At 43.6% G+C, this 52,187-nt stretch overlaps 1 protein-coding gene across 2 annotated transcripts; it reads left to right on the forward strand.

Annotated features, from left to right (window-relative positions):
• Positions 1-205: 205 nt before the first annotated feature.
• Positions 206-42,159, forward strand: IL1RL1 (interleukin 1 receptor like 1). 2 transcript variants are annotated; one of them, XM_075917375.1, is made up of 11 exons: positions 206-362; positions 12,609-12,679; positions 20,002-20,200; positions 20,505-20,682; positions 20,772-20,940; positions 29,108-29,179; positions 29,998-30,130; positions 30,219-30,370; positions 34,937-35,080; positions 36,738-36,896; positions 40,217-42,159. In XM_075917375.1, the coding sequence occupies exons 1-11, from the start codon at positions 307-309 to the stop codon at positions 40,561-40,563; spliced, it is 1,680 nt and encodes a 559-aa protein (XP_075773490.1). In that variant the 5' UTR covers positions 206-306; the 3' UTR covers positions 40,564-42,159. The 2 variants fall into 2 exon arrangements, with proteins under 2 accessions (XP_075773490.1, XP_075773491.1); XM_075917376.1 differs by lacking the exon at positions 206-362 and adding an exon at positions 721-947.
• Positions 42,160-52,187: the final 10,028 nt, after the last annotated feature.

Raw genomic sequence — 52,187 nt, forward strand, 5'->3', positions numbered from 1 at the left:
ATGGGAAAGGACGCATAGTAACTAGCCAAGCAGGCTTATTACATTATTATACAAAAACTTTTAAAAGTTGCTTTACGTGTTGTATGTAGTGATTAGTAATGCAAGTAGTGTTTTTCTAGTTAGTGGAGACCACATCAGATAAGCACTGATTACTAAGCATTTTACGTGTCCATTAACTGATAAATTCTATAAAGTGGGAGGTACCTTGAAATGAGGTTGCATATCTTGTTCCTATTGGCATGAATTGCAGAAGCAAGTATATAAAGTTTCCACTAATCTCTGGCATGTTGTGTAATAGAGGAATCCATGCAGAGGACCAGTCATACCAACCCTGCTGAGTCTCTCCATTCTGAATTGTCCAGGTAGGTTCAATTTCTATATTAACATTTAAATTTAATTCAGTGTGTGAAGGAGAGTCAAATTAAAGATCACACACAAATAATTAATGACCATGCTGTAAGAGCCATTCCTTTGGCATAAATAATTTTATCATCATACTTACGTGATCCTTTATTTCTGATGTAAACAATGTTGAAGAAAAAGGACTCCAGATTTGTGTGGAATACAGGTAACTTTGTAACTAAAATGAAAGACTACCCTTGAAATTTGAAACTATTTGTCCCTATTTCCCTAGTTAAACATTTACTTACAATTCAAATATAGGAAAGAAGCTTCTTGTGGTTTTTATAGCACTATATTTTCCACATTGTGATACCTGTTTCAAAATATTGCATTAGTACAATATGTATTGCATTTGTGCTAATATAGTTATGTTTTAATGGTGGACTTTCTGAACTTTACAATGCAGTGTTGATTATTGTGGAAAGAACTGATTCCCTTCAGAGGTATTCCATAAGTATAATGCTGTGCTCGTTATGTTAAAGTGTCATTTTCTGACAGAGGGAAAGCTTTGTGGATTGCTACAGGCTGAAGATAACATCTGGAAGGTAAATGGGTACTCATTATGAAGGCTTCTAAAATTCCTTCGCATTATGGGTATCGTCTGGTATTTTATATCAAAGGCTCATAAAATATTGCTTATAAGTAAATGACTTTAGTATTAATTTTCAGTTTTTCCTTTTATGAAATGTATACGTTTTATAATGTTGAGTCATATTTCTAAACAATATTATATATAATATCCATATGTATTGCCAATATGCAGTTTTGGGAAACAGCTAATAACTGTGTGTGGTAACACAGCTATATAAGCAATATTACTTCTGTAGGCAACTACTCTTCTATAACACAATAGCAAGGCAGCTGAGGCTACTTGCTGCTTTGCAGGGTCAGACACTTCATATCTGTATTTTCAGACATTAGAACTAGACTGTCTCCTTTACAGTCTAAAAGTTTGGATAGTTGAACCCAGAAAGATATATGTCTTTCTCAGAACATGATATTTATTATTAGTATCAAAGGAAGGTTGCAGCAAGGCTGTTGGAGAATAACAGGAAAAGCTTTTATCTAGAGACTTGAAATTTTTGGCAGGATATTATGGAAATAAATCTATTGCATAAGTGTTTTTCCAGGAAACTCTTAGATAGTTTTTATATTAACATATTGTAAGTTCCAAATATATCTGCAAAAGGGGAAGAAGTTCATATTTGAATCCTTCATCACACTCTTTTAAGAGATTCCACAAATGTTTAAGGGTCCAAAGTTAGGCTGCATCTGTCCCTCAGCAAAGATACAGGAACCATTTGCCCAGGGGCCTGACTCCTCACATCTGATGCCCAATCTGATGCCTCACATCTTGATGTACAATGATATTCACTTGTGCACATTTAGCGTGATATGATACTAAATGAAAATGGTAGCATTTTACATCTGCTGTGCTCTCATCCTTCGCCTGAGGTGTAAATGATTGCACAAGGTATCAGGTATTGGAGAACCGGGTCCCTATTGTCATCAACGTGTTTAGACATTGGGAATCCTTGGTCACACTTTTATTGAGGTCATTTGTAGATTTGCCATTGGCTTTAATGGAAAATGAAAACAGAATCAAGTTTTTTATTTTAAATTTCTGTACAAGGTGTGTTTTGAAAAAACTTTTCTAACTATAACTCAACAAGTGCGGTATATGAATCCCCATCATACTGAAAACTGGTGCCAAAGCAAACCCAATGAGGTTTAAGAATGTAGTGTTATGGTGCAGTGAAGAAGCAACACTGTGGCTACAATTATTTGGAGAGAATTTGCCCTTGCAATGCTGCTATTTTACATCCACTCTGATGATGTAAACTGATCACAAACCCAGAAGCCTATGGACTTGTCTACACTATAGAGTCTGTGCCAATACAGTAATGTCAGCAAACCACCTTCGTGTAGATGTGGTGTATGCTGGCCAAAGGAGATCTTTTGTTGGCAGAGATTCACCACCCGTGTAAATAACCCTGGCTATGTCAGCAAAACACTATTCTATCAGTACAGCTGCATCTCCACCAGGAGTTTTGCTGGAATAGCTGTACTGGCTGGGGTGGGTGATTTCCCCTCTCCCCCCCCCCCCATGCTCCTACCCAACTTGGTTATGGAAGCAAAACTTTGAAGTGTAAACCAAGTCCTTGATAACCCTTTTCTGTGACACTATTATGTGTCTAAAGAAAGTACATAAAAACATAAGAACTGTCATACTAGGTCAGCCCAAAGGTCCATGTACCCCAGTATCTTGTCTTCCAACAGTGGCCAATGCCAGGTGCCCCAGAGGGAATTATCAGAATAGACAATCATCAAGTGATTCATCCCTTTTCACCCATTCCCAGCTTCTGACAGAAGCTAGGGACATCATCCTTGCCTATCCTGGCTAATAGCCATTGATGGACCGAAACTCTATGACTTTATTTTTTAAAGTACAGTACTTTTGTGAGGCAATTGTTCCTTAATTGGAAGGTAGAAGGGAAACCAGCAAAATAGAGACAATGGATTTCAGGAAGGCGGATTTTGGTAACCTCAGAGAGCTGATAGATAAGGTCCCGTGGGAATCAAGACTGAGGGGAAAAACAAAAACAACTGAAGAGAGTTGGCAGTTTTTCAAAGAGACATTGTTAAGGGCCCAAAAGCAAGCTATTCCGCTGCATAGGAAAGATAGAAAATACAGCAAAAGACCGTCTTGGCTTAACCACGAGATCTTGCATGATCTAAAAATTAAAAAGGAGTCATATAAAAATGGAAAGTAGGACAAATTACAAAGGATGAATATAGGCAAACAAAACTGGAATGCAGGGGCAAGATTAGAAAGGCAAAGGCACAAAATTAGCTCAAACTAGCTATGGGAATAAAGGGAAACAAGAAGACTTTTTATAAATACATTAGAAGCAAGAGGAAGACCAAGGACCTGGTAGGCCCACTGGTCAGTGAGGAAGGAGAAACAGTCACAGGAAACTTGGAAATAGCAGAGATGCTTAATGACTTCTTTGTTTAGGTCTTCACCAAGAAGTCTGAAGGAATGCCTAACATAGTGAATGCTAGTGGGAAAGGGGTAGGTTTAGAAGATAAAATAAAAAAAGAACAAGTTAAAAATAATCTAGGAAAGTTAGATACCTGCAAGTCACCAGGGCCTGATGAAATGCATCCTAGAATACTCAAGGAGCTGATAGAAGAGGTATCTGAGCCTCTAGCTATCATCTTTGGAAAATCATGGGAGACAGGAGAGATTCCAGAAGACTGGAAAGGGGCAAATATAGTGCCCATTTGTAAAAAGGGAAATCAGAACCCAGGAAACTACAGATCAGTTAGTTTAACTTCTGTGCCAGGGAAGATAATGGAGCAAGTAATTAAGGAAATCATCTGTAAACACATGGAAGGTGTCAAGGTGATAGGGAACAGCCAGCATGGATTTGTAAAGAACAAATCATGTCAAACCAATCTGATAGCTTTGTTTGATAGGATAATGAGTCTGGTGGATAAGGGAGAAGCGGTGGATGTGGTATACCTAGACTTTAGTAAGGCGTTTGATATGGTCTTGCATGATATTCTTATCAATAAACTAGGCAAATACAACTCAGATGGGTCTACTATAAGGTGGGTGCATAACTGGCTGGATAACCATAGTCAGAGAGTATTTATTAATGGTTCACAATCCTGCTGGAAAGGTATAACAAGTGGGGTTCCACAGGGGTCTGTTTTGGGACCGGCTGTCTTCAATATCTTCATCAACGATTTAGATATTGGCATAGAAAGTACGCTTATTATGTTTGCAGACGATACCGAGGTGGGAGGGGTTGCGACTGCTCTGGCGGATAGCGTCATAATTCAAAATGATCTGGACAAATTGGAGAAATGGTCTGAGGTAAACATGATGAAGTTTAATAAAGACAAATGCAAATTGCTCCACAGGAACAATCAGTTTCACACATTCAGAAATGGAAGCGACTATCTAGAAAGGATTATGGCAGAAAGAGATCTAGGGGTTATAGTAGACCACAAACTGAATAGGAGTCAGCAGTGTGATGCTGTTGCCAAAAAAGCAAACATGATTCTGGGATGCATTAACAGGTGTGTTGTGAGCAAGACATGAGCAGTCATTCTTCCACTCTACTCTGTGATGGTTAAGCCTCAGTTGGAGTATTGTGTCCAGTTCCGGGCACCATATTTCAAAAAAGGTGTGGAGAAATTGGAGAGGGTCCAGAGAAGAGCAACAAGAATGATTAAAGGGCTAGAGAACATGACCTATGAAGGAAGCTTGAAACAAATGGGTTTGTTTAGTTTAGAAAAGAGAAGACTGAGGGGGGACATGATAGCCGTTTTCAGGTATCTAAAAGGGTGTCATGAGGAGGAGGGAGAAAACTTGTTCATCTTGGCCTCTGAGGATAGAACAAGAAGCAATGGGCTTAAACTGCAGCAAGGGGGTTTAGGTTGGACGTTAGGAAAAAGTTCCTAACTGTCAGGGTGGTCAAACACTGGGATAAATTGCCCAGGGAGGTTGTGGAATCCCCATCTGTGGAGATATTTAAGAGTAGGTTAGATAAATGTCTATCAGGGATGGTCTAGATCAGCGTTTCCCAAACTATGGGCCGCGGCCTGGTACTGGGCTGCGGGAAAAAAATACCGGGCCTCAGCATGGCTGCTGGGAGGGGAGCAGAGTGGGGCGGGCTGGGAGGAGGGGGGAAGGAACTGGCTGCTGGGAAGCAGTGCTGGGGGCAGCAGGGCTGTCCCAGTGGAGATGTGGGCAGGCGGGCGGGCAGCGAAAGCAGGGCTAGGAGTGGCGCAGCTCTTCCGCGGAGATCCGGGTAGGCGGCGAAAGCAGGGTCGGGAGTGGCGGGGCTGTCACACAGAGATCCGGGCAGGCGGGCGGCGAAAGCAGGGCTGGGGACAACGGGGCTGTCCCGAGGAGATGCGGGTGGTGAAAGCAGGACTGGAGGAGTGGGGCTGTCCTGTGGAGATCCGGGCATGTGGGCAGGCAGCGGAAGCAGGGTTGGGGGCAGCTGGGCTGTCCCGCAGGGGGTGGGTGGGCGGGCAGCAGAAGCAGGGTTGGGGGAGCAGGGCTGTCCAGTGGCGGAGATTGGAGAGGGCAGGTGGTGGAACCAGGGCTTCACGGGGGCAGGGGGAGCTGGCCGGGGGAGATCAGGAGGAGGAGGACGGGAGAATCAGCTGCTGGAAGCAGAGCTGGACGGGGGTAGCGGGGCTGGTGTCGGGGGAGGGTCGTTGGGGGAGCGGGGCTGACCGTAGGGGATTGGTTGGGGGTGGGGGCAACTGGCCGCTGGAAGCAGGGCTGGACTGGGGAAATTGGGAAGAGAAATGGGGGGGGGAGCAGGACTGACCTGGGCACATGCAGACCCTGCAGACCCTGGCAGATGAGTGAGTCTGGCCAGGGATTCCATTTTGCTCCCTCCCCCGCCACATACCCTCTCTGGAGTAGTTGTGAACTGCCTGGCAGGTAGACACACTCAGACAGCGTGAGCACATTTACCAGTCAGGCAGCTAAGGACTAATACACCTAATTATAATAAAACGTACCTAATTAGAAAATACCAGGCATTTTATGTCTGGTAATTTCTCAATTTCTTTCCCAGACAAAACCTTCAAATGCCGGACTGTCCAGTACAAAACTGGACACCTGGCAACCCTACCCCTCCTTGCACCCTCCCTCTTAGCCAGATACCCTACCCCCAATCGGCTCCTGCTCCCGCCTCAGGAAGTGCTCATGTGGCGCCGAGTCCCCCAAGCCCTGCCCCAGGCTGGGCAGAGGATGCAGCCGGGTGAAACACTGAAAATTTATTCATTTTTCATTCTTTTTTTATATGTGTTTATATTTTGGGGCTGCAAAAGACAGTACTGAAAAAAACCGGGTTCCAGCTGAAGTAAAAAGTTTGGGAAACCCTGGTCTAGCCAGCTTTCTATCCATCTTACAGTCCATTTATCCAATCCATATTCCCTTAACTTGCTGGCAAGAATATTGTGGGTGACTGTATCAAAAGCTTTGCTAATGCTGGCACTGGGGGGCTTTGGGAGGACCAGAAACAACTTATTTGAATATGCAGATATGCAAATGAATGTGACTGGTCCTCCAAAAGCTCGTGAATGGATTTACTGGTCCCCGTGTCAAAAAGTTTGGGAACCCCTGGTCTAGACAGTATTTGGTCCTGCAATGAGGGCAGGGGACTGGACTTGATGACCTCTCGAGGTCCCTTCCTGTCCTAGTATTCTATGATTCTATGAATTTATATAGGGAAAGAATATCTGTCAAGGGATATAAACTTCATTCTCCAGAGATAAAAGCTTAGATTTTTTTTTTTAGTAAATAGCCAACGCTACCTCTCAACAACTGGGGGAGTTGTGACTGCTCATGATTTTCTATTAAGCTTCAAACTCAGCCTTGTACTTGCTTCCACGAGGCGTACAGATAGTTCGGAATAGGAAGCCTAATCTGAACTATCTAGTTCGGAATAGGAAGCCTAATCTGAACTATCTAGTTCGTGCCGTGTGTAGCCGCGGGGCACGGAGTCTGCACTAGGGGACATTTAAAAATGGCGGCGCCCGGCAACATGCAAATGAAGCCCGGGAAATTCAAATCCCGGACTTCATTTGCAAGTTCGTATGACTACATTAACCACCCTAGTTCGAACTAGGGTGGTAGTGTAGACATACCCCCTTTTATCACTCACACACACTCTAAAGTTGGAAAGAGATTTTGAATTTGGACAATCTCTAATCTAGGTAATATGTGCACTTCTTCAAAAGCAGATTGCTACCTTTATTTTTCTGTCATCTTGATGAGGTTTATGCTTGTTTAACAAAATAGCTCTAAAATAAATACTAAAACAATTGTCATTTTCATTGAGATAAATACGCTATGGACAGAGAACCAGTCATTTCACAAAAACTTCCTTGGAAGAAAACATTTCCTGATTTGGAAAAGAAAAAAAATTGTTCTGAAGTGCTTCATGCCTATGTAATGTCCAATAACCTTAAATGCCTTCCATTTCTGTGTTAGACCAGAGGATGGTTTCTTTTCTCATTTATCTGACTCAAGCTACATCTAGACTACATCCCTCTGCCGACAGAGGGATGCAAATCAAGCACTTTGGAAGTGCAAATGAGCCCGAGGTTTAAATATCCCTGGCTTCATTTGCATACTCACGCTCGGGCGCTGTGCCGATCACACACCATTTCAAAAGTGAAAGTAAAGTGTAGCCACAGCTCTGCTGACAGTGGGGAGCTTTTTTGGCAGATCCTGTACTCCTGTACTCAAAAACTGAGGATTACAGGATCTGCTGAAAAAGCTCCCCGCTGTTGGCAGAGCTGCGGCTACACTTTACTTTCACTTTTGAAAGGGCGCATGATTGGCACAGCGCCCGAGCGTGAGTATTCAAATGAAGCCCGGGATATTTATACCCCGGGCTCATTTGCACTTCCAAAGTGCTTGATTTGCGTCCCTCTGTCGCCAGAGGGATGCAGTCTAGACATAGCCTCATGGGGTACGTCTACCTCTGGTATCCCAAAATCGCTATCTTGCAACTTAACAAGCTGTCCATTATTTCAAAATATTTTTTGAAATAACGGGCGCACTATTTCAGCATCCTGGTAACCCTAGTGGAATAAGGATTAAGGGATGTCTCGAAATAGCACGTTATTTTGAAATGTGGTGCTGTGTAGATGTACCATATTTCATAATAAGTTATTGTGAAATAGTTTCAAAATAAGATATGCAATTTGTGTAGTGCAAATTGCGTATCTTATTTTGAGTTTAGGGTGCTGTGTAGACACACCCGTAGTCTCTCAGAAGATAAACAAATAGGTCCAGATTTTTAAAACCGGTGCTATTACGTTCAATGTCACAAAACCTTACTCATTTTTAAAAAGGATTTAGGCACTCAGTAGTCTAAATTCCATGTCATATCTTTTTGAATGTGAGATTTAGGCTGGTAAATCAGATAGGCATTGCAACAATGAATGAGCAGTGCCTAAATAGTTTTAATAATCTGGACTGTAATGACTAATGTGAAGAATATTTGTATCTCTTGTTTCCCTGGAGAATGCAGGGCTACATTTCCCTATTTAGGAAGAACCCATGAATGGCAACAGTTTTAAAATACTACCAAGATGGACCTCAATTGTGGAATAAAAATCAATAACCCTACTTACATGCATAAGTATTTGCAAGATCAGGGTCCCCAGTTGGATTTAGATTTGATGTAACCTAGAGGTGGAAAACTCTACATTCCCTCAACCAAATGTTTGAATTATCCAGCTGTCCACCTGAGGCCTTTAGAAAAAAGTTTTAAAACAAAATATGTACTATGTGGAAAAAGCAGATTTAAAAACAAAAATCTATGAAATTAGCTTAACGTTGACTGAAAACAGATGGCATTCCTGTCTTGGATCAAATTAAAATCAGCTGAAAATGTTCAGCTTTCTATCTGTGATCTGCAGACTCCTGGTGGTCCACAGGCTGTTTGGCTGTTTAACATATGCAAAGGGGGCCACACCTTCATTTGAAGTTCTTTTAGGGGTCCCCAAATGGAAAAAAATATGAAAATCACTGATGAACATTATCTTTAAAATTTCTCACTATTTGTCTTTATTACATTTTGATGGATGAGTTTAAGATCGAGATGAAATTTAGTGCTAAAATCTTATCTTTTCTGTCATTTCTGAATCTCCCTCAAAAGTATCATATAATGGAAAGTCCCATATTTGCTCTCAAGTGATTTTTTTTGTTATCATGTTTAAAATCTTAAAAAATCCCCTGGCTGCTATTGAGCATATTAAATTTGGAAGAAAAAGACAGTTCTATCTAGATAGCTACATATAAAAATAGTGATTTTGAAAGTACCCTGAAATCTCAAAACTAACTTTGTTTTACACTTCAGGCTTGGCACATGCCTAGACCTAGATGAAATAAAAAATGCAATAGCTTAGTCTGAAGACATTTGATGTTTAAATAAAAAGGAAGCACAGGAAGTGTGAAGACAGCATACATGTGCAGTATGTTACTTACCTATTATCCAACATAATTTGTGCTTTCCTTATTTATAAGTAGGAGTAAATTACGTTTTTGTAATTTACTCCTACGTAGAGTTCTCTTGAAGATTGCTCTATTACCTGCAACAGATGCAAGAGCTTCCTAATTAAATGATGACTGAACTTGAAGTTCTTGTGACATGTCAGTAATATTATTTTTGTCACAAAAATGTAAAACTTATAAAATGAAAATTAAAAAGTAAAATAAATGTTGAAAGAAAAAAAGTCTTTAATTTTTTTTTTACATATTCCAAATTAGTGGAGTTTTTGGCATTTCTGTTTGGGTATGTCTACGCTATAGTGTATTTTTAAAAATATATTATCTAACATCTACACACAAAATGCACTTCAAAATAGCATTTTGCTATTTCAAAATAGCGCGTCCACTGAGTGGACACTGAATTGCATTTAAGGCCGGCTGGAACCAGGTCCAGCAGGGCATCAGGCCAGGAGTTTGTGTGGCTGCTGCCTGAGGCTATCTGAGACCTGTGCTTAAAGGGACCCCCCACCCTGGGCAGCTGGTTCTCAGCTTTCCCTGCTTGCTTGCCTACCTCGATGAGGGACAGCAAAGCATTTGTGTCTCTGTGTGCTTTGGTTGCCTCAGTCAGGACACCACAGCTCTCTGCAACATGGAGCCTAGACCTAGATGAAATAAAAAATGCAATAGCTTAGTCTGAAGACATTTGATGCTTAAATAAAAAGGAGGCACTCTGGTGTTTCTCGTGAACGCATTGATGTGAGTCTGGCTGCATTTTCTGCAGGCTGCCATCCAGGAGGTCCATCGGGAGACTGTCAGTATCCAGGAGGCCCTGTGGGAGAGCTTCCACCCTAACAAGCACTAAGAGCCTCCCTGGTCTGCCTCACTGGGGGCTTGTGCTTCACTCCTCCCCCACATCATTCCACTTACCCTCCCAGCCCCCCTTCCTGATGTCAAATAAAATACACGTATTTTCATGAACACAAACTCTCTTTATTTAACAAAACTGGGGGAGGGTTAAACTGGTGAGACTGGAGAAAGGAGGTGGGAGAGGGAAGGAAAGAGGGTGAGAAAGGGGAGGGGGAAACCTTGGAGGAGGAAGCTGAAAGGGAGAAGCAAGGGAAAGAAAGGGGAGGGAAAGCTCAGGGCTCAGGGTGGGGGGTCTTGCTGGACCAACCTGATTTTCATGCAAACCTGCTCCTGGGTTTGCATGTGGCCTATAGCGGCCAGTCTGGCAGCTATCCTGCCTTAGACGGCTGCGTTCCTCCATCTAGTGAGGAGATCACGGATGTTGGGGGCATCCCCCCCAAACCTAAGGTCCACCCTGATCTCCACCCTGGACCAGGAAGGTGCCCACCTTCTCCAGGCCCTGGCAGGCTCCTGGGAGCTGGCAGACTGCTCCTGGGGAGCGGTGGAGGGCTGGCTGCCAGTGGCTCGCTGGCTCATGTTTTGGGGCCACTGGGTCAGGGGCAGTGACTGCTGGCTCTGGGCTGGCAGGCTTGGAGCTGGCACAGGCACTGTGGCCAGAGTTAACCCCTTTAAGGGCTCTGGGGAGGGAGGGAGGAGAGGGGAGGAAGAGGAGTGTTCTTGTTTGAGGCTGGAGTGGCCACCAGGGCACCCTGGGAAGGCTGGAGGCCCCCTATTTTGAAATAAGTGTCTACACAGCACTTATTTCGAATTAGCTATTTCGAATTTGGAATTATTCCTCATAGAATGAGGTTTACCAAATTCGAAATACGTGCTCCACTATTTTGAATTTATTTCAAAATAGCTATTTGGCTGCGTAGACGCTAGTAGAGCTAATTCGAAGTAACAGCTGTTATTTCGAATTAACTTTGATGTATAGACATACCCTTTCATAGGAAATTTCAAAAATCTTTGAAATGTCAAATTTCTTTACAAAACTGAAGTGCTGAATTTTGATCTGCTCTAGTGATACATGAAGCTCTTCAGGCTGCCAACTTTAGCTGGACTGTACTTATTCTCTCTTTTGAGATGTTGTCTGGCTGCTTCTTCCTAGTGAATGGGCAAAGTGCCTGAGGTGGCATGTGAGCAGGATTCATCTCAGAATTTGGACTCCTAGTTGTATCATTAGCTTTCCTGAACTACGCTAGTCACTGATTGATATGGAGTGTGATGTAAATTCTAATTTGCTAATTCACAAGCCCCTTGTCTGGTTCAATGTAGGGCATGGCTATGTTTACAAATCTTCATATGTGTGTACACATTACACCCTTTCCCCCTTAATAAAGTATTTTATTGGGGAAGTGCTAAGTCATGCTGCTCAGTGTGAGTTCTAGCAGGCACAGTGAAGTCTCTGGAACTTTCTGGTACAGCCTGTAATGGGAATAGGCCTGCTGCTGCACCCATTAAGGGTGCAGTGTTCAACTCTTTCTTGCACATCTGTCTGGCCCATGTCTGCTCCTCTTTTCGGTGTCCTTAATGCCATTAATGGCAGTAATACATTCCTGCACCATTCTTGTGTTAGGTGATTGCCAGGACTGAGGCTGACACCACTTTGCATGAGGAACACAAGACTTGGAGGCTCCTTATGCTATACCTGCTATTATGCATCTGCACATGGGGTTGAGGCAATCTTGGCCTTCATTTAAAGCACAGAGATATTGTTCATGCTTGGAGAAGCCAAGGATTGTTTAAACAGATTTTGCTCAGACTTTTGGAACAAATTCACCTTTTAGCAAAACCTCAACTTTGGAAACATCAGCAAAAATATGTTTTTTTTCTTCACCATAAGAATACCCATATTGGGTCAGACCAGTAATCTGTCTAGTCTAGTCTCCTGTCTTTCGACAGCAGTCAGTACCCGGTGCTTCAGAAGGAATGAACAGAACAGGCAATCATCCAGTGATCCATCTCCTGCCGTCCATTCCCAGCTTCTGGCAAACAGAGACTAGGAACACTGCAGCGAGCAGCAACAAGAACTGTAATAGCAGTGTCAACCTCCAACTCATATTGGCTAATGAAGCAATTGCTATAAATCAAGCTGTAGAAATAGCAATCAGCAGGCTGTATGACCCAGTTTATCATCACCCTATATTGTTATCTCTTAATCAATGTTCATCTTTATCAGTACTCCAGAGATAGTACTGCGGATGCAATAGGAAAGCACTCTGCATAATCCACTCTTTCTTTTTATTTCTCAATTTAGAAACATGATGGGCCTTCTGCACTTGATGCTGCTATCTACTCTCCTCTCAGTTTCCATGACATCAGAATCATGTAAGTCTCATGTTACAAATCTGTGATAATGTGTTCTACAAAAGTAACTTGAATGTCTCCAAACAACGGACACATCATGTAAAACTAGCTGGCTTAGCTCAAACCACTAAATACAGTTGAAAATTAATCTCAGGTAATGTTGGATAAAGTTATTAAAATACATCAACCATTGTCTGTCCATGAGATATTAAACTAAGCTTCCTTTGTCTGCTTCTAGTAGCCGTGCAGATGAAAGGAAGAGCTCCTTTATGAAAGGATAACTGGTATTCTAGGTCCCAGTTCAACAAAATCACCTAGGTACATGTTTAAGTTTCACTGAAGTCCAGCATATGTTTAAATGCTTTGCTATACTGGAGCCCTAGCTAACATCTCCTCTCTCATTCAAGATGTTTTTTTGCATATTGTTTTGTGAGATGTTGGCTAAGTGCAAGCATGACTGCCAAGCTTTGCTAAACTAGACCCCCCACCCTTATTTATGTTAATAGTCTCTTCTGCTTCAGTTTGGCCATGCAAGTAGAGGCTGTTGGATTGTCTCTACATCCACTGTCTACTAGTGTAATATTATTTAGGCCTGTGGTGCTCAAACTTTTTTTTTTCCATTGGCCACTTGGGAATTGCTGTGGTTTTCGGTGAATTACTGAGGGTATGTCTACACTATCCTCCTAGTTAGAACCGCACTTGCAAATGAAGCCCGGGATTTGAATTTCCCGGGCTTCATTTGCATAAACCGGGTGCCGCCATTTTTAAATCCCGGCTGGTTCGAACCCCATGCCGCGCGGCTACACGCGGCACGAACTAGGTAGTTTGAACTAGGCTTCCTAGTTCGAACTACCGTTACTCCTTGTGGAATGAGGAGTAACGGTAGTTCGAACTAGGAAGCCTAGTTCGAACTACCTAGTTCGTGCTGCGTGTAGCCGCGCGGCACGGGATTCGAACCAGCCGGGATTTAAAAATGGCGGTGCCTGGCTTATGCAAATGAAGCCAGGGAAATTCAAATCCCGGGCTTCATTTGCAAGTGCAGTATGCCTACATTACCCCGCTAGTTCGAACTAGCGGGGTAGTGTAGACATACCCTGAATGATCTTTCCAAATGTTGTTTATACTGTTAGGTAACTATTGTAAAGTGCTTTGGATAAAAATGTTATATAAAAAACTCAATTAATTTTGTTGTACAAATAAAGGCTCACAACACATATTTTAATACCAGTAGGCTTACCTTTCTAATGTGATGGATGTGCCTACTTTTGTGAACAAGGTTCAGGGAAGTCAGGTGTAATGTTTGTCAGCTTTAGCTTTAGTTCAGGTTCAACATTCATTTTGATTCTGTATTTGGACATGAGGGCAGTAAGTGTAGCAAATGGAATCAGAAAACTCACTGCTTTGTCTGCAAGTTCTGGTACTCTCCAGGTTTTAGAATCCAAAACTCAATTAGCGAATGGCTTTTAAATTCTGACCATAATGTTTCATCTCAAGAAAGCTTCAACAAGCACTCTTGTACCTACTTGGACAAACAAAAGGGCACCTCCCCAATTTCAATTCTGAGAGGGTTATGTATCCAGTTGTTTACTTTCCAGTAGAAGCTGAACCAATCTTCAAAGTTTTGCTTAAGGTTGTTCTTTCATGTCTTTTTTTTTTTGTCAAGAACCAGTTCATTTTCAGACAGAAAACTTTCCAATGTTGGAACCTTTGGAGGGAACTTTGACTGATATTTCAATGTTTATTTTTAAGTATTTTTTCAATCTTTATCCATTTAATTTTTCACTTTTGTGAGAAATTATGTGGTGGGCTCTCAATAATTGTTAAATGAGAGAAGATGTTGAGCTTCAAAAATGTAAAGCTTCAAGTACAAACTGTCAACACCACATGTCAACACATACAACACAAATATCTTTAAATCTAATTTTCAAGCAGCATTTTTCTTTGTAATTTTCAAATAATTACCGATAAGAGTCTAACCCTTCAAAACTTGCATATTACTTTTCTCCGCCTCTTTTGTCTTTTTAAAAGCTTCTGTTTTAAATGCATTTCTCTTTAGGCCAGGTATCACTGTCACCTTCTTAAATGGCTGATACTTACAACCCTATGCCTTTTGGAGAGGCAGCATTTCTAGCCTGATACAAAGTATCTCTTCTGCCAGAAAGATTTTTTCCACAGGCTTTCATCAAGCTACCTCTTCTCTTTCATGACTCCTCTTATTTTCCACCTCCTCTATCAGCTTGTCTTAACTCCAAAGCTCACTACAGGTTGAATCTCTCTAATCCAGCACTCTCTGGTCCAGCAACATCCATTGTTTTAGTTCACTTATCATGGTTGTGATCAAGTTCTCAATTTTTTTGGCCCATGGACCACCTGGCTCAATTAAACCTTTTTGCTAATGGAAACTCACCATTAATTACATAATTATGCCCAAGCCATTTTGCTAGTACTGTAGCCAGGGAGAATGATTTAATTTAAATTGTTAAACAGATTTGGCATTTTAACTCTCTCATGTTAGTTTATCAAACTTCATTTTAAGTAAAGTAAAATATTAATTTATGTCCAACACAAAAGGTTTCAGTGTTTTCTTTATTTATGGCAGAGGTGGGAAACCTTTTGCAGTGGCCCCACAGAACCCACAGAAAAATCAGCTGGGGACCATACAAGCGAGAAGCAAAAAAAAAAAAAAAAAAAACCTAGAAAAACCAACCTCCTCCAACCCGCCACCCAACCCTTGCTGATGTATCTCCCGCAACTGAAACACCTAACTCCTCTGGTGTTCCAGCCCCACCATGCAAGAGGAAGGGACAGGGAAGACTGAGGTTCAGGATTTCTCATAGGCCAGATTTACTTTTCTGTGGTTCTGGAGTTAGTGGATTTTGTGGACCGCCTTAGGCTCTGGGATGGGGACAAAATGAGGGGTTCAGTATGACAGGGCTGCCAGAGCGTGGGATAGGGATGGGGGTGCAGTATCTGGCTAGGAGGTGGGGTACAGGAGCAGGTGAGGGTGCAAGGTCTGGGTGGAGGTAGGGTGCAGAAGCAGGCTAGGAGTAAGGCAGTAGTCTCTAACCTTTTCACACCCAAGATCACTTTTTAAATGTCAGGGCAAGCCAAGATCTACCCCATCTCTTCTCCAAGATCCCACCCCTTCCTTGAGGCCCCTCTCTCTCTGTTCTCCTCCTCTCCAGCAGTTGCTGTCCCCAGCCCTTATCTACTCTCATTGAGTTGAGACAGGAAGTGCCGGCTCTGGGGTGAGAACGAAGGATTTGGGTGTGGGAAGGGGTGAGAAGTGCAAGCTCTGGAAGGGAATTTGGATGCAGGAGGAGGTGGAGAAGGGGATGCTGGCTCGGAAAGGGGGCTCTAGGTTGGAGTGTTGGGGTCAGATGAAGGGTTGGAGTGCTGAACAAGCCGCAGGCTTGTGGATGTGTGGGTGCAGAAGTTTGAGTTGTGGTGTATGAGGGGCTCAGGGCACAGGTTTGTGGTGTGTGGATGGTGCAGGAGTGTTGCGGCACAAGTCTGTGGATGTGGGGGAGCAGCAAGGCCTTCGCAGACCGGATCCGACCCACGGAGACCCTATTGCCTACCCCGATCTACATGTTTTGTTAGTCTTTAAAGTACTACTAGACTGTTTTGTTGTTTTTTTAAGTTTTTCCTGTTACAGACTAACTCGGCTACTCCTCTGAAGCTTATAAAAATAGATTCTATACTATACCCTTCCTTTTTGCCTCCCCGTTTCCTTTCTCCTTTGAGTTGGGCAGGCAGGAGTTTTGGTAAAAATGTATCATATGTGCACACAGTGCCCGCTCTACCTCAGCTGGTGCTAGATAATCAGAGCCTCAATTCTAAAGGAGTTGGCATTACTGAAGTGATAGATCCCCCCACGTTTTCTTGCAGATTTTCCATCTCCCAGGCATAGCAGAGACTTGGGATTATTGTGGCTTTTTTAACTAAAAGTCTTATACGTGTTCAGATGTTGTGATTGTGAACACCTGGAGGGGCAGTCTGCTCAAGGCAAGATCGACCTTGAATCTTGATATCTACGGCTTCAGTTGAATGACTTGTGTGAAATTTGGAAGAGCAGCTCAGAGAGATCTCTCTCCTTTACTTAAGGATAGAATCTCATGGCAGCCTGAAGGAAAAAGTCCTCATGGCAGACAGAAAGCCACGCTTGCAGGGTATCCTCAGCCTTAGGCTACCTATTGCTTCAAGGGCCTTCAATAAAGTGAGGGTGATTCTTGTGTTGTGTGTTAGTTTTATTTAAAAGTTTTTCGGAATGTTATTTTAACAGGTAAATTAATCTCTTACATTCATAACTCTCATGCAGTTTTTCGCTGTGCGATAATGTGAAAAACAATTAGTAAGTAAATGGGCAGTTAGGAAGCATTACAGATTGCTTACAGTAAATTTATTAGGTATCTTGTTAGTCTTTAAAGTGTTACATAACTTTTTTTCTTTTTGTTTTACCAAGATCGGACTAACACAGCTATCTCTCTATTACAATAAATTTGATATGCTCAAAATCTTTTTTACTTTTTATTCATTAAAGCAATGTGTTACTCATTGCTGTAACAGTGCTTTTAAATGCTTGAATGAAATATAGTGATGAAATTCATATTTATGTTGTAGAACATTAATTTCTCTCATGTTTTATAAAACTTACATATGTAAGAATTTGACATTTTTTATATAAAAGACATGAACCTAGTGAGACTGGGATATGAACAAATTAAAGAGAAAAAAATATTTAACAGAATGTAAACCACATAACTTTATAATTTATATGTCTGTAGTTAGCAAAATAAGTAATTCATTAAACAATAAATATCCCAAGAGGTGGATTATTTACAATGGTGTAGTGAGGAGGGCGTGGGGGGGGGGGGAGGTGCCAGTATAGTCCCCCTACACTCCCCCTGTCATCCCTCTGTTCACCTGCTCCTCCTCTGCCTGCCGGCTGGAGCTGCCTCCTCCCTGCCTCTCTGCCCTGAGCCAGTACACAGAATGTGTTGGGCCGGAGCCTGGGCACAGCTGAGAAGAGGGTTAGAGGGTGTGTACGAGGTGGAAGCTGAGCAGGATGGAGCAGTGGGGGGTGTGATGTTGTTAAGATGGAGAAATTCTGGTGTAGGTGAAACCTGGCAGGGAGGGGCCCTGCACAAATGGGTAGTACCCAAGGTGGGGCTAAGCTTGGGCTGTTTGGCATCTGAAGGCTGTTGGGGTGTGTGCAGTGGATGCAGGGTAGATGTGGGCTGCTGCCCAGCCATGATTGGCTCACTCAGTGTTGCAGTCAGTCTCCTGCCCCTACTCCTCAGGCCCCTGTAGGGTCAGTGATCTCAGCACCACACTGTTGTTGGTGCAGCAGGCTCGGAAGAGGCTCAAGGTAGCTGACCTCTGATTCCCCCAGAGACCAGCTCTCCTCCTCATCGCCGCTGGAAGCACAGAAGGAGTCGTCTGAGGTGATGCTTTGAGTGTCAGGGAGCTCAGAAAAATCCTTGTACTCCTCATAGTCTTTCTCCTTTTCCACCACCACCATCAGCTCCTGCTGTTCCCTGCTCCAGGCCCTGTGGTTCCTTCTCTCCCCTGGGTTAGGCTGGACTCTCTGCTGCTCCCACTTCTGCCTTCCCCCGAGGCCCTACAAATCCCCAGTCCCTGTCACATCCCTAGGCAGGAACACCGTGTTCCCTGCACTGGGGCTTGGGAGAGACACTTGGGTGGGGGCGGGGAATCAACCTTTCCAAGGGGACCACTGACACAGCTGCTGCTCCTGATCCTCATACAGGGAAGGGGTGCACCCCAATGTATTGAGACTCCCACAACTCACAAACTCCCAGTTACCTCTCCCCTCACACTTCACATAGAGAGCATCCAGACACGTCAACAAGCTGTTTCAGGGACCCTCCACCGTGTAGGCAGATTGGCCACCACAGATGACACCCAATTGCCTTAACCCACTTTTAGCAAGACAAACAATGTGAACTCCCAGAAATGCTCTCCCTGCCATCAGGGCCCAGCTGCAAGACATCCTGTGAGGAGGGGATTGTCTCCAAAGTTATGAAAAGGTCCTGGCCATTGGTGATGTCTGTTGCCTCTCTCATCCGCTGACCACTCTCCTCCTCCTCCTCATCCATGCTGTCCTCCATACTGCTGCCCGAGGCTGCCAGAAGTGAGCCTTCAACGGCTTGTTAGGGATTAGGGAAGCTGGTCGGGTCCACCTCTAGAATCACATGTAGCTGCTCATAGAAGCAGCATGTTTGCAGCAATGATCCAGACTGTTTTGCCTCCTTTGTCTTCTGGTATGACTGCCTCAGCTCCTTTATTTTCACATGGGACTGCTGGGTGTTCCTAGCCCTTTCTCTTCCATGCCCTGTGTGCAGGAGTGACCAGAGGCTGGCTGTGGCAGCTGGCGCCCCAGGTGGAATGCACGATCGATGCCCCTGCCTTCATGGCCGTCACCCCAGGCACCCCGTTGAAGGCGGCGCCCTAGGCAACCACCAAGTTGGCCTATACTCACGGGCCGCCCCGCCTGTGTGATCTTGGCATAGATATCAGTGTTTCTTTTGCTGGTTGTTCTGCAAGAACAGATTCCTCTCCCCACACGGCAACAAGGCCCAGGATCTCCTGCACACTCCATGTAGGTGCTCGTCTGCAGCCATGGTCAAGTGTGCTGCATGCGCCAAGTTTCTTGCCACGCTGGCCACACAGGAAATGAAATTCAAATTTTCCTGGGACTTTTCCTGTGCACCTGGGCAGCAATAGAGTTGAAAGTCCTGGCCAGAGAGGTCAGCACTGGGCACTGTGGAACACCTCTCACAGGCCAAGAACTTTGACTTTCACAGTGCTGTATCTGCACTATTGTAAGGATACACATACAAGATTGAATTTAGCATTACTCCTCGTGAAAAGCTGGGGCACTGAAATTGACTTTAACAGCCCTTAAAAAAACCTCACACCAAACAAACGATGAAATGAGCTTGATGGGGTGGACTCCTTGTTTAGAAATTTGCCCTAATGTGGTTAAGTTCAACCTAAACTCCCAGTGTAGACCAGACCTAACGGTTAAAAATCCTATCTTTAGTTAACCAGCTAAGATAGACCAGATCTAAATTATACCTTGTCATACTGTCCCATGAAGTGTCTCAAGATATGATCCATTAACGATCATACAGCAGCACTGAGCCTTCTGTGATTTTATTGCATTTTCCTATTAAATATGTAAAATGTCAAATACTCACAGGAAATTCTGGACTCTTTGAAGTCAATGTCTAAACTTCCATTGACTTCAGTGCAGCTGGGATTTTACCCATGTATATTCTCTCTTGCCAATATAAGGAACTTTTTCTTTTCTTTTCCAGATGATGCAATGGAAGGTGAGGCTTTGGTTGTAAAGTGTCCCAGAGACCGTCCAAATAGAACCATTACGTGGTATCATACACAGACTAACCTGCCCATTCCTGCAGAAGAAGGAGAACGGATATTTTCCTCTGGGCGATTTCTTTGGTTTCTGCCAACAGCGAAAGAGGACTCAGGAACCTACACTTGTTTTGTATGCGAGTAAGCAGAACACTGAAAAGCAAGTTTTAAGGCTATTAATAAGTATAGATGAGTATTTTAATGAGATGGATAGTTATAGTTACTATTTGTATGATCATACTTGTTTTCATAGTATGTGACTGAATTCCAGAAACTTTTATACTCCAATTGCTATTTTTACTATGCCATTTTTAACAGCAAGTGAAATATAGCATCATATACATACGTATAAAGCAAAAATAACATGCAGTAGAAATTGTAGGTTATTTCTAGCTAATGCCTAGCTATACTCCACAATCCCTCTGTGACTGTTTTTTTTTTTAAGTTTTAGTAAGTGTACAATGCCTTCCACTGTGAGTGTGATGGTGTATCCATACAAACGAGGAATTTGTTTCCCAAGTCGGATTCGTTATCCAAATGACACTGGAACATTAACATCTGGAAAAATTGTTTGCCCTACGATTGACAATTATGAGAATGCTACTATTGTCAAATGGTATAAGGTAAATAAACACACAAACAGCACTAGTGAAAATCAGATCATTATGATTAATTATGTATGGCCAAATGATGAAAATGTCCTCTTTTTCAGGACTGCAAACCTCTCCAAGGACCAAGTGAAAAATATTTAATGAGAGAGAAGTATCTTTTTATTAAATGTCCCCCAAAAACTGATGAAGGATATTATACCTGCTATTTTACCTACATGCATGGTGGAAATGTATATAACGTATCAGCGACAAGACGCTTTATAGTTGAAGGTAAGATGTTCCTATTGCTGCCTTGCTACAATAAAGTGAATTTTATGTGTATAATTAATGAGAAAAAGGTTCTCCATTGGTTCGTTGTTGTTTGGCGATGAAGCTCTGACCTCTTGTTTATAATTGATTTGTGTGTGGAGAAAGTTGTGATACAGAGCAAGGCTGGGCTCCATCTCATAATTCTTTAGCCTTCCCATACTATCTTGGCCCTGAACTAGGTTTGTGGGCCACATGAAGTCTTCCAGCTGTAGCTTCTGGCCATCCTGATTGTACTCATTTCTGGAGGCGAGAACTTGATTGGTTCATAGAATCATAAAAGATTAGGGTTGGAAGATGGCCATCAGCAGGCCATCTAATCCAAACCTCTGCTCAAAAAAGTACCAACTCACCTAAATCATCCCAGCCACTTTGTCAAGTTCCCTCACTGGAGTGCTAGAAGGCTCCATTCCACTCCCTTTGCCTGTTGGCGAATATATGTGGCCTGTGAGGATCATAGAGCTATGGTGCACAGTATCATTAATATGCTAATGACGTGCAACTTGATGCCTTCTTTTTTGTAAAATATATTCTGAATTCTTTCAGTTCTTGGCCTGTCTGGCTGACATTTTTTGAATGACAGACAAGACTGAGGTGATGAATATGAACAGAGGAAAATGGTTTGAGTTTAGTGGCTGTCTGAGTCTTTGTTATTTGAAAATATGGGGGCCACTCATGAGACAGCAGTAGAATTAGGGTACACTTTTGATTGCTGTCTATTCAAGGGGCCCCAGGGTTGTGACCATGATTAAGGACGGACTTGACTGGACAACAATTCCATTCTGTAGCCGCATTTGAAGTTTTGAATTTCTTTTGTGTTTGATCCTCACTGAAACTTGGCATGATTTTTTGGGAGGGTCTCCTTCCTCAGCAGCTTAAGAGATGGCCACAACTCAGGAGGACTGACACTCTGAGATGATACTAAGCATTTTCTTGTCTCTCAGATGCTTGGTTGGTGGGTCTTGCTCAAATGCTCATGGTCTAACTGATTGCCATATGTAGGGTCTGAAAAGAATTTTCCCCAGCTGAGTTTGGCATCACAAATCTGTGAGATTGCTTCTCCAGGTCTGGTTCACTTGCTATGATCCTCTGAATATTTCACTAAACGAATTCCCTGTCACTGCAAGGGTTTCTGGCATTGGTGCACCTCAGTTCCTCCTGTTTTCTGATTATGACCAGGGCTTGACAAATTATACAATCTACTCGCCCATGGCGAGTAGATTGTAATCCGGAACAGCCGGGTTTGGGTGATCTGCGCATGCACAGATCGCCAGACAGCGCGGCTGGCAAGTGGGGCTCGCCACAGTTCGGCGAGCCCTGATTATGACACACAATTATTTCGAGAGTTGAGTTGAGTAAAGTAATATATTTTATTGGCCCAACTTCTGTTGGTGAGAGAGACAAACTTTTGAACCACATGGAGTTCTTCCTCAGTACTGGGGAAGGTACTTCCAGCTTCAGCAAAATGCCAGGTAGAAAAGATTGTTTAGTATAAGTAATTAGACCTGTTCTCAGGGCCATTCAAGGTACATGCGCTACATACCCACAATCATTTAGGATGTGGCAAGTTCCCAGATTGTCCAGAGTAAATTAGATGCAAGAATAGATTAGGGACCCCTTCCTAATTGCGAAATCTATAATTTTGCTTATGTAACCCACACATCTCCTAGATGTGGTATACTGTCCCATCTAGTGGCACCGAGATAACTTATAGAGCATAATGAATTTACTCTACACCTTATCATGATACAAGGCTCATACACTAACCTGCCATTCTGCATGACAATGACTTGGGTGTGTTGGCATGACACTTATTCTTGGAAAATCCAAACATATCCATCTCATGCATAAATACACAAAGACAATATGCAGGATATGTCTACATACTTTTGCAAGCTATCTATACATTATTTACACATTTGTACAAAATTCTTACTGGCCGTACAGTGCTAAATTTTGTAGTGTAGGAGCTCTGCAGATATGATCTTATGTTGGTAATTCTTGTGTTGGTAATTCATAAGGTAAAGCACTCATATTCTAAACCAACATATTAACTGTAATTAGTATCTAATGGGAGATCTGTGCCACATTAATAATATATATACATATCATGTTGACACTTACAACTCACAGCTTTGATATGCCAACATTTAAACTAACAAACAATATCCAAAGCACACATATAACCAGTCAAAAAGCCCAAGAGCTTCATTCAATAACTTGCCCGTGTACTCATTAATGGATCTCAGAGTCACCATATTTCAGGCCAATTCCACAAGCTAAATACACAGGAAAGCCTTAGAACTTAACTTAATTCACAGGTTTGATTTCTATCACAAAGGTATAAATAGAGACATGGGTTGGATGGCCCGCTACATTCCACATCCTAAAGACATCAAAAAGCAAACAATGGGTACTTAAGAACAATTTGCAACTTCTCTATCAGCTTCATGCAACATGGACACTCTAAGGGTATGTCTACACTACCACCCTAGTTCAAACTAGGGTGGTAATGTAGTCAACCGGAGTTGCAAACAAAGCCCGGGATTTGAATTTCCCGGGCTTCATTTGCATGTTGCTGGGCGCTGCCATTTTTAAATGTCCACTAGTTTGAACTCCGTGCCACGCGGCTACACGCGGCATGAACTAGATAGTTTGGACTAGGCTTCCTATTCCGAACTACCTGTACTCCTCGTTCCACGAACTACCTAGTTCGTGCCGTGTGTAGCCGCGGGGCACAGAGTCCGAACTAGCGGACATTTAAAAATGGCGGTGCCCGGCAACATGCAAATGAAGCCCGGGAAATTCAAATCCCGGGCTTCGTTTGCAACTCCGGTTGACTACATTACCACCCTAGTTCGAACTAGGGTGGTAGTGTAGACATACCCTAATTAACTATTTCTTTCCCTTCTCTCCCCCATATCACCTATTTAGAAACTGGATCTTTAATAACTCGATTCATTTGAAGAAGTGGGTTGTGCCCACGAAAGCTCATGATTCCAGCTACATGTTTTGTTAGTCTTTAATGTGCTGCAAGATTATTTGTTGTTTTTTAAGTTTTTCCAGTTACAGACTAATTTGGCTACCCCTCTGAAGCATTCAGTATTGGGCTATTTCAAAATCCCCTTGGTGCAACTCCACTGGAACTAAAGGAATTCAGTTATTACACTGCTGTCAAAGGGGAGAAATGCAATGGTGAATCAAACCCCAAATTCAGACAAGTTTACCAAAGAAACACTAATAGCATTTACCAATCACATAGCTGGGCAACAGATGCAAACAAGAGTTATCACAGATACACAGACCACTCTTGAAAATGTGGTCTGTGTGTCCCAGAACCAAATCCAGACCTTTATTCAGCTTGAAAACTGAAATCTACTATTAAAATTAAATCTTCAGCACTTCTCAAAGGTCATGATCCCGAGTCCATTTTCCATTATGGTCTAAGTCAGGTCCTTAAGATCTAGCTCAGGGGTCGGCAACAATTTTCATGGGGAGAAGGAGGGCATTTCATGAATTTTGGTACATGATCATGGGCTGGCTCCAGGCTCGCCCCTGGAAGGGGAGGGACCTGGGTGTAAGGGGTAAGTTTGGAAGAGAGCGCATGCATGTGAAAGAGAGACACTCTTGCGTGTTACAGACTTTGTGACACAGATTGAATGTGTGTGGCAGTGACTGTGTGTGTAGCACAGAGACAGTGTGGCACAAACTGTGTGTGTGTGACAGTGACAGAGTGTGTGTGTGTGTGCTGGCTGCTGCTGGGTAAGTTTCTGAGAGAAGCCATGCACTGTCTCTTTAAGACAGGGAACACTGTCCTGTTCTGTTATCTCCCCATTCCTTGCTCTGCAGAGATGGGGCATGGAGGAGAAGAGTGGTGTGTGTGTGAGAGAGAGAGCATGAGCATTGAAACCTTAGAAATAGCGCAGTGCCTCTTAAGACAGGCGCTCCTCTGAGTCACTTAGCATCCATGCTTCAAATGGGGGCAGCTCTGCTGTGTGTCTTCCTCTCTGTGACCCCTGCAGTGCATTACCTTCAGCACTCCCTCCTCCCCTCCCCTCTGCACAGCTAGCAGAAGAATCCAGGAAGCAGCTTGGCTGCAAGATGGAACAAGGTGGGCGGGGAGGAGCAGCTGAACATATGCTGCTGGCTGTAAGTATGCAATCTCTGCTAATCTGCTGTGTGGGCTGGAGAGAAATGCTTGGTAGGCCAAATCTGGCCCCTGGGCCTGATTTTGTCTACCCCGATCTAGCTGTTTTCCTATACTAGAAATGTTACCTGACCTCGATCAAAAGCTAGATCCAATATCTACAATATCTACATACTTCTAAGATACACCCATTAGTCAGATATCATTTGATCCTACCCACAGCGGGCAAGATTCACTGGTACACGTTAGTTACTTTTGGGCTACTCCGTCAACATAATTTAGCTGGCTGATTAGACTAGGTTGATGATGGTTTTTCATTGCCAAAATGTTGCATGGGAGCTAGTGCGCACCAGTGAATCTAGAGAAACCCACTTTCAAACGGTAAAAACAGTGTAATTCTCACCAGAGCTTGCTCTCTGTCCTGCTCCTGAACCCCCCTCCCTTAGGACTCCTCATCCTCAACCTGCAGGGCAGGGAAGCCCCATCCCCTGCTCTCCTTCCCCTGAAACTGCTCAGTTCAGCTGCAATGGGAACCTCCACACCATCCCAGCCTGCACCTCCCTTCCCCCTGTTTGGCCCCTAGCAATCTTCAGTCTGCTGTCCCATATATTTCCCGTTGAGCTCTTCACTGTTGAAGTAATCACCACCATGGACCTTTGCCTGGGCAGCAGGCCCAGTGGGGGAAGGGCACTGAGCAGCAGCTAGTGTTGCCAGGTGTCCGGTTTTGAACCGGACAGTCCAGTATTTGAGCTTTCTGTTCGGGAAACAAATTGAGAAAATAGAAATGAGAAAACAGAACTGTCCGGTATTTTCTAAATAAGATGTAATGTCAAGTGTGTCTGGTATTTTTGTTGAAACCATCCGGCAACCCTAGCAGCAGATGTGAACTGGGTGCATTTGAAGCTACAGCAGTACATGTAATGCCACAGGAGCAGCTCCAAGCTGCTCTGTGTCTGAGCCACAGATGAAACTGTAATCTTACCCACACTGTGGATTAGGAGCTCCTGGGGAGGGGGTGGGAACGCTTCCCTAGCAGCCTGGCTGGGGGCTGCTTACAACTACTCAGCGCTTCCACCAGCTCATAGGCAACTGCCTTGTCTACCTATGTGTAGAGTGGCATAACTACAATGGTGCCTAAGATACAATGACTTCTGCTGGCCGGGTTCCCATCATAAGAACATAAGAACGGCCGTACTGGGTCAGACCAAAGGTCCATCTAGCCCAGTATCCTGTCTGCCAACAGTGGCCAGCACCAGGTGCCCCAGAGAGGGTGGACCGAAGACAATGATCAAGCGATTTGTCTCCTGCCATCCCTCCCCAGCCTCTGACAAACGGAGGCCAGGGACACCAATTCTATCCCCTGGCTAATAGGTCCATAAAAGGCTAACCTCCATGAAATTATCTAGCTTCTCTTTAAACTCTGTTATAGTCCTAGCCTTCACAGCCTCCTCTGGCGAGGAGTTCCACAGGCTGACTACACACTGCGTGAAGAACTTTCTTTTATTAGTTTTAAACCTGCTCCCCATTAATTTAATTTGGTGTCCTCTAGTTCTTCTTTTATGGGAACTAATAAATAACTTTTCTTTATCAGCCCTCTCCACACCACTCATGATTTTATAGACCTCTATCATATCCCCCCTCAGTCTCCTCTTTTCTAAACTGAAAAGTCCCAGTCGCTTTAACCTCTCCTCATATGGGACCCATTCCAAACCCCTAATCATTTTAGTTGCCCTTTTCTGAACCCTTTCCAAGGCCAAAATATCTTTTTTGACGTGAGGAGACCATCAACTCATGGATTCTAACATGACTGCACCACATGCATTGCTGGAGCTATCACAGTGCTTGAAGGCTTTAAAGCTGGTCTAATTCTCATTGTTGCACTTTGTAAAGGGGTGGAGTTGGTGGCCTCTGATATACAGGAGGTGAGACTAGATGATCTCTGGCTTTAAACTCTGAAAAGGAGAGTCAGGACTATGCATCTATGCTGGCACACTGGAAAATGTGAGCCTATATATATGTCAATATCATTCTTACCGGAGATCTGAATTGCCAACTACCCCCAAAGGAAAAGCACCATGCCTGCTAAAAGCTGAATGAAAAGGAATCTACCAGGTTGAAGTGATGGACCACAGTCCCTTGCTCAAACGCCTGATAAATATTTTTAAAAGATAGGCTGGGGAATTCTAAATGCTATTAAAGAGTGATGTGAACAGCTGAGAAAACACGAGGGTGCATGATTAATATGACTTCTCTACCAAGTAACTAAAGCAACATGTTTAGAAAGATATTTCCTTCGTTTCCTTTATTTATAAACTGTCAGACTTACTTGGTATTGCCTGGGTCCTTAAGGGTAGGGGGCTGGCAGTATGGGGAGTGCAGTATTCAGGGCTGTGCTTTGGGGATATGGAGCAGAGTGCAGGAGGCTGCAGAGGCAGGGTGGGAGAGTGAAAGTGGAGGGGGGTAAGGAGAAGCTCAGAAAGGGGAGTCCTATTTAGCACAGACTTCTTCTCTCTCCCCAGCCACCCTCATGGCCACTAGGTGAATTTTTCTTCACTCAATTCTCCCAGGCCACTAGGGGCCTTCCCCCTCAGCTCCCACCAACCACCAGGGGCCTTTTGTCTCTTCCCCCCAGCCAATGGAGAGAAAAAAGGGAGGGAAGGGCTTGGGACAGGAGGGGCTACTTAACTGGTGTGCTGGCAGACCAGATAGCTAAGCCCCTGCCCTGCTGGCCACTCCCTTGGTGGTACGACTGCCCCCAGTGGAAACTTTGCAGGACAGCTCTCCTCTGTGAGCTCACAGCCCTCACTAGCCACTCTCATATCATGTCCTTCCAAACAGCTGCCGCTCCTTTTGCATGCTATAGAAAACAATCCTTTTCCCGGGGCTTCCAATTGTCCTGCCACAACCACACACCCTGACCTTGTTTTAAGTTAGGGGAAGAGGAAGCCGCCTACCAAATTTGGAGTTGCTAGCTCTTACTGTGTAGCCGTTCTTGAACAAATTGAAAGCTCTAGCTGTGCCTGTGGGCCCTATGCTTCTGGAAGATACAGTTCAGTCTCAGAGGCTTGTGGTGGCCCTCCACACAGCCTCTTCTTTTTTCTGGAGGCAGGGGTCACAGCCTTTTGAGCCACTCCCCACAGGCTAGTCCATAGTATGGGGTGAAACCCTTTTATAGTTCTGGTTTCCATATCAAGGGACAGTGTCTGTAGTGGTGTGGGGAAGGCTGGGGGAACCCACTCCCCTGGGTTCTTGCCCAGGGACCCCAAGGCAGCAGCAACAGATGGGGGTTGTTCTATTCCCAGTCTGGCAACTACTTTCCTGGGTCACTTCCCCAAATGATCCCTCCCAGTACCTTTCTTCTGGTGCCTGAGCAGCCTATCCTGCTCCTCCATAGCACTCTGCCTTACCTGAAGTTCCCAGATCTCACTCAGACACTGCTCACTTTCAGAACTTGGCTCCCTCCCTCCTCCGAATTCCTCACATTACCCTGAACAAACTGAAGAGGAACCCTTTTAAACCAGTCTTGGGCTTGATTCGCCCTGGCAGTTCTGATTAGACTGACTCTCTTGGCTCTGAAAGGCTCCAGATGTTCCAACTGGCCTGACTGTCCAAACTGATTCTGGAAAGTTCCTGCTGGTTCTTGGCCAGGCCCTGCCAGTTTACCCAGGGAACAGAGACCTACTTAAGCTAGAGCTAACATACCTTCCTTCGAGTACTCTCCTGTATCCTTCTAGTCTGACACTGTCACAAGATAGATATGTAAAATGCTACAAAAATTAATAAGCAACCTTTGCATGTAATACAAATATGTAGCTTTCCCAAAATATGCTATTGTGGGAGTAATGTCAGGTAATTCTAGTAAATATATGGACCACTGTTGTGGTGTTAGCTTACATTTCCAATTCTGCTGTGCTAAAAGGTTAGACTAGAATGAGAATGTTATAAGCCAGTCTAATATTTGCTTTCCTTTTGCCTTAATTTCAGAAACTGTCTCTTCACCTATACTTGCCCAAATTCAATATCCAACAGACAATTCTGTAATACAAGTGGAGCTTGGTATGTATCAACATCTTATCTCAATAATTTTTAAATTACATTCAGCATTGGATTGCCCAGCTCGGGATAGATAACAGAATTAGTAGTAGAATTCTTCACCTTGAAGTGAAGACTTCCAGAGTGATGGGAATTTATTTTCATTTAGTGGGTTACTTGGGCATTAATTAACACTCTAGGGCCCATTCTCAGGCTAAGGAAAGATCATGTAAATTGAGTTCTCCTCTCTCTACTGGACATTTTGCTTCCGAATCATGGTATGGGTCCATTGGACAGAGTGTGAGGATAGATTGCATTGCCTTAGATTTCACTCGGCAGCAGGTTCTGTCTGGGTTCCCTGTTCAGTGCCCCCCCCCCTTATTTTAAACTTATGATTTATTCTCCTATTTCTGCTTCTCCCCATTATTATCTGTTCCATGAATTTAGTTGATCCCAGGTCCTGTAGCTACTCTTTTGTTTCAGGAGGATGGATTTTTAGTTCTAGTTGAGTTCTGCCCACCTTTCCAGGACATCAAATAGACCTTTTGCAATAACTGAATTTACTTAAAGAAATAAAATATTCTAAACTCTTTACTGTAATGATTTATTATTCACTATTTGCAGGAGTGTTGGAATTCTTACTTCTCACTTGCAGATAACCAGTTTATGCTATGACGTGTAAGATTTGTAAACTTTATTTTAGGCCTTACGAACCACCACTGATGTGAATTAAAAGTGATTTTATTATACAGGCTATTATTTCATTGTAAGTCAATACAACTCTTATTTTGGAATTTTTGCTGGTGTAAAAGATTATTTACAAAATACCTGATTTTCCTTAGGTTCTCCTGTGAACATTAGTTGTAAAGCCTTTCTGGGGATTGGGAAGCAAAACATAGCTGTTGTTACATGGAACGTTAATGAAACTAAAGCCGAAGCTCTTAATTCTTTAAGGTTTCAGGTAGACTGTCAATTGTAAGTACAGCATCATCTGAAATAATTTTCATATTTTGCAAACTGTACCTATCCATTAACAACTAACAGTGACAACTTTCTCTACTAGTTTTAGGGAATCTGATCGGCGATATTATGGCGAGTCCATTTTAAACATTGAGAAAGTGAAGGAAGAGGATCTTCTGTCAAATTTCTCATGTACCGCACTAAATGAAATGGGATTTGTAATGCACAAAGTGATGTTACAGCTCAAAGTGCCAAGTAAGGATACAGTGCCTTTCAATTTCCCTACAGTTTGAAGTATCTGAAACAGGTGGTTGTTTCAGTTGGCAAAAGTAAAATAAATAAAAGAGAAATCCTCCCATCGCCAGCTCACGTTGTCTAACTATACAGCATATATACACTATACAACAATTAAATACACACATTATAATGCAGAGTTTTGTTGGTGGATTTGTAAAGATCTTGTTTTGAAGCTTCTGGGTAAAATCATGGAAAAATTCCCACTGACTTCGCTTAGGATTGGGATGTTACCCTCAGGGTGTGTCTAAACTACTGCTTTTTTTTTTTTTTCAAAAAAAGTGGCCTTTTTTTGAAAAAACTTCCCCTGCATCTAGACTGCTGTCATGTTCTTTCGAAAGTAAATCGAAAGAATGCAGCAGTTTCTTGACCACGGAAAACCTCATTTTACGAGGAAGAACGCCTTTTTTCAAACATGCTCTTTTGAAAAAAGGCACTATGTAATGCAAACTGTGCTTTTCCGAAAGAGAGCATCCAGACTGCCTGGGTGCTCTCTTTCGAAAAAGCTGCTTGCTTTTTCGAAAGTACTGTTTGTAGTCTAGATGCTCTTTTTCAAAAGAGGCTTTTTCGAAAGATACTTTCAAAAAAGCCTCTTTCGAAAGATACTTTCGAAAAAGCCTCTTTCGGAAGAGGCTTGCAGTCTAGACGTACCCTCAGAGTCTAGTGATCTGTGGGATAGATTCTGCTCAGCATAAGTGTGGCAGATGGCATGTATAGTGTACTGAGAGATTCAGAATGACATGCAGGGGATCCAGTTCTGCATTCATGAGAATGCTGCTGCCAAATTACTCTTTCTTTGTGGCAAGATTAATCTTCCTTGAATCTATGCACAGCAACACTTGTCCATAGGCTGAAGCACAACAGCCCTGTGCACCTGCTGTGCACCATAGACAGAACCCATGATCAAGGTCTAACTGAGTCACAGATCAGCATGCAGCGTAGCTCTGATTAGATTCTTTTGTCAGCAATGCTCAGATACCCCTTTTATCTCTTTTTGAAAAGAAACCATTGCTGCTAGTGCAGAATAAAGTCAGGAAACACAAAATCTTTTAAGATCTTTTTTTTTAAAGTTGAAGGTGGAGCTGCTCATTCTTGTAGAGTCAAAGCATTGCCTTTCCTGCGATTCTGTTCTAATTGAGTTCTTATGTTACCCTCATCACTGTAGTAACTGCACATTTTCCAGATGTGAATTAAGCAATCCTCTGTCCAAGGGAGAATTGTGTGTGCCATGGTTTGTTTTGGTGGAGTGTTACCTTGGGGGTTGTTTTTTTCATGTACATGTGCATGTGAGTGAAGGTAGTGAGTATGGGGATAATCCTTACCTGCTGGTGGAATTTGTTCCACATTCTCAGACTAGCCCCTAGTGAAGTTCTATCCTCTGAACAGATGAGCTTTGGTGTCCCTGGGGAATAGAGCTTTTAATTAAGGTCTTCATTCCGGAGCTTTGGACCTTTTAGGCTACATCTATATTACACACCACTGGCGGCAGCATGTAGAGTATTTGTAGCTACACTTTTCATTGAAAAGTGCACCATGTCCACACTCTGGTGTGTACAGGTGTCAGTGAAAGGCTCTTGTAGAGGGAAGGAAGCGCTGCGCTATAGGAACTGTTCACTGCAAGGAGGCGCCTCCCACCACCAGAGCTTTTCCTCACTGACAGAGTTTCTTCCTGTGTTGGGGCAAAAGCTCCAGCAGTGGGGTGCTGTCAGAGACTTTCCCTGCTGCATGGAGTCTGTCCATGTGGCATGGAACTGCTGGAGTTTTCCCCTAGGCTGTGTCCAGACTCAGGGTTTTTTTTCGAAAAAAGTAGCCTTTTTTCGAAAAAACTTCCCCTGCGTCCAGACTCAAGCCGCGTTCTTTCGAAATTAATTCGAAAGAACGCGGCTTTTCTTTCGATGGCGGTAAACCTCAATTTACGAGGAAGAACGCCTTCTTTCGAAAGTTCCTCTTTCGAAAGAAGGCGTTCTTCAATGTAAATAGGGCTTCTTCAAAAGAGAGCATCCAGACTCACTGGATGCTTTCTTTCGAAAAAGCAAGCCGCTTTTTCGAAATTTCTCCGTGCAGTCTAGACGCTCTCTTTCGAAAGAGGCTCTTTCGAAAGATGCTTTCGAAAGAGCCTCTTTCGAAAGAGGCTTGCAGTCTAGACATAGCCCTACTGCTGCACCCTTCACACACTAAAAATAGCAGTGTAAATGGGGAAGCAAGGTTTGAGCAAGTATAGAGCCATGTAGGGTAGGTATTCAGGTTCATACCCATACCTGTCAGATCTGTCTTTACACACCTAAGTGGTGCCTAACCATCTACACTGCTACATAGTTCCTGTGCTGGGGGAACTATGCATGTATGTATATTACATGCCTTCAAAAGAAGGGTGCAGTGTAGACATGCTCTTAGATATGCTAAGTGCAGGTACTTTGAAGATAGGACCTTGGCCTGGATTTGATAATCTATGGGAATCAGTCTATAAAATAGGTATGATATGCTCACAATATTCCATGTGACTGAGGAGATGTACTTGTATAACTAAGACCAGGTCATCATCCATCAGCAGGCTCGCCAATGGTGGGGTCAAAGAGGCAAAGAGGGCACTTGTCCCGGGGCCCAGCGATTCAAAATGGCCTGGGGCTGCCAGCCGCCACCACTGCTACTACATCAGTGACAGTGGCTGAAGCTGTTGGCCCTTTAAATCACCACCAGAGCACTGCTCTGCACTCTCCACATGGCTCTGAAGAATTGAGGGTCACATTCACTATTTGTCCCTCATATCTTCTGATTCTTCCTCTCTCAATGCCAGGTACTGGAAAAAACATTCCTCATGTCTCCTGACTTCTTTCCACAGGCACAGTAGGGGGAGCATCTACACAGCAGGGCTTGACTTGAAATAACCTATGCAAATTGAGCTACCTCAATTGCGTAGCTTATTTTGAAATTGAAATTGGGAGTGTCTACACATCACTTATTTCGAAATAGAGCACTCTTCCTCCGACTCCTCGTACAATGAGGGTTACAGGAGTCGGAGTAAGAAATCCTTCAGCTTGACAGTATTTTGACATTATTTCAAAATAACTGCCTGCTGTGTAGATGCGGACTAAGTTATTTAAAATAATGCTAGATATTTTGAAATAATGTTGCTATGAAGATGTACTCTAGGTGGCTCCACTGCCTCCAGATCTTTCCATCTTCCTCTCTTTGGTCCTAGAGGTGGTGATCACCACATCTTCAGTATTCCCTCTGTCAGTATCTGACTGCTAGGTGGCGGGATGGACGTCAGAGGATGGGTTACTTGATGGTTGCCCAGATCTGTTTGTTTCCTTTGAAGCTTCTGACACTGGCCACTGTTGAAAGAAAAGATACTGGGGTAGATGGACTTTTGGTTTTACCCAATGTGGTTGTTCTTATGTTCTCCCCATTCATAGCAGGCCATCACTGGTGTCCTCTGAGGTTAATTCACAAACATGTTTTATCTGGTCAATCTGTGTGTTTAGGGAGAATTGTTCTCTGAGCACTTGCAATAGCCGGTTACTCCTCACATCTCTTAATCCCCCTTTCTTGCTCCTCTTCCACAGTAAAGCCAATCTCAGTATCGCTTTTTGTTCACTGACTGAGTGTCCAAATACCACTTTATTCTTTCCCTCGTTCTTCAGAGACTCGATGATTCCTGCATCTTTCAGCCCTCAACGCCTCTTTGTCCCCATCAGTAGACCTGGCTATTGTTAATGGTGCAGGCTCTGGGTGGCACTTACCTCAAGTAGCTCATGAAAACAGTGGCATGTTCCCCCTCTGCCTTCTATGCAGAGAAATAACCAGGCAGCTTTGCACACTGACTGGTTTGGTCTGCAGATGCTGTCCACACAGCTTTCACTGGCCACAGTTCTCAGCCAATGGGAGCTGCAGAGCCAGCCCATGTAAGTGGGCTCCATATGCAGAGCTCCCTGGCTGCCCCTATTCATAGTGCCAGAGAGAGGAGATGCTGCTGCTTTCAGGAGACCTGTGAAGACACAGTAAGCAGGCTACCTGCCTTAGTCCTGTTACACCACTGAGCAGACTTTTAATGTTCTAGTTGGTGCTGCCTGGAGTGTCCAGGGTCTATTTTTGACTGGGTGTTCTGGTCAAAAACAGGACACTTTTGCATCCCTCATGGCAGCTAAAATCACTCCAATTATGATGAGAAAGGGCATTTTTTTTGGGAAGAGGGGCTTTTTAGTATCATAACTACTTTATAGCTTGGAGATACAAGCTTATAAACCTCACACAGTCCTGAAGTGCTGCATGGAAAGCAGGCTTGTGTGGGGAGCCCCCTCAATACAGTGATGTAACACCTCTACTAGACATTCACTGACAAAACCCCAGGGAATGGAGCTGTAGGTGAGGTCCTCTGAGCACATGAAAGCTATTCCTCTCTGGTGAAGCTTCTTTCAATAAATCCCCTTACTCCTTAATATTCTATTTGGAGTGAGTGTCAGGGGTTGAAGATGGGTCCCACATATTAGCTTTTTTAATACTAATGTTGTCTTTTTTTCTTGGCAGGACATCGTCACAACACTTACCTGATAATAGGGATTCTTGTTTTGTTAGTTATAATAGCCCTTTTGGTCATACTTCACCATTTTTTCCAAATCAATATTGTCCTGCTGTGTCGGGAGATATTTAAACCCTACAAAACCCAGAATGGTGAGTACGAATTATACAACAGAGTGGCAGGAACAGATAAGTGGAAGAAGTAAATTCCTCTGACATGGCTTAATTGCATAACTCTTTATGGATCAGGCACTTTGGGCCTGATTCTCCACTCATACCTTGTGAGGTCATTTATGCCTAGGCAACATGAGTATTCAGATCTCGCAGTGGTTTACCCCCACTTTGTAATGCACAAGTGTAAATGGCCACCCAATTGGCAAGACACAGGAGACCCAGAGCCTTTATAAAATATGATGGCTCTTTTCTAAATGTAGTATGAAGGGAATATTTTGATGTACAAATACTAACCTCGAGTCAAGCCCTTTGTTCCCATGGGCTCTGTGTAATGTACTATGCAAAAAAGCACTTCAACTCAAAGAAAATCCTTGCTTGGAACATGGCATTCTGAAGGGAGGGTGCAAATTTTCCATGTGATATGTAAGGCTATCAATTTTAAGTGTTGTAAGGGTGCCCAGAGTATATGATGGGTACCGGTTAATAGAATATGTCTTATATATATTTCTTATTTCACTGGTAATGTAAGTGAAGAACTGCAGGAAATAGCTATTGCTGCTCTATAGCAAAACAGTACCAATTCCTGTAAACCCAATCTGTTGGTATGTACTCTGTTAATCCTGGCAAGACTTCATTTATTGCATGCACCTTCTTTCTAACTAATTTTATTTTACATCAGACAATTCACTTTTCCTTTGCATGGCACCTTTCATTATATCCCAAAGCACCTTACAGAGTTCTTTAGTACATTCACAGTTAAATATAGGTGGCATACTCAAAAAAGGAGGAATACACGATCTTGCGCAAAAGGGTTTTTTTGCACTAAACGGACCCCTCTACACGGCTTTTTTTTGGCGCAAAAACCTCTTCTGCAAAATGGATCGGAAGAGATTATGCAATGAAGTGTGAGAAAATGCTTCATTTGTATTGTGTCTTCTGCAAAAAAAGTAATGTAGACATAGCCAAAAATGGAAAAAGCAAATGAAATCCCTATTTAAGAAGTCAAAGGAGGAAGGACCAGTCCAGGAGAGGAAGTAAATGTCAAATTGTGGAGATGGCAACAAACCAAACAGGGTTAAGATTAGATGAGGGAGGCAGATGAAGGGATATATGCTTGAAGGAAATGAATGCCATTGTAGAAACCCTGGATAATTTGAACTAGGGGTTAGCTGTGACTGTGACTCTACATTTTGAGAGAGAACAATCCCTTCACTAAGTTACATGAGGCATCATGGGAGTGAGGGATAATTTCCACAAACAGGAAGAGTTCAGATGCACTGTCTGGTCTTAAGATGGCAAAGAATGTTATTGGCTTATGATGCCACCAAAGGAACAAATGCTGAAAATTATATTGGATTCATGCTGACATGCATTGGTTTGTTTAATTCTTACAGCATGACCAGTTTGGATCACTGTACATCTGCACATATTCTGCCACAGCTCACAATCATAAATGATATTGCTGCACATTATCTTTAGTTGTCAAATAACCATACACTGCTTTACAAGTTTCTGCTTGACAGGAAGGTCTAAATAAATCTATTCAAAAGATTAATTTTTCTTTTCTAACTCTTGAAATAACTGCTTTTTCATCCACACTAACAGTCATGTGCTTTCCCCTTGTTTCAACTTGCAGATGGGAAGATATATGATGCATGTGTTATCTATCCCAAAAATCGCACTAATGAAGCTAATTTTGTGGAATATTTTGTCCACCAGATTTTGCCAGATGTTCTAGAAAATAAACATGGATATAAACTATGCATTTATGGGCGAGACATGTTGCCTGGAGAAGGTAAGGCTCAAATGATACTTTGCAGAGAATTACTTTTAGTTTGGAGGTCAGATAGTGACCCTGGCTATAGCCCACATGGCGGAATAAGGTGCCCTTTTATGCTCTTGTGCTGGTTACTCACATTCTGGGCAGCAATGTGTCAGAATAATCCCTGTGCTGCTGCTACTGTCGCTCTGCAGAGGTGGGTGAGGAGAACATGGGTAGGACCAGAGGATGTAGTGCTGGGCTGGCTTGTGTGCCAGCAAGAGTAGTCTGCAGATTAGTGGCACAAATTATTTACCACTTTTCTGAAGAAACAGGGAACCATGAAATAGGTGCGTCTTCACTGGAGCTAGAGGTATTAATTTTGAGCTTGGATAGGTATACCCACACTAGTTCTGACTGAGCTAGCATGCTAAAAATAGAAGCATAGTCATGGCTGTACAGCAGCAGGAGGAGCTGCCCCAGGGACATATCTAGGTCTTGGATGGGAATGGTATTGTACTTGGGTCAGCTAATCTGTCTAGGTGGGCATGCCACAATAGCTGAACTTCTATATTTGGCATGCTACCTCAATCAGCCAAAGCAGAAATGATACCTCCAACTCTACTGTAAACACACTCAAAGGCAAAATCGGGTTCACAATCTGCTTATTCAGTATAATTATGCACTGTTTTTAACTCAAGACTTGTGGCAAAACCACCGCTGAGCCCAACATGAACAACTTTACAAGAAATTGAAAAGGGAAAAATCACAAGTGCAGGTTTCAGTCTCGTAATTGGACATGCGTTGTTGTTCCCTAATGAATAACTTGCATGAACAGGGTTGTAGGATCTGATTATAGTCACTAATCAAATACTTCCTTGCCAAGGGGTACTAGGATGACATGTGACTCAGAGGATAAGTAGGAAGCAGCGGAGCTGAAAGCCAGGCTACAGAAAGGCAGCCTGGGGAAAGGGTACATATAAATGTGTTTGGTTTGGAACAGGTCCCATATGAAGAGACGCTAAAAAGATTGGAACTTTTCAGCTTAGAAAAGAGGAGACTGAGGGGGGATATGATAGAGGTCTACAAAATCATGAGAGGTGTGGAGAGGGTGCATAAAGAAAAGTTCTTCATTAGTTCCCATAATAGAAGGACTAGAGGACACCAAATGAAATGAATGGGTAGCAGGCTTCAAACTAATAAAAGAAAGTTCTTCTTCACAAAGCAAATAGTCAACCTGTGGAACTCCTTGCCACAGGAGACTGTGAAGGCTAGAACTATAACAGAGTTTAAAGAGAAGTTAGATAAAGTCATGGAGGTTGGGTCCATGGAGTGCTATTAGCCAGGGGGTAGGAACGGTGTCCCTGGCCTCTGTTTGTGGAAGGCTGGAGATGGATGGCACGAGACAAATGGCTTGGTCATTGTCTTCGATCCATCCCCTCCAGGGTAGCTGGTGTTGGCCACTGTCAGCAGACAGGCTACTGGGCTAGATGGACCTTTGGTCTGACCCAGTACGGCCGTTCTTATGTTCTTATGTTCTAAGCTCAGGGCTCAGGGTCGGGGGTCTCACTGGACCACCTTGATTTTCATGCCAACCTGCTCCTGGGTTCGCATGTGACCTTTGGTGGCCAGGTTGGCAGCTCTCCTGCCCTAGACGGCCACTTTCCTGTGCCTAGTGCGGAGGTCGTGGACGTTGGAGGCCTCCCCCCAAACCTGGATGAGGTCCACGATCTCCACACTAGACCAGGCGGGTGCCTACCTCTTGCGACCCCGGGCAGACTCCTGGGAGCCACCAGCCTGGACCCGGGAAGAGGCGGAGGGCTGGGTGGCAGTGGGTGGCTGGCTCATGCCGTGCCAGGTGCAGGGTGTGCTGGCTAGGTGCTGGCAGGCTTGCACCTGGCACAAGCACCGTAGCCAGACCGTGCCCCTTTAAGGGCTCTGGGGCCGGGAGGGGGCAGAAGAGTTTCCCTGGTTTGGCCCAGAGTGGCCACCAGGGCAAGCTAGGGAGGGCTAGCCTCCCACTAGTTCGAATTAAGTTGCTACACAGCCCTTAATTCGAACTACTTAATTCGAACTAGGCATTAGTCCTCGTAGAATGAGGTTTACCTAGTTTGAATTAAGTGCTCTGCTAGTTCGAATTAAGTTCGAACTAGTGGTTTGCATGTGTAGCGCCTATGAAAGTTAATTCGAACTAACAGCTGTTAGTTCGAATTAACTTTGTAGTGTAGACATACCCTAGTAGTATGAGATGTAGTTTAGCTGTGACTTTGTTAACAAAAACTCAGCTATTACAAGTCTCTCTGGGATTTGCATAGTTGTAAATTACACACTATGCTTTTGACACTAATGTAGATTTGTCTATGTCCATTTTGTCAACCCGATTCTGATAGTATTCCTAAAAGGCCATGCTATAACCATGAACTCTGGACACAACTTCCATTGAATTTACACACAGAGGGAACTGCACACAAAGATTAGGAACAAAGTACAGTATGGCTCTCTGTGTGTACTGAATCATTTACCGTTTTTTCTCTCTTGATAAAACTGGCAATATTGTTTCCTCTATTTTTAAACAAAACTTCCCATAGATCAGTGGTTCTCAACCAATGGTATGAGTACCCTTTAGGGTACTCAAGAGAAGTCTGGAGGGTACATCAACACAACTGAAATTTGGAGAAAACTGAATTTTGTTTTAAGTTTTACAGAGCTTTATTATTTTTGTACTTTTTACACACAAACATTTCATCATCCACACAGCTACAATTAAGTTGTTTAAACAAATGTTTTGCAATGGTAGAAAATTTGTGTGTGTGTCTGAAAACTGTAGTTACAGGGGATCCTTTTTTTTTTAAAGGGGTACTTTATAAAAAAGGTTGAGAAACATTGCCATAGATATTGGAGAGTTCTTTATAGAAATGACTGATCTGGATAACATATTCAGTGCTGCAACATCACTGTGTCATTGCCAGGAGTCAGTAGTAAAGGTGCTAAAGTCTGTTAATGTGACTATACTATAGGTCTGCATTCCCAAAAAGAAGTAAATGAGAGTCTGCTTATACAATTCACAGATGCATATTGCCAGTTGGTTCTGCATGGGACATGATTTGAGAAGCTCTAATTGTAAAAAAACTATGAACCAAACTCAGATCCGGTATAAGCCATCACCATTACATTTGACCTTGGTTTTCAAAATTGTGCAGAGCACCAAAATTAGAAATGCCTTTTAAATAGTGGCACCAGGGTACAGGGAAACAGGTAATTTTCAGTGAAATATATATTAAACGGAGAGATCTGAATATTGAGGAATCTGTAAAAGAAATCTCACAATCTTGTGATTTTTTTGGGTACATTATTAGATGCTGCCAATGCATTTGAAATGAGAATACTGAAGAGTCGGAGACTGATAATCATTCTGACACCACAGCTAATTGAATGTGAGGAATTTGCTTACGAACATCAGATTGCTTTATACAATGCCCTTATTCAGAACGACATAAAGGTGATCCTCCTTGAAATGGAGACAATTGGGGACTATAAAGGCTTGCAAGAATCACTCAGGCACATCATCAAGCAACAAGGTACTATCAAATGGAAAGAGAAGCACACGCAAAGCCCATATGCATCCAACTCTACATTCTGGAAACATGTGAGGTACCACATGCCGGTGAGACACAAGTCTTCACAATTCAGCTATGCTGTATAAATAGGAAGTGTTATTAACAAGGGTAGGAGGAGATGACAGACTTGCTGGGCCTCTCAGCAAGGTGCGGGGAGCCAGCATTGTGCTCCTGGAAGCTGGCACTGTGTTCCTTGGAAGAAGGGGCAGGGTCTTGGACAGAAGGGATGGGGTTGGGGTTGGGGCAGCCAGACCTCAGCACCACCTGGACAATGCCATGCTCCTCCACCCCCTCAGGCAGCCAGCAGAGCCACCTGGAGTGTGCCATACAGTGTTCTGGTGGTAATTTAAAGGGCCCAGGGCTCCGGCCACGGCAGCAGGCAGGGGCCCCAGGGCCTTTTGAATTGCCAGGCCTTATGATTGCCCCTGTGCCCTAGGTATTACTTTGTCTGTTTGAATTGTCTGCTCCTGTTTGCTTTCTGTAAATATCAGGGATATGTAGGGAGTAATATATAGATCCTTCTTACATTACATAAAATTTAGAAGAATGGCAACAAACTAAAAACCTCTAAACTAAAAGAGCGCATTTTGCGTATCTTTTTCCGATAGATCCTCGCAGTCTAGCTGCACCCTAACTGTGGTCCCTCTGTTCTTCATCCTGTAAACTCTCCTTCTTCTAGTTCTGGGTTCTACCATCTCTGTGGAACTCCATTGATTTGTATCAAATAGCAGGATCAGAGACTGAGCTTGCAAACTCTTTAATCTTCTGGTATTGGCAGGCTCCTAGAGCACCTTGAGATGCTACACCATTAGATGCCTTTACAAATGCAGATAATAAGAACGTGCTAGTAAGAATAAGTTTTTAGATGTTGTTGCTTATGTATTTTGAATGTTTGGTAGTGACATGTTGTAGCCAGACAGGAACCCCCTTGTAACATCCATTTTTGCTTGCCTGGAGCATCCAGGGCACACAGAGCAGAAGGTCCAGGCTGTGTGACCGTGAATGGCTGTAAACAGAGATATGCCAATTGCTGACCAAGAGGCTGCCAAGGAGTGCCCTTGACTGAAACCCATATTGATACGAACACACATCCATCCGCGGGGGGGAGGAATCTCTTGCCCAGTAAAAAAAATGTCTAGTATTCACAATTTAGTTATCTCTCTTGCAAGTGTAAAATAATTTGAAACTTGCTTGTAAGAACTGGCGCCACAAAACGGACCAGTAGAATTTGGCCTCTTAGATAAGAAAGAGGATACGGGCCCCAGGGGTATATAGATGGGTCCAGCAGCGCATTTTCTCTGAGTGTCAATCTACCATATATCTGCTGGTCGGGTTAGGTGTTTGATCTCCCGAGGTTCCAAGGGGACGCCCACCTCGTATTCGTCTTTCCTAGGAATTGAGAGACCGGCCCTGGCCTGACACGCTGGAGTCGAGAGGCACAGAAAGGGGTAAAAATTGTACCTGGATGTGGTCCTTTGCTTAAGTATATATATACATAGTGTTAGAGCTCTTTAAAGATTAAGATGTCACTTGGTACCATTATTTCTATTTTCTATCTTTACCTTTTTCCTGTGATCATTTTTAAGACCTATACAGGCAGTCCCCGGGTTACGTACAAGATAGGGACTGTAGGTTTGTTCTTAAGTTGAATCTGTATGTAAGTCGGAACTGGCGTCCAGATTCAGCCGCTGCTGAAACTGATCAGTTTCAACAGCGGCTGAATCTGGACGCCAGTTCTGACTTACATACAGATTCAACTTAAGAACCCCAGGCATCCCCAAGTCAGCTGCTGCTGAAACTGATCAGCGGCTGATTCCAGGAAGCCCGGGGCAGGGGCTTCCTGTAGTCAGCCACTGGTCAGTTTCAGCAGCAGCTGACTTGGGGACGCCTGGGGCAGAGAAGCTGGGGTGCTGCTGGGTTGGTCCAGTAGCGCCGCCGCTCCTCGGTGCTACTGGACCAACCCAGCAGTACCCAAGCTGCTCTGCCCCAGGCGTCCTGATTCAGCCGCTGCTGAAACTGACCAGCAGTGGCTGAATCAGGACGCCTGGGGCAGAGCAGGTGGGGTGCTGCCCGGTTGGTCCAGTAGCGCCCAGAGCGGCGCTATGGGACCAACTGGCAGCGCCCCAGCTGCTGTACCACAGGTGTCCGGAGCAAAGCCGCGGAGCATGGGGGCAGCGGAACAGCCCAGATGTGCCGTGGCTGTCCTGCTGCCCTCGGGCTCCGTGGCTTTGCTCTGCTTTGCTCCCCGTCCCCGTGGTCTGCAGACCAGGGCGACGGGGAGCAAAGCGGCGGAACATGCGGGCAGCGGACAGCCCAGACGCGTCTGGGCTGTCCGCTGCCCGCGTGCTCCGCGGCTTGGCTCTGCTTTGCCCCCCGTCCTCCTGGTCTGCAGACCAGAGGAATGGGGGGCAAAGCAGAGCCAAGGCGCAGAGCAGGCGGCCAGCTGACAGCCCAGACACGTCTGGGCTGTCAGCTGACCACGCGCTCCGCGGCTTGACTCTGCTTTGCTCTGCTTTGCCCCCCCCCGTCCCCCTGGTCTGCAGACCAGGGGGACGGGGGGACAAAGCAGAGCAAAGCAGAGCCAAGCCGCGGAGCGCATGGGCAGCGGACAGCCCTGTCCGCTGCCCGCGTGTTGCGCCGCTTTGCTTCCTCTCCCTGGTCTGCTGGAGACCAGGGAGAGGAAGGGCCCCGTTCGTAACTGCGGATCCGACATAAGTCGGATCCGTGTAACTCGGGGACTGCCTGTATACATATTTGCTAGCATTTAAGAAATAGAGCAATAGCCATTGTAACCATATGTTTTATAAGTCTTTTAATAAACCTGTAACTGTTTAAGCTTTAACCTGACTCCTCCATTTGCTGTAACAGAACCAAGCACAATGTAAAAGAAATTCAGCCGGTCATAAAGGGACAGACATAGGGAGAGCTTGGGCATTTGGATCTGTGTCACTCCCAGGTGACAAGATCCATTGGGGCACCTTTTCAGCCTTTCCTAGGCTGCCCGCTGCGAAGGAACCCCTGTGTTCTAGCAGCTAAAATCTAAGGTGTAATAAGCTCTTCCTATATAACGGGGCGTCTGTTGGCCTGCTGGCCACCCTCTGCGACGGGACCCCGGTCCTAGCAGTAAAGACACGGACGTTAAACCTTTTCTCGGAAACACACATACACACACACTGCCCTGACCGTCGGCTGACACATGTGAAATGCAAATAAAAATAAATACATTTTTCATATATATAGTGAATGTATTATCTCGGCAGTGTCCGAAAAGAAATAAAAATGACACTTGAGTGTACTTTCATTGTATTGTATATATTTTTTGAAAATAACCATTTTAAAAATAAATTTACAGAGACTTTAATTTAATTAAAATTGTCATATTTTCAAAATAATAAAGGTCCCAGTGAATTGTGAGGAATTAAATGTTATGGCTGTGTTTGATATTAGATTTTTAAATAAAATGGGATACATTGTGTAGTCAATTGTTTCAGGTATCTTTTTCTCTTAGTTTCATGAGAGTTTGCAAGAATAATTCTAGATTCTAGCCCATCAAGATTGTGTAAAACTCAGAGAAGAATCTCTGGGTTTGCTTAATTGAAAAGAAAGCAATGACTTTATCATCCCTTACAACGAGATAGGGACCTTTTATATGTATCTATGCATGAGAGCACAATAAAAAGCAAACTATGCAGAAAATAACAGATACATTCTAACAAGCAATTGGAAAAGCATGTATTATAAGATTCCTTGCAGAAAAGTCTGAAAATCAAAGTGTTTTTTTTTTAAATGCATTGATAAAAAGGGGTTTCTTGTGTGAGTGAGATTTCTTGAATGATCAGAATGTTGGAAAGGCAGCATACCGGTACTTATTTTCTATCTATAAACAATAGTTTACCTCCTTTTTAGAGTACAGCTAGTTGAAAATTCAACGTGGGTTTTCAGGATTTTTTTTTCCTCAAAAAAAAAAAAATCTAAATTTTCAGCTGACTATTTTGGTGAACATTTATGGTGGACTTTTTTTCTTCTCTATTTTACAATATATTTGACAAATTAATGTCAAATTAATGTCGTGCTTAGCTGAAAAAGTATGAATTCTGCATGGCTGCAGATCAGATTTCTGAATTTGTGCATGTTTGATTGGATTTCTGGAAAATTTATCCTTCCCTTTAACATCTATTTCCAAATAGAGAATCTGATAAGCCTTGTAAAAAAGATAAACAAAATGCTGTCCCAGATATAAGTGATGAAAGTATCCCAAAGTATGTATTTTATTAGAATATTTAGAAAGATGTGTTGGAATAAAATAGAAATACTCATCTCTGACAACTGATCAGGACTTAAGTTTGTAGTTAAGAAGAGTCAGAGCACCACCTACTGCATGAAATGGAATTATTAAATAGAGGCCAATGTTAATAGGAATATGTCAACTTAAAAACATTTAATAGAAATAAATACAATGGGCCAGTTTCTGAGCTTGTGTAAACTGAGAAGTCATTTTATTGAAGTCAACGGAACTGCACTTATTTACATGAGATCATCTGAGAGAGAAGACAGGGCTCTAGGCACACCAGCTCAATAAAGAATAAAATACCCCTTGCAAAAAGGAAATTGTTAGTTTCCAAGGCATAGAATTTATATGGAATGTGATGCAATTAGTTGTGCATTCTTATCTTTGGATAAGATACATCCCGGAATGGTGTGCTTTAGCTGAAGGAACAACAGACAGTGAAGATGGAGAAATGAAGAGTGACCTACTGGTCCTATTGAAGTCAATGGTAAAATTCCCATTGATTTCACTGTAGCTAGAGATTCACTCTAGATAGCTGCTAACATGGATCAAGTTAGTTTCATAACTCATGTACTACCACTTACGCTGTGTCCCTTACATGTATTTAATGTGTATAAAACCTTTGTACAAACCTGTTAAACACCCAAAACCTGATTCACCTCAGCACTAACCCAGCTGTATAAAGTTGTAACTCCACTGAGCTAGATTCACTAGTGTGATTGGATTGCTGAGTGGCACAAAGCAGCCAAAGCACATTGTGGAAGAAAACAAGCCTTCACTCTGCATTGTGTTTAAGCAACAAGTAGCCAGAGGCAGTTTATTCGAGCAATATTGCAAGGGAAGACATCCATAAGTGGATCTTCAAATACAAAACAATTAAAAGCCAATATATATACCTTTCTGTTACATATAACATTAAACAATTACTTCCCTGCCCATTCAGTTCCCATCGGACACTGTCTTATCTCAAGGTTCTCACTGAGGTAAGCATTCCACTCTTATCAATGTGAGAGAGACAGAAAAGCGAACACAGCGTCTCTTCTGGCTCTCGCGTTAGCAGGAGTCAGAATGACCCAGACTCTTGCTCTGCTACTGACAAACCCTGAAATGGCCACCCAAATCCCCTTTCCTTTAGTCCTGCTTCCACAACATTGATGAATCTGGCCATTGATTTCACTTGAACTATATGAGTATAAAACTGCAGTAACACAATGGTAAATCAGGCAGATCTTCTAATGTGTGTTTCTATATAAACCACGTAGAATTTTAGACCATAACAGGTAAATTTGGTACCATGAAATTGCCGCTTACTTTAATTCACATCAGCATGACAAGAATATACTATTGATCCATCTGTGGTTATAGTACAATGTGCCACCAGACAGATGGAGACACATCCACTGATTTTTTGAGGATGCTGAAGGGTCTCTCTCTCCCTCTCTCTCTCTCACTGGCTGAATGGTTCAGTGAGCATGGTGAGACTGGGTTTTGGCTTCAATCTGAGGGTTGACAATGGTATCAAGAACCATGATTAAGGGGGCTATTGCCCACAGATGCTGATTTTCAGTTTTCCCTGGGGTGCTTCACACCTGCTCTGCCCTAAGCCCTACACCCCCTCCCACAGCCTCACCCCACCCCACATTATCTCTTCCCGACTCCCTCCTCACTCTCTTCCCTTAGTGCCTCACATCTGCCACTAAACAGCTAATCTGCAGTGGGGTGGGAGGTGTGGGAAGGGGAGGAAAGCAGCTGATCAGCATGACTTACTGAACAACTGATTGGGGGTTCTGAGAACCCACACCAGAGCACCCATGAAATTGGTTCCCATGATATTGTCTATCTCCTGTGAAGGAGAGATGTGAAGCAAAAAACAAAACAAACAAAAAACCCAACAACAACAACAACCCAACCCCATATCTTTATGCATGTTTTGCATTGCAGTGATCAGCAGTGGGCAGGGCTGGCTATGGCAAAGGCAATAAGCTGGGGTGCCTGTATGAGGTGTGCTTTCTCTTGGGAGAAAGCAATGGTGCAGTTTGTGTGTGTGTGTGTATGTGTTTGAATTTCTGATCCAGCAGCCACCTTGCTGGGAATTCCTTTTTGATTAAGTGTTGTGAAAGTCCTGACATTTCCCAGACGTAAGCATCATGGCAAGACCAGGAATGACATCTGTGAACAGGAATTGTACATTGCCATCATGTTGTGAGTGTACGTCATGTATTTATTGATGTATGTGTATAGATCTATGCTTCGCTGCCTAATAATGACATACCTCAAGTTGAGTACAGATGGAAAATGTGACTAACCTATCAAACTCCCACATGTTCCTCTGCTGTATTTATCTATCACTGGGAAATTGACTAAGTCATGGGTGTAGTTCAGCCAGACTTCAGGAACTGGTGCACTATGTAGGAGGCAATGGACTGGGTTATTCCTGTGGTCTTGCCTTTGACTCTCTGGAATGAACCTTTAGTCAGAATACCCAAGGCAGCTGTGACCCTGCGGGGTTCTAGGAGCACATGGCTCCATTGTATGATGGTGTAGAGCAGTATTTCCCAATTTTTTTGACCACGGAACCCTTTCAAACTCAGAAAAATTTCAAGGAACCCCCTAGCCAGGTATTAAGTTTGTCGAGCAAAAAAAAAAAAAAAAAAAACCCACACCCAAACACACACAGACTGCCAGTACACCACAATTGGTAGTAATAACATGCTAAATACGGTCATGAGATCACCATTAATTTGAATTCAACAAAAATCATATTAAATATGTACAAAAATAAAACTATCAAATAATATTAATTATATTCATAGTTTTCAATGTGAAGAGTGGTTTTTCTTCTTTTCTTGGCAAATTCTTTTTATATTTGGTTTAATACTAGAAAGTTGAATTCGTATATCTGGCGCAGCATTCAGTCGATTTCTGTATTTCGTTTTCATTGCTGCATAGTTCGAGAACCCAGTTTCGCACAAGTATGTACTGGCAAAGGGTAACAGCTGACGAATTGCGTGTCTTGATAAAGATGAATATTCTTGACTTTGATATAAGTCACTCCAAAATGTAATCAGAGAAACTTCTTTAAATTTTTGTATTAATTGGCCAACTGAAGCGATTTCAATTAGGTTTTCATAATCTTGTGTAGAAAAACTGACTGGCTTTTCTGTTAAACTTAATGGATTTTGAATCCAGTTATTGTTGTCATTGATGTTTGGAAAATACTTAATGATGTTCGTATATAAATCGCGGAGATGATCTGCAATGTCGCTGCGAAAATCTTCATCAAGTTTGTATCCATTTTCTTCAAGGAAATCATTCAGAGTTGGTAAACAATCCAAATCATTTCATCCTACAGATGAGATCCAAAACTGTAGCTTCCGTGACAATGACAAAATTTTGTCTTTCGCATTAAAAATATTTACATTCTTTCCTTGCAGCGACAGATTTACTTCATTTAGTTTTGTAAAGATGTCTGCAAGATACGCAACTCTAGATAACCACAAAAAGTCTATTAAACGATCAGACAGTTGGAATTTGTGATCCATCAGATTTGCGGAGAGCTCATGATGCAATTCAAATAATCTAACCAGCACTTTTCCTCATGATAGCCACCTGGGGGTATGTCTACACTACCCTCCTAGTTCGAACTAGGAGGGTAATGTAGGCATACCGCACTTGCAAATGAAGCCCAGGATTTGAATTTCCCGGGCTTCATTTGCATAAGCGGGGCGCTGCCATTTTTAAAACCCCGCTCTTTCGAACCCTGTGCCGCGCAGCTACTCCACAAGGAGTAACGGTAGTTCGAACTAGGAAGCCTAGTTCGAACTACCTAGTTTGTGCCCCGTGTAGCCGCGCTGCACGGGGTTTGAACGAGCGGGGTTTTAAAAATGGCAGTGCTCCGCTTATGCAAATGAAGCCCGGGAAATTCAAATCCCGGGCTTCATTTGCAAGTGCGGTATGCCTACATTACCCTCCTAGTTCGAACTAGGAGGGTAGTGTAGACATACCCTGACTTCTGTATGTAGAAGCAGGGCTGTGTGCTGACTACCCATATCTTCACACATAATTTTGAACAGTCTTGATTGTAATGGTCGAGTTTTTATATAATTAATAATCTGTACTGCTTCGTCCAACACATTTTTAAGAGAGGGAGAAATATTCTTAACTACCAGAGCGTGTCTGTGGAGAATGCAGTGACTGCTGGTGCAGTTTGGTGCTACATTTTTTAGTCGTGTTACAGCGCCAGCCACTGTTCCTACCATTGCTTTGGCACCATCACTGCACACATCAACACATTTTTCCCAGCTTATTTGATGTGTTTTCATAAAGTTCCAGTGGTAAAAGCAGAGCGGCAGCGGGGGACGCGGGACAGGGATCTTGGGTTGATTGGGCAGAAGCGGGACAAGCAGCTGTTGCTGCTGCTAGGTTCGGTGGTAAAAGCAGAGCAGTAGCAGGGGACGCGGGAGAGGGATCTTGGGTTGATCGGGCAGAAGCGGGACAAGCAGCTGTTGCTGCTGCTAGGTCCGTTGGTAAAAGCAGAGCGGCCGCGGGGGATGTCTGAAAGGGGAGCGGGGAAGAAGCCAGCGTCTTTGCGTGCCAGGCTCCTCTGTCTCTATGGGCGGGGGGAGGGGAGCGTTCGGGTTCTCGCGGAACCCTTACGTTTGCTTCGCGGAATCCCAGGGTTCCGCGGAGCACCATTTGAGAAACACTGGTGTAGAGAACTTGTTGGGGGATTTGCAGTGGTCATGGATGGACTTCTGGATCAGCCTATATTTCTGTATGCAGACTGGTTCAGTAGCTCAAGGGAGCTGCTGAGAGGGATGAGAGTGTGGGAATGGTCATCTCCTTGCCCCCTCCAGCTCAGTACTAGTCTTCCTTCGCACTGTCTCCATCTCTATTAGGAATGGTACAATATAGCTGTTCAGAAGGATTTTCTGCTCTCTGGGCTTCCTGTCCTCGCCCAGCACCCTATCCCTCTCCTTACACCCTCTTCCACCTACCAATGACCCTCCTGGCTTCTTAGATCTGACCCAGCCCCTCTCCTACTTCCTGGGGCTGCATATCCCATTTCATGGCCCTGCCTGGCTGGGTTCCACCTTATCTGACTATCTGAGCTTTCCTTACATGCTTCTCTTCTCTCACTGTGTTTCCCACTACTTTCCTGATCACATAGCCCAATCCCTATACCTGAGCAACCAACCTCTGTCAAACTCAAAAATGTTTATTTCTCTGGCTTATGCCCAATAACACTCTCATCTAAAGTTTCTTCCCACTGTGAGTCTTTTGAATGGGTGTATTGACGCCACTCACCTATCGGTGACCCATCTGTGGCTTTCCTGATGCAGCCCATGGCAAGTGTTAGGTTTGATCCTTTCATGCCTACTTGATCAGAGCCCCACAGAGAGACAGGCATGCAACCACTTAGGTTGAAAATATGCCATAGGTACTCAGGGGATTCTCTTTCATCTAGGACAGTGTTTCTCAAACTGTGCTCCCTGGAGCCCCAAGGCTCCGCAAGTCATCTCCAGGGGCTATGTGAGGTTGATAAACTGAAAACATTGATAGGTACCGTACAACACATACAATCAGTGGACCTCTGTGGCTCCACATAAATCTTTACACATGTAAAGGGCTCCGGAGCCCAAAAAATTTGAGAACCGCTGATCTAGGAGATTGAAACGTGGCAGGGGCATCTGTGCAGATGCTCTGATGGGTCCGTCTGGGATTGCACTTTGGTATGAGCCACAGATCCTCTTGCTATGGCCCTTTGTCATGGGGTTCTGGACAAGGTACCATTTGGGAGGGGTTACAGCCTACCCCCAACCCCAAGTTTCTTACCAAAGCAGGACAGTTTCCTGCCTCCACTCTAGCCAGGAATGACAGCACTGCAGGCAGCTTTGCTTTCTCCTCTCCCTCTCCCCTTTGCTCACAGGAATGAAAGGAATGCAGGTGCATCAAGACTCGACAAACACAACAAAAAGCCCAGCCCATGCAAACTTCCGCTTGGTTGCTGGGTGAAATCAGGGGCAGCTCTGTTAGAATCAGAGCTTCTGAGATTACTGGTTCCATTCTTGGCAAGAACAGAACTGCAGCAGCTAATGCTAAATAGAAAGGTAAGCAGTCCTGCTGCTTGCTTCCCTTGGCTTACTCTTCTCCCCTTACTAGCCAGCCAAAAACTACCTATGCTGATATTCCTCTCCAGGCTCTCCACACCTGCCTCCCTTCACCACACTGACAGAAAAGATAGTTCACTCTTCTCTCCCTCCAAGCAGGCTGTTTGCTCCACCAAATGTAGAGGTGTATCTGACAAATCGAATAGCAGGGCTGGAAGCTTCTGCAGAATTTTTTTCAAATTAATTGAAACAAGCAAGCTTAGGGAGGGGTTGGTAGGGAAGGAAGCTCTGAAGATGATTACTGAAGATTTTATCATATCTGTCCTCATTCTTACAGGTTGCTATGTTACAAGATCCTCATGACACCAGTAGACACAGGGGTACCCAGGCATGGGAGGGGGCTACTCCCTTATGCACATTCAGGTTAGCCCAACTTTTGATGTTTCAGTGCTTCACTGCAAGAGCCGCAGAGCTAAAGAGTGACCACATGGGATCTTTCCCTGTTGTTAAAAAAAAAAAATCTGTCACACCACAAACATTGCTTAAACTACACTTAAAACTTTCCAATTTTTTCCAGCTCTCCAAGTTTGGGGAAATGGCAATACCCCATAGTGGCCATCTATTCTTTCATTTAGTTCCACTTGTCTGTGAAATTCTTTCCTTTGACTACAATAGGTTTTTAGTCAGGTTACCAGGTACGGTCAATCCAGACTGTTAGACACAAATGCTAATTCCTCAGTAGGATTGCAATTGCACTTTTTAATTTTACAACCTTTTTTAGAACACCTCTTAAGGAGCTGCTGGTTTTGTATATGTGCAGATACAAACGTGGCCCTAAGCAGTCAGCCAGTTTATACCTGTGCGTCTGCTGAGCTGTGTGTCCTTCTGTGACATAGTGAGGGTGTTGTTTACTTTGTAACCCAGTGTCCCCCTGCGTTGTGATGTGTGATTTCCACTGACTCACCAACATGGTATTGGCCCAGACACCTAGGCCCAGCCTGGGCAGTAAGCAAAGCTCTTCTCAGGGGGAGAGACAAAGGGAGGGAGGCAGGCAGAGACGAATACCCGGGCTGCATCTAGCCTGGCAAGTTTTTCCGTAAAAGTGGCCGCTTTTGCGTAAAAACTTGCCAGCTGTCTACACTGGCCACTTGATTTTGCGCAAGAGCACTGACTTTGTAATGTACAAAATCAGTGCTTGCGCAAATACTTTCACGCTCCCATTCGGGCAAAAGCCCTTTTCTGGAAATGCTTTTGTGCAAAAGGGCCAGTGTAGACAGCTAAAAACTGTTTTGCACAAAAAAGCCCCGATGGT

This window comes from Pelodiscus sinensis, chromosome 1 (assembly GCF_049634645.1).
Source record: "Pelodiscus sinensis isolate JC-2024 chromosome 1, ASM4963464v1, whole genome shotgun sequence".
Lineage (NCBI taxonomy): Eukaryota > Metazoa > Chordata > Testudines > Trionychidae > Pelodiscus > Pelodiscus sinensis.

What these genes read in the sequence shown, in the direction of transcription:
- IL1RL1 (XM_075917375.1), top strand. Translation starts at nt 307, where the DNA reads ATGCAGAGGACCAGTCATACCAACCCTGCTGAGTCTCTCCATTCTGAA. An exon ending in TTCCATGACATCAGAATCAT is followed by an intron (nt 12,680 to 20,001) that starts GTAAGTCTCATG and finishes TTTCTTTTCCAG; the next exon opens with ATGATGCAATGGAAGGTGAG. An exon ending in TACACTTGTTTTGTATGCGA is followed by an intron (nt 20,201 to 20,504) that starts GTAAGCAGAACA and finishes TTTTTTTTTAAG; the next exon opens with TTTTAGTAAGTGTACAATGC.